General features: G+C 36.7%; 2 long non-coding RNA genes across 2 annotated transcripts; one reads left to right on the top strand and one right to left on the bottom strand.

The window, feature by feature from the left end:
- Positions 1 to 41134: 41134 nt before the first annotated feature.
- LOC113716998 (uncharacterized) lies at positions 41135 to 44321 on the bottom strand. Its single transcript, XR_003454270.2, has 2 exons — positions 43174 to 44321; positions 41135 to 41207 (listed from the first exon to the last, which is right to left on the bottom strand). It is a non-coding gene; the product is annotated as an uncharacterized lncRNA (long non-coding RNA).
- An 18084-nt stretch (positions 44322 to 62405) lies between these two features.
- LOC140006320 (uncharacterized) lies at positions 62406 to 65073 on the top strand. Its single transcript, XR_011813954.1, has 3 exons — positions 62406 to 62578; positions 64074 to 64161; positions 64831 to 65073. It is a non-coding gene; the product is annotated as an uncharacterized lncRNA (long non-coding RNA).
- The last annotated feature ends 7016 nt before the right edge of the window (positions 65074 to 72089 follow it).

The following is a 72089-nucleotide window of genomic DNA, read 5'->3' as shown; positions in this document are numbered from 1 at the left end:
AATGAATACACTCCGACATAAGAATTTTTTGATGGCCAACTTCAACATCTTTGAAGTCATCCCATGCTACTGATTTTTTTATCCTCTTTTTTTTTTTCGAAAAGCATCCAAGCCATCATCCGCATCAGCTTCTTCCACAACTGTTTGAGTGGTTGTATGTGTATCACCTTCTAATGCTTCATCTTCACTCCCTAATTCTTCATCACCAAGAGATAATTCCAGCTCTTCATCAATGTTAATAGCAATAGCCTTGTCAAAAATATTCACCGGACTAGCGGAATCACCAACTGATCTATTAATTGGTGAAGACTGCTCATGGTTGGACGTATCCATCTTATATTCTCAATATTTTTTAACTATGCCAAAAGAAAAAAAGGAACATGAGCAGCATTCTCTAGTCCCAAAACAGATTACTATTACTAGTAAACAAGTTAGGAGTAGTAATTATTTTCAAGAAACAAGAGGACAGCAAGGCTCATAATGACAAGAACATACATGACCATGGAATGATAATAAGTAGCTTGTACTGTCAAGTGTCAACACAGTTTTCACCCCCAAAAAAATAAGTAATTAAACAGATGTCTCCTTAAATGCCACTATCCCATAGTTACTACAAGATCTGGAGCAATATCAAGCCTCTTAGCACTGTCTCCATTTCATTTTAAGCATTTTTATTATCAGAATCCAAAAAATTATAAAATTGTAAAATCTTAAAACTTTGGGGGAATTGTAAAATCTTAAAACTTTGGGGGATAAATAAATAAAAATAATAATAATAAAGTAAAATGAAGGACCAAAATCATGATCCTAGGAATGGGGTTGTCTTTTCTCCTCTGCGGACAGAACATCAAAAAGCTCAAGTCTGATCATTTCCAATCAAAATGAAAATCACAAGATCCTTCCCATGCCATTTCAATTCAAATTCATACGATGGGAGGCATAAAGCAACAACAAAAAAATGCAAGGCTGCAATACATCAAAATTTCTCAGGTGCGAGGAAATGAACCTGCGGACTTAGCCGGTTCTTTAACATGAAAGAAAAAATGCAAACGAATCTTCTTTCAATAAGAATTTTCAGCCAGGCATTTCGTCGAACAGGTTAGGGGCATCACAAATTTCACTAATCTTCTACTCAATTAAATCTATATTCAGCCCCCACAATTTACAGCAAAACCAAAAGAATACAGTCTAATCAACACACAGAAAAGGCCACGAACAATCGATGTAAAATTTGAAACAACATGCTAACGGCGGACATGGCACGTTCATCAGCAAACATGCTCTGAAATCTTTCAAAGCTTATGTTCGAATGAAAACTGAAACATAATGGAGAAGATTAACTTACAGTGGTCTCTCGCGGTGAAGGTTCGTGGATGACAGTGGTGGATTCCGACGGGATGGTGGTGGCGGCTATGAGCGGCGGCGGTTCCGGCAGCTCTTCAGATGAACCTTCCTTGCTCTGTTTTTTCGCAGCTTTGCTCCTCTGCCTTTCCTTGGAACTTGCTTTCTTCCCAACCTGCCCTTAGCACTACAAGATCTTGGAGGTTGCTGAAGTGGAGATGGCGGAAGCGGTGGAGATGCAGCTAGCAGTAGCACCGATGACTGTGGCTGAAGTGGGAGGAAGTGAAGAAACTCGAGATGCAGCTAGCGGTAGCAGCAATGGCAGTGACGGAAGTGGAAATTGGGAGTTTGGGACAGTCGGTGGCAGAGGAAGAAGATCAATCGAAGGAGTCAGCAGAGCATACAAGTTAACCTAAGTGAAGGAAAAGGAAAGTTTACCAACAGTGGCTGAACATCGATTATAGCTTAGTGCGAGAGAACATGTAAATTTTAATTGAATCAAGGGTATTTTTATAATTTCACACTTACTCGAGCCCAATGAGCGGCTCGTCGAGCTATCGAGCCTAAGAAACGAAGGCTCGAGCTCGCCTCGTTTATCTTAACGAACTGCTCGAGCTCGACTCGAGCTCGGTCAACACGAGCTCGAGCCGAGCTTTGACTCGACCTGCTCGCGAGCAGCTCGAGTCGTCACCAATCCTACTCGGGAGTCCTGGCCCAAAGAAATGAGAAAAATGATCCAGTGGCCTGATTTGTTAAGGAATAAGAAAACGTTTTGCATATCAGCTCCTGTACTTTTAAGTATTTTCACTATGGCCAAGAACATTTTAAATTTCTTTCACTTAGATCCTTAAGTTAATTGCACTTTGGTCCTTGAATTTTATTTTTCATTTAATTTTGACCTCTGAACTTTGGAAAAATATAATTTTTGTCCCCAAAAGTTTTTTCAATTTTTGCAATTCAGTCCCTGATGAATTTTGGCTCTCTTTATTATGATTGTTTCTTTTCTTTAATAGCTAGTTATGCTACTTTTGAATATACTTAACTTGGAATTTTTTTAGATTTGCTTAAATTTCTTTACGTCTAACATATTAGTGTGAATTTAGTACTTGTATTATTGTTTTCTTTTTCGATTAAATTGGTGGCATGATTCTTTTGTTCATTGTGAGTATAAATAGGATAATTTGACTCCATTTAGTCACCACTTCAAACGGGAGGTACTTCTATTTGTATTATTTCAATGTCAATTACGTGCTCTTATGTGCTCTTATGTGCTCCTATGTGTTTATATATGCTTTATTTATTGGATTTAAATGTTCATTTAAATTTTCTTATATTATATTTGTTTAGTTAATTTTTATAATTATCCGAGAGGCATTTAAATACCTAAAAAATGTAATAGATAGGATAACTAATTTTATTTTATCATATCTTCCCATTTTAGATTGTAGTTAGGCGCTCCTCGATGTAATATATAGGTTGCGTGTTTATGTGGCTTATGTGTTATGTGTTTTATCCGCTTTTCTTAGAATTTTGGCATTTAGATATTATGTTTACGTGTTATGTGCTACGTGCTCTTATGTGTTTATTTGTTTTAATTTATGCTTTATTTGTCTCATTATGAATTGTTAATGCATGACGTCACCACACTAATCCAACGCTAGTTGTGTCTTCTCCCTCCGCTTACTTGCTAGTCCGACGCTAGTAAGGTTTTTTAGAAATGGGTTAGTTCAACGCTAGACCCTTTAGGTCGTCTTGCGCTAGGTTCATCTTTGTATGCTATTCATTACATTTTCATGCATATTTTATTTTTTAGGATCTTTTCCCATTTGCATGATATTCCCTATTATCTATTATCACCCTATCCTCCATGTGTTAATCATGTCATTTAGAATTGCATCTCATTTAAGTTAGTTCATTTGCTTGTGCATATTAGGAGAATTATTTTTCAAACATGGGAAATGGGTGATTATAACTTTTTAGTTTAAATACCCCATTAATCCCTGTATAAGAAAATTATGTCACGAGTTTTTGCCTCCTGTACCTTTTATGTTGCATTCCTTTTTCTTTGATCACTTATATCTATGTATATAGTTTAATTTCTTTTCTTTTCTTTTAATTTCAACATTTGCATACTCATGGCACCTTCAAGGAATTATTTTGGACTTTGCAATTAATGCAATTGGTTCAATTAAACCCTTGAATGAACATTTTGTTCCTTTCGATATTTTTATAAATTTAGATTTGCATTCATGTAGGACACATCCAAATATGATAAAATTAAGGGTTAGATTAGGAAAATTTTGACTAAACCTCGCAACTAGCTTAGACTAGGTTGAAAGGGTACCTTAGGTTTGAGTTAATCGAACTTTTGCCTTCCCTTTCTTCAACCGTGACTCTCGAATCCATTTTCTCTTGTTTTTCAAAGATCTGGAGTTGTCAAAAAGGGTTTTATTTTATTTTACTTTATTTTTTGGGTGACTTGGTACACCAAAACTCCATACCAAGTGGTGACTTCTATTTTTTCTTAAAAACCCTTTTAGACTAAATTTTGGACCCAAATTGTCGCATTCTATTTAAGTCCCATTCTAGGCCCTTTTTCATTTATTATTAATAAATCACATATTTTATAAACTCATTATATTTTCATCGCGAAAAATGGGGCGCGACAACTTGGCGACTCCACTGGGGACGCTAGATAGTCCAAGCACTTGGTTTAGTTGTATTTTCTCTTTGTAGCCCTTTTATTTATTATATTTGGATGTTTTAGGTTGCATTTTTCTTTTTAGGCTGTTTTGCATTTCACACTCGTAATCGTTCCTTGTCTTGCCTGTATGTGATGAATGGCTTATTTATTTACTTATTCGTATCGCGCTTTACATTTGGGGTGGGGAATATTACCCTAGAGGCTCGCATTAGTTCTCGATCCCTCCCCTCCAAACCGAGCACTGGCATATGTGCATACGTTTTATTTTTTATCCCTCATTTATTTTTCTTTAGTGGCTTGTCACGCCACTCTTCCTTGTTAGGATTAGGCGACCAACTTGGACATGTGATCGCGACACGACGTGTGCGTAGCATGATCGAAGAGGTCATTCAATCTTCCATTTTAAGTTTTGGGTTGATAGCCTTTAGCTTTTAGTCGAAAATTGAGAATTTTTGATAGATTCACTTGGACATGTGGCCGTGGCACGACGTGCACGTAGCAATGTCTGGGGAATCGCTTGAGCCACCGACAAAGAACCTTGGGATTGATGGCCTTTGGTTTCCAAGTCTGAAGGTTCGGGGACCTAAAACCTATCGAGTCTAGATGCATTAGTGAGTCGATACCTCATGCATCCATGATAGTTTATCTAAGATAGAGTCTGCCTTACCCTATTAGGGATACTATTCACGAGGGGAGGGATCCAACCCTTTTATTACTTTATCTCTTTGTATTGCTTTGCTACAATGTGTTATGTATAATTATCTGATTGAACTAACTTTTTTTGTTTTTTCTCTCCACTGCATTCATAAACCCTAGAAAATAAGAGTTCTGGCATGGTACTCTCTAGGAGTCTACCCTATGTGATATGACACGTTTAAATTTCATGCTTCGCATTTACAACATAACTACATTTCATTTTAGACTCACCCCGGCATACAAAAGGGGTTCTTTTAGGTTATGTTTCATTTGTATACTGCATATTTAGTCGCTTTGATAAATTGGCATCACGCATAAACCTTAGAGGGAATGCCATTTAGGGGATCCCATGATAGGAATAAACCACCTTGTGTTTCGGATATGTAATCCAATGAGACTTGCACGTTTATATTTTTTGTACCATCCAAAGGGGTAGTGCGCAATGTAAGGTAGGATTCGATCACTTTCGTGTGACGACATTGAGAATGATGGAACAGTTTTTTACGCCTTAGAATATGAGCCTTTAATAATCATTTTTTGGCCATTTTATCAGAATTGGTAAAAATCCCTTGCGTAAAGGATATTAAATTGAAGAAATTCACAAATTCCTCATTCTTGAGATGATAAGTATGTCAATGCCAAATTTTGATTTTAGAAGATTCATAGACTAATGTATCACAATGAATTTTTTGAAACTACCCATGGGTTGACAATCTAGTCAACTTTCAAATAAACCGTCAATTCCATTCACGTCATTTTTACATCTAAGATGATTAAGTCAATTTTTTGGAAAGACCATCCACTCCATATAATTTTGCTCATTTTTAATAAATCATCGATTTCATTCAATTCATTTGACCAGTTTACCCCTTTTTAGGGTGATCAAGTCAATTTTGAATAAACCATCAATTTCATTCGATTCATTTCACTGAAGAAACTAGTCGAGACATTTCAATCCTTAAAAAATAAGTTTTTTACACTAAATTGATTTTGATATCATTTTATGTGTCAATTAAAACAATCAATCCATTCGGACTTTGTCCTCATTTTGTTAGGACAAATTGTCTCTTGTCACTCCAATTAGCCAAATTTTTCAAAATTGTCTTTTATCCGAATCTCAATAAGTCGATCGGATCCATCAGGTATTGTATGGTGGTTACTCCAGAGGATTGCATTTTTCATGCTAGGCCAACCCTTAGCATAAAAGGGCTCCCCCATAGGACATGCATAATGATTTTACAGTTTTGCTTACTAACTCTAGGTATTTTTCTTTTATTTTTCCCCCTCCCCGCATTTATAAAAGTTATTTCAACAAGGTAAAAATATTTTTCTTATATCTGATAATATTTTTTATCTGATAAATTTTGAAAATTACAAGTGTTACTTGATTTTGGACAGATCCTACAATGAAAAAATATTTTTTTTTTAAATGATGAATGAAAAATTCCATCTGAAAATGCTAGTCTAAAGCATCTCAAAAATCTTTTGATTCATTGTTTCTAATACATTTTGTCTCAAAAGATAGAAAGAGAAAGTGTATATATATATATTTGAAAGTGTATTTTTTAGAGATTTTTATTTTCTCACATGTATTATATTTGAGAAAAAAATTTTCAAACATTTGAATAAAAAATTTTTATTTAGACAATTATTGTTTTGTATATATTCATTCTTTATTTGCTCATTGGGAGATTTCATGATAGATTTTAAGAAATAAGACTAAATTGTAAATTTTCGACCTCTTGTTCGAAAATTCATGACTGTATGTCCAATCCCCAAAATTCTTTGCATACACTAGATTTGTGGTCTAAACTATTCAATGGGAGTAGTCGAAATAAAAGGGGTCACACAAATTTGATAGTTTCTCATAAAAGATCAACCCAGATACTTTTCTTTTTCATTTTTTGTCCACTTTTATTGAGCCTCTAAGATCAGTCGCATTGATTGACTAGCTTCAAAGTGAGACAATTTTTACTGTGAAAATGTCCAGTGTGTCTAACCAGATTCAATCCAAATCTGAGTGAAAGCAAAAATGTACATTACTTCTTATTTGTTTTAGAAATTTGGAATGATACTTTAGGCTTTCGTTTCTCTATCTATATAGATTCTATCATTTGTTTTCCCATTTGAGCCTTTAAAAGTAGAATTTCGTTTCAAATAAAAATCTAAATGATCATGGCCATCCATGAAAAAAATTCTCAAATGTCAAAAGGAAATGGATTTTCTCAACGGGCTATCCTTTACTTTGATTGTCATGAGAAATAAGAATGATGCTTTGGCCATTGTTTCTACTATCCAAACACTATCTATCCTTTGTATCCTCGTTTGAGCCTAAATTGGTGGTTCGTTCCAAAATCACTTATGATCGCACCCCCACACTGGGGAAGGAGATTTGAGAATTGGGAAAAATGGCAAAGATGCTCAAAATTTTTGCAAGAGAAAATGTTACAAGTTACAAGAATTTGACTCTATCATTGATATTTGGTTTTCAATATTGGAAAGAAAGAGGGGCCATTTATACTCCAAAATTAGGGTGTTTTTCAATTCTATCACTAACATGTGGGATCTCAGTATTGGTAAAAAAAAAAAGGGAGAGAGAGAAACAAAGAAAAATGTGAAAAAATGAAAAATGATGAAAGAAAGAAAAAGAAAAATGCGAAAACATCCATTGCTGCATTCCCCTTAGTGATTGTTGAAGAAAAAAGAGGATTGATAAGAAAAAGGGAGTCAAAATAGGGTCCCAGGATCTAAGTCCGAAACTGGGGTAATTTTTGGGAAGGAATGCGATCTTAAGTGCGTTGTCCTTGAAAATTCTATTTCTTTTAGTTATCGTGTCAAGCCACATTACAAACTCATAAAGTCCATTGCTGACTTATCTTTCATGACAATTTGAAGTGAAAATCTTGCCTTTACGGAACCTACCAATCACTCATGATCTCATAAGACCATAACCTGTTTTTATATGTTTAGCTATCGTTTCTACCCATATATTACAAGCCTATATAGTTTATATGTTGACTGAGTTTTCTCAAGAAATAAGAGTGATAAATTATTTGCTTTCACCAAGATGTGATATTGAATGTACTAGATACAATTTGGGCAAAAAAAAAAAAAAGACAAATCCTGACATACCATCTCCCTGAACCACCTCAAAATCATGAATAATACTCATTTGGTTGGTTCTAAAAGATGAGCTCATAAGAAAAGTGATCCTTTTGCCTCAACACCAATCCCAAAATGAAGAAGAGGTCTTTTACAATTTGGTTTTATTTTGAGGGATTTATCATGGAATCTTCTACATGAGTTTGGATATGATCTTTAAATTCTTCATTTGAAAAATGTAGTTTCTATTCACATTGTATGTGATTATTTTGCAACTAAAATAAGCCCAAACTGGGGCAATTTTTTGTAATATATTTGCGAGATTTCACCAAATAAGTTCAAATTGAAGCAAAAATTTTATAATACATTTGTGGGGTATGTCCAAAATCAAGTATATATTTTTTAAAATCTTGATAAGTCAACACTTTGCATGAATGTTAATTGTTATATCATTGCTCAAAAAAAAAAAACAAAGCAAACCAAAAGAATTTTGAAAATTTCAAATGCTTTGAAAAATTTCCCTTGTGCAAGTGTTTATGGTTGAGATTGAGGAAGAAAGTGCAATTCAAAACTTGCAAATTTGGAGGTCAATCATGAATAAAAAAGGGGCGATAATACTACCTTGCAAAGTGGAGGATCGGTTATTCGTTCAAAAGGCGTACATACTTCGGCAGCCAACTCTTAAAAAAAATAGAGAGAGACAAAGAGAGAGAGAGAAAAGGAAAAAGGGGGGAATTTTAAAAGAAAAAAAAAAGAAAAAAGAGGAAAAGAAAAAAAAAGGAAAAAAAAAAAGAAAAAGAAAAAGACAAGAGTTTTTCATTTAATTTTGCAATTGAACTCTGGGAGCATTTCATTGGAGATTACATTTCTAAGTTGGGGCAACACCTTGCCCTCTTATGCTTCGAAATGGAAGTGGTAATACATGCCAAAACCGAGATCCCGTCCTTGCACATTTTGACAAAGGCTCAGGCAGAAGAAATCAAATGGATTAAGGAGCACATAGAGTTGCTGTCTCTTATTGATGAAAAAGATGTTGAATGTTTGTCATGGACAATGCTATTATCAAAGGATGGTTCGTTGACTATGACAAGAAAGATAAATATCGCTTATTTGAAATGAGGGATAAGGTTTTGAAGTAAATTCTTCCGATTCAAGATGAGGTTAAAGAAAAGTTTGCTCCAACTTGGCAAGGGCCATTTATTGTTCAAAGAGTGCTATCCGAAGGAACGTTCATGCTTACAGAACTGGATGGACAGGTCTTTCCTCTGCCAATCAATTCAGACATGTGTAATAAATTCTTTATCTGATTATGTGATTTTTTCTTTTTGAAATACCATCTATGGCGGATTAAAGGCGAGCCTTCTTCTTTTCTCTTTGAACATCTTACTCCTAGTTTTCCCCATTGAACCTCCAGAATAATTTAACCCTTCATTTGATAGCCCTCCTAAAGACTGCAAACCCCATCCTGGGGTAAATTTTTATCTCCTATTTGTCATGAAAAAAAAGAAAAAAGAAAAAAGCCAAAAGCCAAACTAGGGCAATTTTTTCAGTTTTAATACCCTTATACTGGGGCAAGTATTGATAGAACGTGGTCTTAGGGTTCTGCAACCTATTTGAAGATTTTGCTTTCAAGCCTTAACATTTCTTCTACACTCCACCAGACCCCATCATAAAAATCATTAAATCCCGACCTCCGCCTTAGTGGTATTTTCAATAAAAATCACTTAATCAAATGACAAATGATGTTAATACACCTTCACTATTTTTGCATGGGAAGGTTTGTCGCACTGATGCCATCCTTTTCTTAAAACACGTTTCTGAGTTGATAAAGGTTGTCGACAAGGTTTGTTCATTAGGTGAAAGCCCGAAAAGGCGTCGGCTAAAAGTAAAAAGGAAAAAAAAGAAAAAAAAAAGGAAAAGGGGGATGACCTTAGTGAAAATTCGAAGGGTTAAGGTCATCAAGATGGACGACATCCGAAGGGATCAAATGTGACATCTTTCTTTTTCAAGAGCCATTCATTCAAATCTGGTCATTAGAAATAGATGTTTTCTGATACACGGTGGAGTATGGTTGACTGATGTTAGAAAATTGAGAAGATTCAAGACAGGTTACAACACAGCTCTTGGGGAGCAGTTTTGGCATCAAAAGATCATTCTTGCATGGTTCTTAGGACCAAAAGGAGCACAAGGAATCACATGGTATTGGTATTATATGATCACTCTTTCGGCCTCTTGAAGGCAAGAAAATGTGGCCTTTGCTAAACATGATTTACATTGATGCAAGTATCAAAAACAGTGAGTTCCAATTTCAGAAATGCATTTCAAATCCGTTTTTTTTAAAAAAAAAGGCCCTCTACACTGGGACAAATTTTGAAAAATTGCAATTTCAAAAATTATTTCAAGACCGTTTTAATTTTCGTTGGACATGGGTTTTATCCCTCCAATCTCGGCAGGCTCGGGTTTTATCCCACTGACCATTTTTATTTTCGTTGGGTATGGGTTTTATCCCTCCAACCTCGGCAGGCTCGGGTTTTATCTTACTGACCGTTTTTATTTTCGTTGAGTATGGGTTTTATCTCACTAACCGTTTTTATTTTCGTTGGACATGGGTTTTACCCCTTCAACCTCAGCAGGCTCGGGTTTTATCCCACTGACCGTTTTTATTTTCGTTGGGCCTGGATTTATCCCTACAATCTCGTCAGGCTCGGGTTTTATCCCACTGGCCGTTTTTATTTTTATTAGCATCGGGTCCAACCTACTAACGTGTCTTCTATCACCGTTAGCATCGAGTATGACTCACTAACGTATGTTATATTTTTTCACATCCATTACCATCGGGTTCAACCCATTAACGTGTCTTTTGTATATCATATTGGGATCGGCAGGCTCGGGTTTTATCTCACTGATCGTTTTTATTTTCGTTGGGTATGGATTTTATCCCTCCAACCTCGGTTGGCTCGGGTTTTATCCCACTGACCGTTTTTATTTTCGTTGGGCATGGGTTTTATCCCTCCAACCTCGGCAGGCTCGGGTTTTATCCCACTGACCGTTTTTATTTCGTTGGGCATGGGTTTTATCCCTCCAACCTCGGCAGGCTCGGGTTTTATCCCACTGACCGTTTTTATTTCGTTGGGCATGGGTTTTATCCCTCCAACCTCGGCAGGCTCGGGTTTTATCCCACTGACCGTTTTTATTTCGTTGGGCATGGATTTTATCCCTCCAACCTCGGCAGGCTCGGGTTTTATCCCACTGACCGTTTTTATTTCGTTGGGCATGGGTTTTATCCCTCCAACCTCGGCAGGCTCGGATTTTATATCCCACTGACCGTTTTTATTTCATTGGGTATGGGTTTTATCCCTCCAACCTTGACAGGCTCGGGTTTTATCCCACTGGCCGTTTTTATTTTGGTTTGGCATGGGTTTTATCTCTCCAATCTTGGCAGACTCAGATTTTATCCCACTGACCGTTTTTATTTCATTGGGCATGAGTTTTATCCCTCCAATCTCGGCAAACTCGAGTTTTATCCGACTGACCATTTTTATTTCGTTGGGCATGGGTTTTATCCCTCCAACCTCGGCAGGCTCGGGTTTTATCCCACTCACCGTTTTTATTTTCGTTGGGCATGGGTTTTATCCCCCCAACCTCGGCAGGTTCGGGTTTTATTCCACTGACCGTTTTTTTTTTCGTTGGGCATGGGTTTTATCCCTTCAACCTCGGCAGGCTAGGGTTTTATCCCACTGACCGTTTTTATTTCGTTGGACATGGATTTTATCCCTCCAACCCCTCCAACCTCGGCAGGCTCGGATTTTATCCCACTAACCGTTTTATTTTGTTGGATTTGAGTTTTATCCCACCAACTTCGGCAGGTTTGGGTGTTATCCCACTGACCGTTTTGTTTTATTGGATTCGGATTTTATCCCATCAATCTGTTATTTCCTGACGATCAATTTAATTTCCTGTTGGTGAATCTCAGCGTCCACCGCGCACCCTTCTATCTCCTCTTCTTGACAGATCAGAAGATCAAATTTAAATTCCTGTTGTTCTAAGAGCTCAGACTTCTTCGACTTTGCAAAGATCACAGACGGTCAATGCACTCGTTTCATTGTGGTTCACTTGCATTTGAACTACGTTTGACCTGATTCCCATGGCGGGATATGTAGACAACTCTACATGAGTTCGGTCACGTTTTGTAATTTCAGTACATCTTTTGTCCAATAATTTTAGCCAAGTGTTGGCTTGTTTATTTTAGCCCAGGTACAGCTAGAAGAGACAGGTAAGCAATTTGGTGTCTACGTCTTTGTCTTGAGTTTCTTTGAAACCCTAGACAAAGAGGGGCAAGGTGTAGACATCAAATTTTTGTCAATTTTTAATATTTTAGTGAATTTTTTCTATTTGATGAGTTATTTACTTTCTTACATTTGATGTGTATTTTTCTCATTTTTTGCAGGTTTGTTTAAAAAAAACAAAAAAAAAGAGGAAAAATCAAGAAAATAAAAAATCTTCTCCTAATTATTGCTCTTTCACCAAATGCACTATTGATCCATTTTTGCACTCAAAATCTCCATGCACATTTCTTTTCATGAGATGGAGAAAATCATTTTGGTGAACCTAACACTCAAACTCCACTTTTGGCTCAAAAAACACATCTCTCGGCTCTCTCCCTCAGAGAGAAGACAAGACCCAAAAAGAAACAAAAAGAAAATCTCCATCCCTCTCGGCTCTGGCCCTCAAAAAAAGAAAACAGAGAAGAAGAAAAATCTCCATCAATCTTCTCTCGGCTCCATCTCTAGTTCTCTCAATCTCACATGCACCTGTCCTCGGAGCAAAGAAAGGTGAAGGAAGGAAATGAAGACAACAAGCAATTGGAGTGTGAGGTGCTGAAATTCCTTCAAAATTTTGACCGAAGAAGCTCTTGCGGGAGTGGAGGTATTTTTCCAGCTTTATTAACCATGTCAACCCCACATTTTATCGTTTAATTTTGTGGCTTTTGCTGTCTTTTATTGTCGTTGTTGTATTGTTCAAAATTTGGGAAATGGCTTGAGCAAAGTTGAAGAAAGAGAAGTAATATTTCTGTATGTATGCTAAATATTTGATAAAATGCCAAAATGAAAAATGAATTAAAGGAGTGAATTTGGTGTGTATGTTTTGCTAAAATAGATGACTGTCGCGCCCCACTTTTTGAAATGTGGTGAAAAGTAGTGTGTGAGATATGTATGTGAATGTGTGTGAAAGTGAAAATAAAAGGCCGTGGGATTGTAAAATGCGACGGTTTGGCCAAATAAAGTTCAAAAAGGGTTTTTTGGATGAAAAATGGAGTCGCCCCTTGGTATAGAGTTAGGGTGTACCAAGTCACCCAAAAATGATTTTTGTTTTTGGAAAGAAAAAGTAAACAAACCCTTTTAAAGAACTTTTAGGTCTACGTAACCAAAGAAAGGGATCGGGGGTCACATTTGAAAAGGGAGAAGGCAAAGGCAAAACCTAAGGCACTCCCTTACCCTAGCCAAAGCTAGTTGCGTGACTTAGCCCCACTTTCCTAATTCTTCTACCCAAAATATGCGTTGCATGTTGGATGTGACTAATGGACATGGAAAAGAAATGCAATCCTAAATCTAAAATGTCTCTTATGAGGCTTTTCGGTTCCAATCACATGAATTGTGATGGCCAGTAAGGAAAGCCCTCATAGAGGTCGCGAATGATGCAAATGAAGACTCAAATATATGTGCAAGTGTGAGAATGTAAGAAAACGTGCAAGTGTGCAAATGTAAGGAAAGTGCATGTGTGCAAATGTAAGGAAAGTGCATGTGTGCCAATGGAGAAAATAAAGGTGTTTGTGTGCAAGTGGATGAAAATAAGGTATAATGGTAGTAAATATAAATATACAATTGGGTGCAATTTGTGAGGTAGAAAATAAATAAAAGAAAAAGAATGTGCAAACAAGGCATGTGGATTGCGAAAAATATAAGTAGTGAGAAAATGTGAATAAAAAAGTGAGGAGGTGATATAATAGAAATGAAAGTGCATGAACCTAGAGGAATGCATCAAGTCGGGTACGGGAATGACTCCTAACTTCACGACTTTAATTTTCCCTTTGATTAGAAGGAAGGACTAGCGTGCTAAGGCTATTTTGTAGCCACACTCGCTCGTTTCCCTTACCGAAAGGGGACTCTCAAGCAAATGTACCCTATAACTAGCATGAGAATGCAAAAACCTAAAATGAAAGGGAAAGGATTGGAGGAGCATGCCAAATGCTAAAAAACTAAGAAAAATGTATGAAATGTAGTGAGACATGCGATTATGAACTAGCGAGGGAAATCCCTAAGGGTCTAGCGTTGGACTAGCCCATATCTATGAATTCCTACTAGCGTTGGACTAGTGGAAACGGACAATGAGCCACAACTAGCGTTGGACTAGTGTGGTGACGTGTATTCATCCATTACATCCATCCATGACTATAGAAAGCAAGTAGACATGAATCACCTATAAACACGTAGCACATAACTCATAAACATGCATATCTAGATGCCAAAACCTAAGAAAAGCGATTAAACACTGTCGCGTCCCATTTTTCGCGATGGAAAAAGAAAGTGTTAGTTTAAAAGATGTGATTTATTAATAATAAATGAAAAAGGACCTATAATGGGACTTAAAAAGAATGCGACAATTTGGGTCCAAAATTTAGTCTAAAAGAGTTTTTAAGAAAAAATAGGAGTCGCCACTTGGTATGGAGTTTTGGTGTACCAAGTCACCCAAAAAATATTTTTGACAAAAATCAAATAAATCAAAACCCTTTTTGACAACTCCATGTCTTTGAAAAACAAGAGAAAATGGGTTCGGGAGTCACAGTTGAAGAAAGGGAAGGCAAAGGTTCAATTAACTCAAACCTAAGGCACCCTTTCAACCTAGTCTAAGCTAGTTGCGAGGTTTAGTCAAAATTTTCCTAATCTAACCCTTAATTTTATCATATTTGGATGTTTCCTACATGGATGCAAATCTAAATTTATAAAATATCGAAAGGGTCAAAATATCCATTCAAGGGTTTAATCGAACCAATCGCATTAATTGCGAAGGCCAAAATAATTCCTTGAAGGTGTCACGAGTATACAAATGATGAAATTAAATTATATACATAGATATAAGTGATCAAAGAAAAAGGGAATGCAACATAAATGGTACGGGAGGCAAAAACTTGTGACATAATTTTCTTATACAAGGATTAATGGGGTATTTAAACTAAAAAGTTATAATCACCCATTTCCCATGTTTGAAAAATAATTATCCTAACATGAACAAGCAAATGAACTAGCTTAAATGAGATGCAATTCTAAATGACATGATTAGCACCTATAGCGGGTAGGGAATAATATAATAGGGAATATCATAAAAATGAGAAAAGATCCTAAAAATGAAAATATGCATGAAAATGTAGTGAATAGCACACAAAAATGAATCTAGCGCAAGACGACCTAAAGGATCTAGCGTTGGACTAGCCCATTTCTAAAATTCCTTACTAGCGTTGGGCTAGCAAGTAAGCGGAGGGAGAAGCCACAACTAGCGTTGGACTAGTGTGGTGACGCCATGCATTAATAGTACATAGTAAAACAAATAAAACATAAATTAAAACAAATAAACACATAAGAGCACGTAGCACGTAACACGTAAGCATAATATCTAGATGCAAAAATCCTAACGAAAGCAGGTAAAACATATAACACATAAGCCACATAAACACGCAAACCTATCTATTACATCGGGGAACGCCTAACTACAATCTAGAAGGGAAAAATATAATAAAACAAATCTAATTATCCTATCTATTACATTTTTGAGGTATTTAAATGCCTCTCGAATAATTATAAAAATTAACTAAACAAATATAATATAAGAAAATTTAAATGAACATTTAAATTCAATAAATAAAACATATAAAAATATATAAACACATAGGAACACATAGGAGCACATAAGAGCACGTAATTGACATTGAAATAATAAAATAGGAGTACCTCCCGTTTGAAGTGGTGACTAAGTGGAGTCAAATTGTCCTATTTATACTCACAATGAACAAAAGAATCATAGCACCAATTTAATTGAAAATAATAATAATGTTAAAATACCAAATTCACATTAACGTATCAAACGCAAAGAAATTTAAGAACATCTAAAAATTGCAAGTTAAATATATTCAAAAGTAACATAATTAGCTATTAAAGAAAAGAAACAATCACAAAAAAAGAGAGTTAAAATTCACTAGGGACTGAATTGCAAAAATTGAAAAACTTTTGGGGATAAAAAATATAATTTTCCAAAGTTTAGGGGCCAAAATTAGATAAAAGATAAAGTTCAGGGACCAAAGTACAATTAATTTAAGGACCTAAGTGAAACAAATTTAAAATGTTCTGGGCCGTAGCAACAATACTTGAAAGCACAGGGACTGATATGCAAAAATGTTTTCTTATTCCTTAACAAATCAGGCCACTGGGCCATCATTTTTATTTCTTTGGGCCAAACACTATCTAAGCCCAGCCGAAATCCAAGAGAAAACGAGCAGGCCAACCCATCTTTTTATCCCTCAAGCCCAACCAAAACCCCAAGAGAAATAAACCAAAACCCATTTTTCAAAACCCAACCCAAAACTAGCTCTTGGCCCAATCGAAATAAAACATTAGCCCAATTCCCTTTTTTTTTTCCTTCTTTTCTTTCCTTTCTTTTCTTCTTCTTTTCTTCTCCTTCCACCGAGAAGCTGAAGCTTCTCCCTGCTGGCGGCCATGGTTGCCTCCGCCACCGGACCGCCGCCGCCGCCGGTCGCCGGCGACATCTCCGGTCGCCGAATTTCACCAATATACACTCCGTCACTCGATTTTTTGCGTAGATTCCAATTCTGGAGTTAGTTTTTACAAAAGGTGACCCGAAGGTGGCCAAAAAGTCAAGAAATCAGCCCAGTTTTTATTTTTTTAAAACCCTCAAATCTTCACCAAAAATCATAAAAATTATGCCAAAATCCTCCTCATAGCTTCTACATTACAACTATAATCTTAGTTTGACAAGAAAACAACAACAAAAGTCTAAAATAAAGCAAAACAGCCCCTAAAAATCTTTTTTTTTTATTTTGGCATTTTTTCAAACAATTAACATGCATTCACAAGAAACATTCCCTTTTCCTAAATCTGGTTCATGCCATTTCCCAATTTTAACAATACAACAACAACAATGCAAGGCAGCCAGCAGAAACGAAAGAAAACTAAACAATGAAGCATTGATTTAATATGACAAAAAAAACTAAAAGTATACCTCAATAAATATGAAAACCTTTCGGTTGAAGTTTTGATGAAATTTCCAAGCCTTGACCGATAGCTGCCTTTTCCCTTCTTTGTGTTTGGATTTTGTGGAAGAAAATGTGTAGAGGGAGCCCTTTTTTTTTGGTTCCTCTTGTCTTCTTTCTTCTGCCCAAGTCCGAGAGAAGGAGAGAGTGAGGTGAGGAGCTTTTCTCTTTTTTTCTTTTTTCGGTTGAGACCAGAGAGAGAACCGAGAGAATTTTTTTTCTTGTGTCTGTTTTTGTTTCTTGTCTGTTAAGAGCTAGCCGAGAGAGGAAGGGAAAATTTTTTTCCTTTTCTTCCTTCTCCTGTGAGGGAGAGACCCGAGAGATGTATATTGGGAGAGAAAGTGGAGCTTCTGTGTGTTATTCACCAAAATGATGATTTCTTAGCTAATGAAAAGAAAGGTCCTGAAAGTGGAGTGTAAGAATGGGTTAAGTGATTTTGGTGAAACAAAATGATTATGTTGATTTTTTGATTTTTTAGTTTTCTCTTTTTTTTGTTTTGTTTTGTTTATTTTTTTTCTAAACAAACTTGCAAAAAATAAGAAAATGCACATTAAAATGCTAGAAAATAAATGATTCATTAAATAGAAAAATCTTGAGAAAATATTAAAAATTGACAAAAATTTGGTGTCTACAGCTTGCCCCTCTTTGTCTAGAGTTTCAAAGAAACTCAAGGCAAAGACGTAGACACCAAATTGCTTACCTGTCTCTTGTAGCTGCACCTGAACTAAAATAAACAAGCCAACACTTGGCTGAAATTATTGGACAAAATGATGCAATAACATTGCAGCAAATGTGACCGAACCCATGTAGAGTTGCCTACGTATCCCACCATGGGAATCAGATCAAACGTAGTTCGAATACAAATGAATCACAATGAAACAAGTGCATTGACCAACTGTGGTCTTTGCAAAGTCGAAAAAGTCTGAGCTCTCAGAACTTCTAAACATGAAACACCAAATGAATGAGAAAGCACAACAATTATTAGTCAAAACAGTCAAGAAAAAGTAACTTTCATAACTAGAAAAAGATGCGCGGAGGGACGCGGTTACGCTCCAAGAAAGGGGATAGAAGGGTGCGCGGCGGATGCTGAGACTCACCAACAGGAAATTAAATTGATGCGCGGAGGGACGCGATTACGCTCCAACAAAAATTTAAATTTTTCAAGAATGAGAGGTAGAAGGGTACGCGGTGGACGCTGAAACTCACCAACAGGAAATTAAATTGATGCGCGGAGGGACACGATTACGCTCCAACAGAAATTAATTTGTCAAGAATGGGAGGTAGAAGAGTGCGCGGTGGACGCTGAGACTCACCAACAGAAAATTAAATTGATCAAGAATGGGTGGTAGAAGGGTGCGCGGTGGACGCTGAGACTCACCAACAGGAAATTAAATTGATGCGCTGAGGGACGCGATTACGCTCCAACAGGAATTTAAATTTGTCAAGAATGGGAGATAGAAGGGTGCGCGGTGGACGCTAAGACTCATCAACAAGAAATTTAAATTGTCGAGAAAGGGGATAGAAGGGTGCGCGGTGGACGCTGAGACTCACCAACAGAAAATTAAATTGATGCGCGGAGGGACGCGATTACGCTCCAACAGGAATTTAAATTGATGCGCGGAGGGACGCGATTACACTCCAACAGGAATTTAAATTGTCAAGAATGGGAGATAGAAGGGTGCGCGGTGGACGCTGAGACTCACCAACAAGAAATTTAAATTGTCGAGAAGGGGGATAGAAGGGTGCGCGGTGGACGCTGAGACTCACCAACAGAAAATTAAATTGATGCGCGGAGGGACGCGATTACGCTCCAACAGGAATTTAAATTGTCAAGAATGGGAGATAGAAGGGTGCGCGGTGGACGCTGAGACTCACCAACAAGAAATTAAATTTGTCAAGAAGGGGAGGTAGAAGGGTGCGCGATGGACGCTGAGACTCACCAACAGAAAATTAAATTTGTCTTTTAGAAAAAGATGCACGGAGGGACGCGATTACGCTCCAACAGGAAAAATTAAATTGTCAAGAATGGGAGATAGAAGGGTGCGCGGTGGACACTGAGACTCACCAACAAGAAATTTAAATTGTTGAGAAGGGGGATAGAAGGGTGCGCGGTGGACGCTGAGACTCACCAACAGAAAATTAAATTGATGCGCGGAGGGACGCGATTACGCTCCAACAGGAATTTAAATTGAATCTTCTTGATTGATTTTGATTTGATTTGATTTGATTTTTTTTTTGTTGTTTTTTTTTTGAAATAACATATTGGTGGCATTGACTCGAGCCCAATTAAACACTGAAAGAAATGAAAATGCAAGTTCAATACTATCAAACTAAAAGATTAAAATGCACGTTGCTCAAGTTGGTGGATTTGCAATCTCTTTTTTTTTTAATTTTAGAAGAAATGAAAGAAACACACTTTTTTTTTGTTTTGTTTTGTTTTTGAAAAAATCAAAAGTGACGAATACTAAAACTTGAAGAATACTAAAGACAACTCTCCCTTCAAGAGATTTGAGAGGTACATACATATGTCACTGTCCTCTCAATTTTAAAAGACTTTTTTTTTTTATTTTACAAAGCCGATTTAAAATGCATTACCAAAATTGGAGCTCATTCCTTTTGATATTTACCCCAGTGTAAATCATGTTTAACGAAGGCCGCATTTTTCATGCTTTCGAAAAAGCAAAAAGAGTGATCATATGATACCAATACCATGTGATTCCTTGTGCTCCTTTTGGCCCTGAGAACCATGCAAGCATGATCTTTCGATGTCAAAACTGCTCCCCAAGAGTTGTGCTGCAACTTGTGTTGAATCTTCTCAATTTTCTAGCATTAGTCAGTCATACTTCCCTTTGTATCACAAATCAACTCTTTCTAATAACCAGATTTGAAGGACTGCCCGTTTCAAGTTTCAACACTCTGCTCTTCGTTCATGATTCTCTTGTGCTCCAAAACCTTACATTGATGACCTTAGCATTTCGGATTTTCCCTAAGGTCACCCTCATTTTCTTTTCCTTTTTCTATTTCTTTTTTTTTCTTTTTCTTCTTTTTTCTCTTTTTTTTTCATTTTTTCTTTTCTCTCTCTCTCTCTCTCTCTCTCTCTCTCTCTCTCTTTTTGTTTTTGAAAAGACACCCATTCGGGTTTTCACTCAATGAACAAATCTTGTCAACAACCTTTATCAACTCAAGAATATGTTTTAAGAAATAATGGCATCAGTGCGACAATCCTTCCCATGCAAACTTGGTGAAGGTGTATTGACATCATTTGCCATTTGATTAAATGATTTTTATTAGAAATACCACTAAAGCGGAGGTCGAGACTTTATGATTTTTATGATGGGGTCATGTGGGGTGTAGAAAAAATGTTAGGGCTTGAGAGCAAAATCCTCAAAGAGGTTTCAAAAACCCTAAGATCATGTTCTATCAATATTTGCCCCAGTATGAGGGTATTAAAACTGAAAAAATTGCCCCAGTTTGGCTTTTGAATCTATTTTCCTTCTTTTTTTTATGACAAATAGGAGATAAAATTTGCCCTGATGTGGGATTTGCAACCTTTAGGGGGCTATCAAAAAGAATTATTAAGTTATTTTGAAGGTTCAAAGGGAAAAATCAAGGGTAAGATATTCAAAGAGAAAAGAAGAAGGTTCGCCTTTAATCCACCCTAGATGGTATTTCAAAAAGAAAAATCACCTAATCAGATAAAAAATTTCTTACACATGTCTGAATTGATTGGCAGAGGAAAAACCTGTCCATCCAGTTCTGTGAGAATGGGTGTTCCTCCGGATAGCACTCTTTGAACAATAAATGGCCCTTGCCAAGTTGGAGCAAACTTTTCTTTAACCTCCTCTTGAATCGGAAGAATTTACTTCAAAACCTTATCCCTCACTTCAAATAAGCGAGATTTGTCTTTCTTATCATAACTAACGAACCATCCTTTGATGATAGCATTGTCCATGACAAACATTCAACATCTTTTTCATCAATTAGAGACAGCAACTCATTGTGCTCCTTAATCCATTCGATTTCTTCTGCCTGAGCCTTTGTCAAAATGTGCAAGGACGGGATCTCGGTTTTGGCATGTATTACCACTTCCATTTCAGCATAAGAGGGCAAGGTGTTACCCCAACTTAGAAATGTAATCTCCAATGAAAAGCTCCCAGAGTTCAATTGCAAAATTTGCAAAATCGAAGGGAAAACTCTCTTTTTCTTTTTTTCAATCCCTTTTTTTTTTCTTTTTCTCTCTTTTTTCGTTTTTTTCTTTTTTTTTTTCATTTTTTCCCTCCTTTTTTTTACTATTCTCTCTTTTTTTTTTCTCATTCCCCCTTTCTTTTATTTTCTCTTTTCTCTTTTCTTTTTTTTCTTTATTCCCCCTTTTTTCTTTTCTTTTCTTTATGCCCCCTTTTTTCTCTTTTTTTTTTTTCTTTTCATTTTTTCTTTCAAATTGACTGCCGAAATATGTACTCCTTTTGCAAAAATAGCCGATCCTCCACTTTGCAAGGTAGTATCACCGCCCCCTTTTATTCATGATTGCTCTCCAAATTTGCAAGACTTTCACTTGCGTCCTTTCCTCGATCTTAACCATAAACACCTGCACAAAGGGGGGATTTTTCGAAACAATTGAATTTTCAGAATTCTTTTTGCTCTTCTTGTTTTTTTTTTTCTCTTTTTTTTTGAGTAATGATATAACAATTAAGATTCATGCAAAGTGTTGACTTATCAAGATTTGAAAAATATATACTTGACTTTGGACATATCCTACAAATGTATTATAAAATTTTGCCTCAGTTGGAACTTATTTAGTGAAGTCTCACAAATATATTACAAAAAAAATTTGCCCCAATTTGGGCTTATTTTAGTTGCAAAATAATCACATACAATGTGAAAAAAAACTATATTTTTCAAATGAAGAATTTAAATGTCATATCCAAACTCATATAGAAGATTTCATGATAAATCCCTCAAAATAAAACCAGATTGCAAAAGATCTCTTCCTCATTTTGGGATCGATATCGAGGGAAAAGGGTCCTCTTCTCGTTGGCTCATCTTTTAGAACCAATCAAATGGGTATTACTCATGATTTTGTGCCCAAATTGTATCCAACACATTCAGTATCACATCTTGGTGAAAGCAAATAGTTTATCACTCTTATTTCTTGAGAAAACTTAGTCAACATATAGGCTGTATATGCTTGTAATATATGGGTAGAAACGATAGCTAAACATATGAAAACAGGTTATGGCCTTCTGATCATGAGTGATTGGTAGATCCCTTAGAGGCAAGATTTTCACTTCAAATTGTCATGAAAGACAAGTCAGCAATGGATTTTATGGGCTTGTAATATGGCTTAAGAACGATAGCTAAAAGAAATAAACTTTTCAAGGACAACGCACTTAAGATCGCATTCCTTCAAAAATTGCCCCAATTTTGATTTGACTCTCTCTCTCTCTTTTTTTTTTTTCAATCACTAGAGGGAATTCAGCATTGGATGTCTTTGCTTTTTTCTTTTCTTTTCATTTCATCATCATTTTTCACATTTTTTTTTACCAATACTGATATCCCAATGTCAATGATAATATTGAAAACTCCCTAATTTGGAGTGTAGATGGCCCTTCTTTCTTTTCGATATTGAATACCAAAATATCAATGGTAGAGTCAAAATCCCCCAACTTGTAATTCTTTCTTCTTTTTTTTTTACTTGTTTTCTTTATTTGATGTCCCTTTCAAAAATTTTGAGCATCTTTGCCATTTTTTTTTTCAATTCTCAAATCTCCTTCCCCAACGTGGGGGTGCGATCATAAGTGCTTTTGAAACGAACCATCAATTTAGGCTCAAATGAGGATGCAAAGGATGGATAGTGTGCAGATAGTAGAAACGATAGCCAAAGTATCATTCTTATTTCTCATGACAACCAAAGTAAAGAATAGCCCATTGGAAAAATCCATTTCCTTTTGACATTTGAAAATTTCATCAATATAGGGTTGTGATCACCAAGGCTCTTATTTGAAACAAAATTGTGCTTGCGATGGTTCAAAAAGGAGACTGAATGATAAAAACTGTATGGATAGAGAAATGAAAGCCTAAAGCATCATCCCAAATTCCCAAAATAAATAAGAAATAATGTACATTTTTGCTTTCACTCAGATGTGGATTGAATCTAATTAGACACCCTGGACATTTTCACGGTAAAAAAAATTGTCTCACTTTGAAGCTAGTCAACCAATGCGACTGATCTTGGAGGTTCAATAGAAGTGGACAAAAAAAATGAAAATGAAAAGTGTTGGGGTTGATCTTTTATGACAAGCTATCAAATTTGAATGACCTCTTTTATTTCCGACTATCCTCATTGAATAGTTTATGCCACAAATCTAGTGTATGCAAAGAATTTTGAGAATTGGACATGCACTCATGAATTTCGAACAAGAGGTCGAAAAAATTACAATTTAGCCTTATCTCTTAAAATCTATCATGAAATCTCCTAATGAGCAAATAAAGAATGAATATATACAAAACAATAATTGTCTAAATAAAAACTTTATTATTCAAATGTTTGAATTTTTTTTTTGTCAAACATTATACATGTGAGCAAATAAAAATCTCTAAAGAATACACTTTCAAATATATACACACTTTCTCTTTCTATCTTTTGAGACAAAATATATTAGAAACAATGAATCAAAAGATTTTTGAGATACTTTACACTAGCGTTTTCAAATGGATTTTTCATTCATTTTTTTTTTTTACATTGTAGGATCTGCCCAAAAATCAAGTAACACTTGCAATTTTCAAAATTTATCAGACCAAAAATATTATCAGATATAGGAAAAATATTTTTACCTTGTTGAAACAACTTTTATAAATGTAGGGAAGAGGAAAAAATAAAAGAAAAATACCCAAAGTTAGTAAGCAAAACTGTAAAATTGGTATGCATGTCCTAGGAGGACCCCTTTTATGCCAAGAGTTGGCCTAGTATGAAAAATGCAATCCTCTGGGGTAGGCACCATACAATACCTGATGGATCCGATCGACTTATTGAGATCCAATTGAAGTGCATTTGAAAGAAATTGGACTAATTGGATTTTTTTTCGTCAATGATAGATAACTAACAAAATGAGGACAAAGTCCGAATGGATTGATTGCTTTGATTGGCACAAGAAGCGATGTTAAAAATCAATTTAGTGTGAAAAACTTATTTTTGAAAGGATTGAAATGTCCCGACTAGTTTCTTCAGTGAACCATAGATCAAAACTTTAAAAAAAAAGAATAAACGGGCCAAATGGATCGAATGAAATTGATAATTAGTTCAAAAATTGACTAGATTATCCCGAAAGTGAATAAAACTGATCCAATGGATTGGATGAAATTGAGAATTTATTCAAAAAAAAATAAAATTGACTAAATGAATAATGAATTGGATGGAATTGATGATTTATTCAAAATTGATTGTATTGTCCTAAAAATGAATAAACAGATTAAATGAATTGAATAAAATTGATGATTTATCAAAAAATGAAATTAAAAATGAGCAAAATTGTATAGAATGGATGGTCTATCCAAAAAATTGACTTAATCATCTTAGATGTAAAAATGGGGTGAATGGAATTGATGGTTTATTTGAAAGTTGATTAAATTGTCAACCCATTGGTAGTTTCAAAAAATTCTTTGTGATGCATTAGTCTATGAACTTTCTAAAATCAAGATTTAGCCTTGACATACTTATCATCTCAACAATGAGGAATTTGTGAATTTCTTCAACTTAATGTCCTTTACGCAAGGGATTTTTACCAATTCTGATAAAATGGCCAAAAAGTGATTATTAAAGGCTCATATTCTAATGCGTAAAAACTGTTTCATCATTCTCAATGCCGTCACACAAAAGGGATCGAATCCTACCTTACCTTGTGCACTACCCCTTTGGATGGTATAAAAAATATAAACGTGCAAATCTCATTAGATTACATATCCGAGACACAAGGCGGCTTATTCCTAACGCGGGATCCTCTATGCGGCATTCCCTCTAAAGTTGATGTATGATGCCAGTTTATTAAAGCGGTTATATATGCAATGAAATAATTGACATATGATCTAAAAGTGCCCCATTTAAATGCCGGGGTAAGGCTAAAATGAAATGTATTCATGCTGCAAATGCGAAGCATTGAATTTAAACGTGTCACATCAAATAGGGTAGGCTCCCAGAGAGTACCATGCCAGGACTCTTATTTTCTAGGGCTTATGAATGCAATGGAGACAAAAACCAAAAAAATTAGTTCAATTAGATAAATACACATAACACATTATAGCAAAACAATACAAAGAGAAAGTAATAAAAGGAAACGAGGGGTTGGATCCCTCCCCTCGTGAATAGTGTCCCTAATAGGGTAAGGCAGACTCTACCTTAGGTAAATTATCATGGATGCATAAGGTATCGGCTCACTAATGCATCTAGATTCGATAGGTTTTAGTTCCCCGAGCCTTCAGACTTGAAAACCAAAGGTCACCAATCCCAAGATTCTTTGTCGGTGGCTCGAGCGATTCCCCAGACATTGCTACGTGCACGTCGTGCCACGGCCACATGTCCAAGTGAATCTATCAAAATCCTCAATCTTCGATTAAAAGCTAAAGGCTATCAACCCAAAGCTTAAAATGGAAGATTGAGTGACCCCTTGGATCATGCTACGCACACGTCGTGTCGCGATCACACGTCCAAGTGGGTCGCCTAATCCTAACAGGGAAGAGTGGCGTGACAAGCCACTAAAAGAAAAAAATGAGGGATAAAAAATAAAACGTATGCACGTATGCTAGTGCTCGGTTTGGAGGGGAGGGATCGAGAACCAATGTGGGGCTCTAGGGTAATATCCCCATCCCAAATGCAAAGCGCGATACGAATAAGTAAATAAATAAACCATTCATCACATACATGAAATACGAGGAACGAATACGAGGGTGAAATGCAAAACATTCTAAAAAAGAAAAATGCAACCTAAAACATCCAAATATGATAAATAAAAGGGCTACAAAGAGAAAATACAACTAAACCAAGTGCTTGGACTCTCTAGCGTCCCCAGTAGAGTCGCCAAGTTGTCGCGTCCCATTTTTCGCGATGGAAAAGGAAAGTGTTAGTTTAAAAGATGTGATTTATTAATAATAAATGAAAAAGGACCTATAATGGGACTTAAAAAGAATGCGACAATTTGGGTCCAAAATTTAGTCTAAAAGGGTTTTTAAGAAAAAATAGGAGTCGCCACTTGGTATGGAGTTTTGGTATACCAAGTCACCCAAAAAATATTTTTGACAAAAATCAAATAAATCAAAACCCTTTTTGACAACTCCAGGTCTTTGAAAAACAAGAGAAAATGGGTTCGGGAGTCACAGTTGAAGAAAGGGAAGGCAAAGGTTCAATTAACTCAAACCTAAGGCACCCTTTCAACCTAGTCTAAGCTAGTTGCGAGGTTTAGTCAAAATTTTCCTAATATAACCCTTAATTTTATCATATTTGGATGTTTCCTACATGGATGCAAATCTAAATTTATAAAATATCGAAAGGGTCAAAATATCCATTCAAGGGTTTAATCGAACCAATCGCATTAATTGCGAAGGCCAAAATAATTCCTTGAAGGTGTCACGAGTATACAAATGATGAAATTAAATTATATACATAGATATAAGTGATCAAAGAAAAAGGGAATGCAACATAAATGGTACGGGAGGCAAAAACTTGTGACATAATTTTCTTATACAAGGATTAATGGGGTATTTAAACTAAAAAGTTATAATCACCCATTTCCCATGTTTGAAAAATAATTATCCTAACATGAACAAGCAAATGAACTAGCTTAAATGAGATGCAATTCTAAATGACATGATTAGCACCTATAGCGGGTAGGGAATAATATAATAGGGAATATCATAAAAATGAGAAAAGATCCTAAAAATGAAAATATGCATGAAAATGTAGTGAATAGCACACAAAAATGAATCTAGCGCAAGACGACCTAAAGGATCTAGCGTTGGACTAGCCCATTTCTAAAATTCCTTACTAGCGTTGGGCTAGCAAGTAAGCGGAGGGAGAAGCCACAACTAGCGTTGGACTAGTGTGGTGACGCCATGCATTAATAGTACATAGTAAAACAAATAAAACATAAATTAAAACAAATAAACACATAAGAGCACGTAGCACGTAACACGTAAGCATAATATCTAGATGCAAAAATCCTAACGAAAGCAGGTAAAACATATAACACATAAGCCACATAAACACGCAAACCTATCTATTACATCGGGGAACGCCTAACTACAATCTAGAAGGGAAAAATATAATAAAACAAATCTAATTATCCTATCTATTACATTTTTGAGGTATTTAAATGCCTCTCGAATAATTATAAAAATTAACTAAACAAATATAATATAAGAAAATTTAAATGAACATTTAAATTCAATAAATAAAACATATAAAAATATATAAACACATAGGAACACATAGGAGCACATAAGAGCACGTAATTGACATTGAAATAATAAAATAGGAGTACCTCCCGTTTGAAGTGGTGACTAAGTGGAGTCAAATTGTCCTATTTATACTCACAATGAACAAAAGAATCATAGCACCAATTTAATTGAAAATAATAATAATGTTAAAATACCAAATTCACATTAACGTATCAAACGCAAAGAAATTTAAGAACATCTAAAAATTGCAAGTTAAATATATTCAAAAGTAACATAATTAGCTATTAAAGAAAAGAAACAATCACAAAAAAAGAGAGTTAAAATTCACTAGGGACTGAATTGCAAAAATTGAAAAACTTTTGGGGATAAAAAATATAATTTTCCAAAGTTTAGGGGCCAAAATTAGATAAAAGATAAAGTTCAGGGACCAAAGTACAATTAATTTAAGGACCTAAGTGAAACAAATTTAAAATGTTCTGGGCCGTAGCAACAATACTTGAAAGCACAGGGACTGATATGCAAAAATGTTTTCTTATTCCTTAACAAATCAGGCCACTGGGCCATCATTTTTAGCAGGCCAACCCATCTTTTTATCCCTCAAGCCCAACCAAAACCCCAAGAGAAATAAACCAAAACCCATTTTTCAAAACCCAACCCAAAACTAGCTCTTGGCCCAATCGAAATAAAACATTAGCCCAATTCCCTTTTTTTTTTCCTTCTTTTCTTTCCTTTCTTTTCTTCTTCTTTTCTTCTCCTTCCACCGAGAAGCTGAAGCTTCTCCCTGCTGGCGGCCATGGTTGCCTCCGCCACCGGACCGCCGCCGCCGCCGGTCGCCGGCGACATCTCCGGTCGCCGAATTTCACCAATATACACTCCGTCACTCGATTTTTTGCGTAGATTCCAATTCTGGAGTTAGTTTTTACAAAAGGTGACCCGAAGGTGGCCAAAAAGTCAAGAAATCAGCCCAGTTTTTATTTTTTTAAAACCCTCAAATCTTCACCAAAAATCATAAAAATTATGCCAAAATCCTCCTCATAGCTTCTACATTACAACTATAATCTTAGTTTGACAAGAAAACAACAACAAAAGTCTAAAATAAAGCAAAACAGCCCCTAAAAATCTTTTTTTTTTATTTTGGCATTTTTTCAAACAATTAACATGCATTCACAAGAAACATTCCCTTTTCCTAAATCTGGTTCATGCCATTTCCCAATTTTAACAATACAACAACAACAATGCAAGGCAGCCAGCAGAAACGAAAGAAAACTAAACAATGAAGCATTGATTTAATATGACAAAAAAAACTAAAAGTATACCTCAATAAATATGAAAACCTTTCGGTTGAAGTTTTGATGAAATTTCCAAGCCTTGACCGATAGCTGCCTTTTCCCTTCTTTGTGTTTGGATTTTGTGGAAGAAAATGTGTAGAGGGAGCCCTTTTTTTTTGGTTCCTCTTGTCTTCTTTCTTCTGCCCAAGTCCGAGAGAAGGAGAGAGTGAGGTGAGGAGCTTTTCTCTTTTTTTCTTTTTTCGGTTGAGACCAGAGAGAGAACCGAGAGAATTTTTTTTCTTGTGTCTGTTTTTGTTTCTTGTCTGTTAAGAGCTAGCCGAGAGAGGGAGGGAAAATTTTTTTCCTTTTCTTCCTTCTCCTGTGAGGGAGAGACCCGAGAGATGTATATTGGGAGAGAAAGTGGAGCTTCTGTGTGTTATTCACCAAAATGATGATTTCTTAGCTAATGAAAAGAAAGGTCCTGAAAGTGGAGTGTAAGAATGGGTTAAGTGATTTTGGTGAAACAAAATGATTATGTTGATTTTTTGATTTTTTAGTTTTCTCTTTTTTTTGTTTTGTTTTGTTTATTTTTTTTCTAAACAAACTTGCAAAAAATAAGAAAATGCACATTAAAATGCTAGAAAATAAATGATTCATTAAATAGAAAAATCTTGAGAAAATATTAAAAATTGACAAAAATTTGGTGTCTACAGTTTGCCCCTCTTTGTCTAGAGTTTCAAAGAAACTCAAGGCAAAGACGTAGACACCAAATTGCTTACCTGTCTCTTGTAGCTGCACCTGAACTAAAATAAACAAGCCAACACTTGGCTGAAATTATTGGACAAAATGATGCAATAACATTGCAGCAAATGTGACCGAACCCATGTAGAGTTGCCTACGTATCCCACCATGGGAATCAGATCAAACGTAGTTCGAATACAAATGAATCACAATGAAACAAGTGCATTGACCAACTGTGGTCTTTGCAAAGTCGAAAAAGTCTGAGCTCTCAGAACTTCTAAACATGAAACACCAAATGAATGAGAAAGCACAACAATTATTAGTCAAAACAGTCAAGAAAAAGTAACTTTCATAACTAGAAAAAGATGCGCGGAGGGACGCGGTTACGCTCCAAGAAAGGGGATAGAAGGGTGCGCGGCGGATGCTGAGACTCACCAACAGGAAATTAAATTGATGCGCGGAGGGACGCGATTACGCTCCAACAAAAATTTAAATTTTTCAAGAATGAGAGGTAGAAGGGTACGCGGTGGACGCTGAAACTCACCAACAGGAAATTAAATTGATGCGCGGAGGGACACGATTACGCTCCAACAGAAATTAATTTGTCAAGAATGGGAGGTAGAAGAGTGCGCGGTGGACGCTGAGACTCACCAACAGAAAATTAAATTGATCAAGAATGGGTGGTAGAAGGGTGCGCGGTGGACGCTGAGACTCACCAACAGGAAATTAAATTGATGCGCTGAGGGACGCGATTACGCTCCAACAGGAATTTAAATTTGTCAAGAATGGGAGATAGAAGGGTGCGCGGTGGACGCTAAGACTCATCAACAAGAAATTTAAATTGTCGAGAAAGGGGATAGAAGGGTGCGCGGTGGACGCTGAGACTCACCAACAGAAAATTAAATTGATGCGCGGAGGGACGCGATTACGCTCCAACAGGAATTTAAATTGATGCGCGGAGGGACGCGATTACACTCCAACAGGAATTTAAATTGTCAAGAATGGGAGATAGAAGGGTGCGCGGTGGACGCTGAGACTCACCAACAAGAAATTTAAATTGTCGAGAAGGGGGATAGAAGGGTGCGCGGTGGACGCTGAGACTCACCAACAGAAAATTAAATTGATGCGCGGAGGGACGCGATTACGCTCCAACAGGAATTTAAATTGTCAAGAATGGGAGATAGAAGGGTGCGCGGTGGACGCTGAGACTCACCAACAAGAAATTAAATTTGTCAAGAAGGGGAGGTAGAAGGGTGCGCGATGGACGCTGAGACTCACCAACAGAAAATTAAATTTGTCTTTTAGAAAAAGATGCGCGGAGGGACGCGATTACGCTCCAACAGGAAAAATTAAATTGTCAAGAATGGGAGATAGAAGGGTGCGCGGTGGACACTGAGACTCACCAACAAGAAATTTAAATTGTTGAGAAGGGGGATAGAAGGGTGCGCGGTGGACGCTGAGACTCACCAACAGAAAATTAAATTGATGCGCGGAGGGACGCGATTACGCTCCAACAGGAATTTAAATTGAATCTTCTTGATTGATTTTGATTTGATTTGATTTGATTTTTTTTTTGTTGTTTTTTTTTTGAAATAACATATTGGTGGCATTGACTCGAGCCCAATTAAACACTGAAAGAAATGAAAATGCAAGTTCAATACTATCAAACTAAAAGATTAAAATGCACGTTGCTCAAGTTGGTGGATTTGCAATCTCTTTTTTTTTTTAATTTTAGAAGAAATGAAAGAAACACACTTTTTTTTTGTTTTGTTTTGTTTTTGAAAAAATCAAAAGTGACGAATACTAAAACTTGAAGAATACTAAAGACAACTCTCCCTTCAAGAGATTTGAGAGGTACATACATATGTCACTGTCCTCTCAATTTTAAAAGACTTTTTTTTTTTATTTTACAAAGCCGATTTAAAATGCATTACCAAAATTGGAGCTCATTCCTTTTGATATTTACCCCAGTGTAAATCATGTTTAACGAAGGCCGCATTTTTCATGCTTTCGAAAAAGCAAAAAGAGTGATCATATGATACCAATACCATGTGATTCCTTGTGCTCCTTTTGGCCCTGAGAACCATGCAAGCATGATCTTTCGATGTCAAAACTGCTCCCCAAGAGTTGTGCTGCAACTTGTGTTGAATCTTCTCAATTTTCTAGCATTAGTCAGTCATACTTCCCTTTGTATCACAAATCAACTCTTTCTAATAACCAGATTTGAAGGACTGCCCGTTTCAAGTTTCAACACTCTGCTCTTCGTTCATGATTCTCTTGTGCTCCAAAACCTTACATTGATGACCTTAGCATTTCGGATTTTCCCTAAGGTCACCCTCATTTTCTTTTCCTTTTTCTATTTCTTTTTTTTTCTTTTTCTTCTTTTTTCTCTTTTTTTTTCATTTTTTCTTTTCTCTCTCTCTCTCTCTCTCTCTCTCTCTCTCTTTTTGTTTTTGAAAAGACACCCATTCGGGTTTTCACTCAATGAACAAATCTTGTCAACAACCTTTATCAACTCAAGAATATGTTTTAAGAAATAATGGCATCAGTGCGACAATCCTTCCCATGCAAACTTGGTGAAGGTGTATTGACATCATTTGCCATTTGATTAAATGATTTTTATTAGAAATACCACTAAAGCGGAGGTCGAGACTTTATGATTTTTATGATGGGGTCATGTGGGGTGTAGAAAAAATGTTAGGGCTTGAGAGCAAAATCCTCAAAGAGGTTTCAAAAACCCTAAGATCATGTTCTATCAATATTTGCCCCAGTATGAGGGTATTAAAACTGAAAAAATTGCCCCAGTTTGGCTTTTGAATCTATTTTCCTTCTTTTTTTTATGACAAATAGGAGATAAAATTTGCCCTGATGTGGGATTTGCAACCTTTAGGGGGCTATCAAAAAGAATTATTAAGTTATTTTGAAGGTTCAAAGGGAAAAATCAAGGGTAAGATATTCAAAGAGAAAAGAAGAAGGTTCGCCTTTAATCCACCCTAGATGGTATTTCAAAAAGAAAAATCACCTAATCAGATAAAAAATTTCTTACACATGTCTGAATTGATTGGCAGAGGAAAAACCTGTCCATCCAGTTCTGTGAGAATGGGTGTTCCTCCGGATAGCACTCTTTGAACAATAAATGGCCCTTGCCAAGTTGGAGCAAACTTTTCTTTAACCTCCTCTTGAATCGGAAGAATTTACTTCAAAACCTTATCCCTCACTTCAAATAAGCGAGATTTGTCTTTCTTATCATAACTAACGAACCATCCTTTGATGATAGCATTGTCCATGACAAACATTCAACATCTTTTTCATCAATTAGAGACAGCAACTCATTGTGCTCCTTAATCCATTCGATTTCTTCTGCCTGAGCCTTTGTCAAAATGTGCAAGGACGGGATCTCGGTTTTGGCATGTATTACCACTTCCATTTCAGCATAAGAGGGCAAGGTGTTACCCCAACTTAGAAATGTAATCTCCAATGAAAAGCTCCCAGAGTTCAATTGCAAAATTTGCAAAATCGAAGGGAAAACTCTCTTTTTCTTTTTTTCAATCCCTTTTTTTTTTCTTTTTCTCTCTTTTTTCGTTTTTTTCTTTTTTTTTTTCATTTTTTCCCTCCTTTTTTTTACTATTCTCTCTTTTTTTTTTTCTCATTCCCCCTTTCTTTTATTTTCTCTTTTCTCTTTTCTTTTTTTTCTTTATTCCCCCTTTTTTCTTTTCTTTTCTTTATGCCCCCTTTTTTCTCTTTTTTTTTTTTCTTTTCATTTTTTCTTTCAAATTGACTGCCGAAATATGTACTCCTTTTGCAAAAATAGCCGATCCTCCACTTTGCAAGGTAGTATCACCGCCCCCTTTTATTCATGATTGCTCTCCAAATTTGCAAGACTTTCACTTGCGTCCTTTCCTCGATCTTAACCATAAACACCTGCACAAAGGGGGGATTTTTCGAAACAATTGAATTTTCAGAATTCTTTTTGCTCTTCTTGTTTTTTTTTTTCTCTTTTTTTTTGAGTAATGATATAACAATTAAGATTCATGCAAAGTGTTGACTTATCAAGATTTGAAAAATATATACTTGACTTTGGACATATCCTACAAATGTATTATAAAATTTTGCCTCAGTTGGAACTTATTTAGTGAAGTCTCACAAATATATTACAAAAAAAATTTGCCCCAATTTGGGCTTATTTTAGTTGCAAAATAATCACATACAATGTGAAAAAAAACTATATTTTTCAAATGAAGAATTTAAATGTCATATCCAAACTCATATAGAAGATTTCATGATAAATCCCTCAAAATAAAACCAGATTGCAAAAGATCTCTTCCTCATTTTGGGATCGATATCGAGGGAAAAGGGTCCTCTTCTCGTTGGCTCATCTTTTAGAACCAATCAAATGGGTATTACTCATGATTTTGTGCCCAAATTGTATCCAACACATTCAGTATCACATCTTGGTGAAAGCAAATAGTTTATCACTCTTATTTCTTGAGAAAACTTAGTCAACATATAGGCTGTATATGCTTGTAATATATGGGTAGAAACGATAGCTAAACATATGAAAACAGGTTATGGCCTTCTGATCATGAGTGATTGGTAGATCCCTTAGAGGCAAGATTTTCACTTCAAATTGTCATGAAAGACAAGTCAGCAATGGATTTTATGGGCTTGTAATATGGCTTAAGAACGATAGCTAAAAGAAATAAACTTTTCAAGGACAACGCACTTAAGATCGCATTCCTTCAAAAATTGCCCCAATTTTGATTTGACTCTCTCTCTCTCTTTTTTTTTTTTCAATCACTAGAGGGAATTCAGCATTGGATGTCTTTGCTTTTTTCTTTTCTTTTCATTTCATCATCATTTTTCACATTTTTTTTTACCAATACTGATATCCCAATGTCAATGATAATATTGAAAACTCCCTAATTTGGAGTGTAGATGGCCCTTCTTTCTTTTCGATATTGAATACCAAAATATCAATGGTAGAGTCAAAATCCCCCAACTTGTAATTCTTTCTTCTTTTTTTTTTACTTGTTTTCTTTATTTGATGTCCCTTTCAAAAATTTTGAGCATCTTTGCCATTTTTTTTTTCAATTCTCAAATCTCCTTCCCCAACGTGGGGGTGCGATCATAAGTGCTTTTGAAACGAACCATCAATTTAGGCTCAAATGAGGATGCAAAGGATGGATAGTGTGCAGATAGTAGAAACGATAGCCAAAGTATCATTCTTATTTCTCATGACAACCAAAGTAAAGAATAGCCCATTGGAAAAATCCATTTCCTTTTGACATTTGAAAATTTCATCAATATAGGGTTGTGATCACCAAGGCTCTTATTTGAAACAAAATTGTGCTTGCGATGGTTCAAAAAGGAGACTGAATGATAAAAACTGTATGGATAGAGAAATGAAAGCCTAAAGCATCATCCCAAATTCCCAAAATAAATAAGAAATAATGTACATTTTTGCTTTCACTCAGATGTGGATTGAATCTAATTAGACACCCTGGACATTTTCACGGTAAAAAAAATTGTCTCACTTTGAAGCTAGTCAACCAATGCGACTGATCTTGGAGGTTCAATAGAAGTGGACAAAAAAAATGAAAATGAAAAGTGTTGGGGTTGATCTTTTATGACAAGCTATCAAATTTGAATGACCTCTTTTATTTCCGACTATCCTCATTGAATAGTTTATGCCACAAATCTAGTGTATGCAAAGAATTTTGAGAATTGGACATGCACTCATGAATTTCGAACAAGAGGTCGAAAAAATTACAATTTAGCCTTATCTCTTAAAATCTATCATGAAATCTCCTAATGAGCAAATAAAGAATGAATATATACAAAACAATAATTGTCTAAATAAAAACTTTATTATTCAAATGTTTGAATTTTTTTTTTGTCAAACATTATACATGTGAGCAAATAAAAATCTCTAAAGAATACACTTTCAAATATATACACACTTTCTCTTTCTATCTTTTGAGACAAAATATATTAGAAACAATGAATCAAAAGATTTTTGAGATACTTTACACTAGCGTTTTCAAATGGATTTTTCATTCATTTTTTTTTTTTTACATTGTAGGATCTGCCCAAAAATCAAGTAACACTTGCAATTTTCAAAATTTATCAGACCAAAAATATTATCAGATATAGGAAAAATATTTTTACCTTGTTGAAACAACTTTTATAAATGTAGGGAAGAGGAAAAAATAAAAGAAAAATACCCAAAGTTAGTAAGCAAAACTGTAAAATTGGTATGCATGTCCTAGGAGGACCCCTTTTATGCCAAGAGTTGGCCTAGTATGAAAAATGCAATCCTCTGGGGTAGGCACCATACAATACCTGATGGATCCGATCGACTTATTGAGATCCAATTGAAGTGCATTTGAAAGAAATTGGACTAATTGGATTTTTTTTCGTCAATGATAGATAACTAACAAAATGAGGACAAAGTCCGAATGGATTGATTGCTTTGATTGGCACAAGAAGCGATGTTAAAAATCAATTTAGTGTGAAAAACTTATTTTTGAAAGGATTGAAATGTCCCGACTAGTTTCTTCAGTGAACCATAGATCAAAACTTTAAAAAAAAAGAATAAACGGGCCAAATGGATCGAATGAAATTGATAATTAGTTCAAAAATTGACTAGATTATCCCGAAAGTGAATAAAACTGATCCAATGGATTGGATGAAATTGAGAATTTATTCAAAAAAAAATAAAATTGACTAAATGAATAATGAATTGGATGGAATTGATGATTTATTCAAAATTGATTGTATTGTCCTAAAAATGAATAAACAGATTAAATGAATTGAATAAAATTGATGATTTATCAAAAAATGAAATTAAAAATGAGCAAAATTGTATAGAATGGATGGTCTATCCAAAAAATTGACTTAATCATCTTAGATGTAAAAATGGGGTGAATGGAATTGATGGTTTATTTGAAAGTTGATTAAATTGTCAACCCATTGGTAGTTTCAAAAAATTCTTTGTGATGCATTAGTCTATGAACTTTCTAAAATCAAGATTTAGCCTTGACATACTTATCATCTCAACAATGAGGAATTTGTGAATTTCTTCAACTTAATGTCCTTTACGCAAGGGATTTTTACCAATTCTGATAAAATGGCCAAAAAGTGATTATTAAAGGCTCATATTCTAATGCGTAAAAACTGTTTCATCATTCTCAATGCCGTCACACAAAAGGGATCGAATCCTACCTTACCTTGTGCACTACCCCTTTGGATGGTATAAAAAATATAAACGTGCAAATCTCATTAGATTACATATCCGAGACACAAGGCGGCTTATTCCTAACGCGGGATCCTCTATGCGGCATTCCCTCTAAAGTTGATGTATGATGCCAGTTTATTAAAGCGGTTATATATGCAATGAAATAATTGACATATGATCTAAAAGTGCCCCATTTAAATGCCGGGGTAAGGCTAAAATGAAATGTATTCATGCTGCAAATGCGAAGCATTGAATTTAAACGTGTCACATCAAATAGGGTAGGCTCCCAGAGAGTACCATGCCAGGACTCTTATTTTCTAGGGCTTATGAATGCAATGGAGACAAAAACCAAAAAAATTAGTTCAATTAGATAAATACACATAACACATTATAGCAAAACAATACAAAGAGAAAGTAATAAAAGGAAACGAGGGGTTGGATCCCTCCCCTCGTGAATAGTGTCCCTAATAGGGTAAGGCAGACTCTACCTTAGGTAAATTATCATGGATGCATAAGGTATCGGCTCACTAATGCATCTAGATTCGATAGGTTTTAGTTCCCCGAGCCTTCAGACTTGAAAACCAAAGGTCACCAATCCCAAGATTCTTTGTCGGTGGCTCGAGCGATTCCCCAGACATTGCTACGTGCACGTCGTGCCACGGCCACATGTCCAAGTGAATCTATCAAAATCCTCAATCTTCGATTAAAAGCTAAAGGCTATCAACCCAAAGCTTAAAATGGAAGATTGAGTGACCCCTTGGATCATGCTACGCACACGTCGTGTCGCGATCACACGTCCAAGTGGGTCGCCTAATCCTAACAGGGAAGAGTGGCGTGACAAGCCACTAAAAGAAAAAAATGAGGGATAAAAAATAAAACGTATGCACGTATGCTAGTGCTCGGTTTGGAGGGGAGGGATCGAGAACCAATGTGGGGCTCTAGGGTAATATCCCCATCCCAAATGCAAAGCGCGATACGAATAAGTAAATAAATAAACCATTCATCACATACATGAAATACGAGGAACGAATACGAGGGTGAAATGCAAAACATTCTAAAAAAGAAAAATGCAACCTAAAACATCCAAATATGATAAATAAAAGGGCTACAAAGAGAAAATACAACTAAACCAAGTGCTTGGACTCTCTAGCGTCCCCAGTAGAGTCGCCAAGTTGTCGCGTCCCATTTTTCGCGATGGAAAAGGAAAGTGTTAGTTTAAAAGATGTGATTTATTAATAATAAATGAAAAAGGACCTATAATGGGACTTAAAAAGAATGCGACAATTTGGGTCCAAAATTTAGTCTAAAAGGGTTTTTAAGAAAAAATAGGAGTCGCCACTTGGTATGGAGTTTTGGTGTACCAAGTCACCCAAAAAATATTTTTGACAAAAATCAAATAAATCAAAACCCTTTTTGACAACTCCAGGTCTTTGAAAAACAAGAGAAAATGGGTTCGGAAGTCACAGTTGAAGAAAGGGAAGGCAAAGGTTCAATTAACTCAAACCTAAGGCACCCTTTCAACCTAGTCTAAGCTAGTTGCGAGGTTTAGTCAAAATTTTCCTAATCTAACCCTTAATTTTATCATATTTGGATGTTTCCTACATGGATGCAAATCTAAATTTATAAAATATCGAAAGGGTCAAAATATCCATTCAAGGGTTTAATCGAATCAATCGCATTAATTGCGAAGGCCAAAATAATTCCTTGAAGGTGTCACGAGTATACAAATGATGAAATTAAAAAAAGAAATTAAATTATATACATAGATATAAGTGATCAAAGAAAAAGGGAATGCAACATAAATGGTACGGGAGGCAAAAACTTGTGACATAATTTTCTTATACAAGGATTAATGGGGTATTTAAACTAAAAAGTTATAATCACCCATTTTCCATGTTTGAAAAATAATTATCCTAACATGAACAAGCAAATGAACTAGCTTAAATGAGATGCAATTCTAAATGACATGATTAGCACCTATAGCGGGTAGGGGATAATATAATAGGGAATATCATAAAAATGAGAAAAGATCCTAAAAATGAAAATATGCATGAAAATGTAGTGAATAGCACACAAAAATGAATCTAGCGCAAGACGACCTAAAGGATCTAGCGTTGGACTAGCCCATTTCTAAAATTCCTTACTAGCGTTGGGCTAGCAAGTAAGCGGAGGGAGAAGCCACAACTAGCGTTGGACTAGTGTGGTGACGCCATGCATTAATAGTACATAGTAAAACAAATAAAACATAAATTAAAACAAATAAACACATAAGAGCACGTAGCACGTAACACGTAAGCATAATATCTAGATGCAAAAATCCTAACGAAAGCAGGTAAAACATATAACACATAAGCCACATAAACACGCAAACCTATCTATTACATCGGGGAACGCCTAACTACAATCTAGAAGGGAAAAATATAATAAAACAAATCTAATTATCCTATCTATTACATTTTTGAGGTATTTAAATGCCTCTCGAATAATTATAAAAATTAACTAAACAAATATAATATAAGAAAATTTAAATGAACATTTAAATGCAATAAATAAAACATATAAAAATATATAAACACATAGTAACACATAGGAGCACATAAGAGCACGTAATTGACATTGAAATAATAAAATAGGAGTACCTCCCGTTTGAAGTGGTGACTAAGTGGAGTCAAATTGTCCTATTTATACTCACAATGAACAAAAGAATCATAGCACCAATTTAATTGAAAATAATAATAATGTTAAAATACCAAATTCACATTAACGTATCAAACGCAAAGAAATTTAAGAACATCTAAAAATTGCAAGTTAAATATATTCAAAAGTAACATAATTAGCTATTAAAGAAAAGAAACAATCACAAAAAAAGAGAGTTAAAATTCACTAGGGACTGAATTGCAAAAATTGAAAAACTTTTGGGGATAAAAAATATAATTTTCCAAAGTTTAGGGGCCAAAATTAGATAAAAGATAAAGTTCAGGGACCAAAGTACAATTAATTTAAGGACCTAAGTGAAACAAATTTAAAATGTTCTGGGCCGTAGCAACAATACTTGAAAGCACAGGGACTGATATGCAAAAATGTTTTCTTATTCCTTAACAAATCAGGCCACTGGGCCATCATTTTTATTTCTTTGGGCCAAACACTATCTAAGCCCAGCCGAAATCCAAGAGAAAACGAGCAGGCCAACCCATCTTTTTATCCCTCAAGCCCAACCAAAACCCCAAGAGAAATAAACCAAAACCCATTTTTCAAAACCCAACCCAAAACTAGCTCTTGGCCCAATCGAAATAAAACATTAGCCCAATTCCCTTTTTTTTTTCCTTCTTTTCTTTCCTTTCTTTTCTTCTTCTTTTCTTCTCCTTCCACCGAGAAGCTGAAGCTTCTCCCTGCTGGCGGCCATGGTTGCCTCCGCCACCGGACCGCCGCCGCCGCCGGTCGCCGGCGACATCTCCGGTCGCCGAATTTCACCAATATACACTCCGTCACTCGATTTTTTGCGTAGATTCCAATTCTGGAGTTAGTTTTTACAAAAGGTGACCCGAAGGTGGCCAAAAAGTCAAGAAATCAGCCCAGTTTTTATTTTTTTAAAACCCTCAAATCTTCACCAAAAATCATAAAAATTATGCCAAAATCCTCCTCATAGCTTCTACATTACAACTATAATCTTAGTTTGACAAGAAAACAACAACAAAAGTCTAAAATAAAGCAAAACAGCCCCTAAAAATCTTTTTTTTTATTTTGGCATTTTTTCAAACAATTAACATGCATTCACAAGAAACATTCCCTTTTCCTAAATCTGGTTCATGCCATTTCCCAATTTTAACAATACAACAACAACAATGCAAGGCAGCCAGCAGAAACGAAAGAAAACTAAACAATGAAGCATTGATTTAATATGACAAAAAAAACTAAAAGTATACCTCAATAAATATGAAAACCTTTCGGTTGAAGTTTTGATGAAATTTCCAAGCCTTGACTGATAGCTGCCTTTTCCCTTCTTTGTGTTTGGATTTTGTGGAAGAAAATGTGTAGAGGGAGCCCTTTTTTTTTGGTTCCTCTTGTCTTCTTTCTTCTGCCCAAGTCCGAGAGAAGGAGAGAGTGAGGTGAGGAGCTTTTCTCTTTTTTTCTTTTTTCGGTTGAGACCAGAGAGAGAACCGAGAGAATTTTTTTTCTTGTGTCTGTTTTTGTTTCTTGTCTGTTAAGAGCTAGCCGAGAGAGGGAGGGAAAATTTTTTTCCTTTTCTTCCTTCTCCTGTGAGGGAGAGACCCGAGAGATGTATATTGGGAGAGAAAGTGGAGCTTCTGTGTGTTATTCACCAAAATGATGATTTCTTAGCTAATGAAAAGAAAGGTCCTGAAAGTGGAGTGTAAGAATGGGTTAAGTGATTTTGGTGAAACAAAATGATTATGTTGATTTTTTGATTTTTTAGTTTTCTCTTTTTTTTGTTTTGTTTTGTTTATTTTTTTTCTAAACAAACTTGCAAAAAATAAGAAAATGCACATTAAAATGCTAGAAAATAAATAATTCATTAAATAGAAAAATCTTGAGAAAATATTAAAAATTGACAAAAATTTGGTGTCTACAAACACATATCACATAGACATGCAAAACACACAAGACAATTAAGGCCCTGACTATTACATTTTAGGGGGGAAGGCCTATTACAATCTAAGAGGGGAAACGGAATAAAATAAATAAAATAATAACCTAGCTATACAACTTTGGCATTCAAGTGCCTTTCAAATGATCAAAATTGAACCAAAATTAAAGTGAAATTTAATAATTAAAGAAATGAATAAAGTGAAAATGAAATAAACACTTAAAGTCATGCAATTGCACACATAAGGCACATATACACACATAGGGTCAAATAAAGTGAGAAATAAGGGATAGGATGTATCTCCCTTGATTTGGAGCCCTAATGAAGTGAAATCGCTTATTTATCCTCCAAAATAAAAGAAAAGGTCAAGGTACCAATTTATTTGGCAAATAATCACAAAGGATAAAAATAAACATGAATTTGAATCAATTAAATCATGTCAACAACCCACATTTAAGAAGTCAAGAGAAGAAAGGACTTGATTGCAAAGATTGACAAAATTTTGGAGCCAAAATTAAAGAAAAATAAAGTTCAAGGACTCATTTGCAATTAAAGTAAGGACCCAATTGAATGAAATTGAAAGTTTGTAGGGCCATAGTGAAAATATCCAAAAGTTAGGGGTTGGAATGAAATTTCGTCATCAGGCTTCTTGACTTAACAGGCCATTGGGCCCTTTTCTTTATTTGTTTGGGCTGAAAACCTTCCCCAGCCCAACTGAAAACCCAAAGTAAATGAAGTAAGCCAGTCTATTACTTTGACCCAAAATTAGCCAACAAAACTTATGGGCCTTGACCCTCTAGCCCAACAAAACCCAGAAAAAGAAGAATAAACTGACCCATTTTTACAAACCCAATCAAATACAATTACCCAAAACCTAAACCATAATACTAAAGTCCAACAAGATAAACAAAACCATTAAAATTATCAAGTCACAATTATGATCTAAATCAAGAATTAATCTATCCAAAAGACTACTTAAAATATTAAAAGATGATTAAAATCAAAAAGGGTGAAATGAGTTCAACTTTTCAATCCTTTGGGCTATATCAGAAAAAGGGAAACTTGAGAGGTTCAATCACAACAAAATAGGGATCTAATTGGAGGAATCATGAAGGTTTTGGGATCAAATTTTGAAGTTCTAAAACTCTGTGGTTAAATGACAAAGCAGAGGAAAATGGGAGGAACTGAAATTGTAAATTTAGCCAAGTAGTCATCTTCTCCAACGGACTAGCCATCCGCTGCTATTTCCATCTTTCTTTGTGGATAAATGAATCACCAGAAATTTGATTACCATTTTCACACGAAAAAGAAACGAACAAACTTCCTCTCACTCAATCTCATGTCATCAAATTGAGTCCATACAAAAAGGAATACCAAGCAACAGAGAAACAGAGTAGACGCCAAACAAACGGATGCTAAACAAACATAAATCAATTCGTTCCTTCAAGCCGAAATCTCAGTCAGGCATTTCGTCAAACAGGTTAGGGGCATCAGAAATTTCATCAGATTTTTGCTCAATTGAAGTTATGATTGGCCCCAAAAGTTGTCAGAAACATAAGGAAATTCATTCCAAACAATCACAGATAGCATGTATGTTTCACAATCATGTATAATCGGCGAACATTGCAATGAGCAAATTCAGAAAAAAACATGCTTTTGAGAGCTTCCAACGTTTGTGTTTGGAAAGAAGCTGAAATTTAAAGGCAAAGGACAACTTACGATATTTTCTCCCGGTAAAGTTCCGAAGCCGACATCAAACTGCCATGCTTCCGCCCAGCTTTCCTTCTTTTCCTTTCCTTCTTCATTTTCAATCTGCCCGAAGTTTCCTTTTGTTTCCAGCCCTCAAGACCTTCTCCTGTTTTTGTTTGTTTCCTTTCTTTGCTCTCAACTCTCTCGGTCTCTTTTGTTTAGTCTCCGAAGTTCGCCCCTCAAATTCCAGATTTCCCCTTTTCTTCCTTACCTTTCTACCCGAAGCTTCCTCCCTCTGGTTTCTGATTTTCTTCCGCTGTCCCCCTTTGACGAAACTCCCTTTTGCTCTTGGCGTCGCTCTTTTTGTTTTTCTTCTTAGCTTTTTCCTTACTGCCCTTCGCCCTGTTCTCCTTCTCTTGCCCAGATTTTTTCTTGTTCAATCCCCGCTGCCCTCCTCTCTGTTTTTCTGGTTTTTTTTTCCCCTCAACCGAGAGCCTCCTTCTCTGTTTTTCTTCTTTTTTTTCTGGACGAAGCCCTCCGTTCATTTTTCTTTTCGTTCCCTTTTTTGAGCCGAAACCTCTCCCGGCCTTTTCTGTTTTTTTCAGCCGCTATCAGCCGTCCCCTTTTTTCCATCCGACCCCCTCCCTCTGTTTTTCTTGAGCTTGGTGTCGCCGCCCTTTTTCTTTCTCTGTTTTTAGCTCCCCTCCCTCTGCCCAGATCTCTTCCCTCTTAGCCCCAAATCTCCAGCTGCTTTTTCGCTTCCTGTTCTCTATTTTTTTTATTTAGCCTGAAGCCCTGAAACTCCCCCAGCTTTCCCCTGCGTTTTTCTCTTCTCGCTGCTCCTCTCCTTTTTTCACTCCAACCCCAAACCTTAGACTCTCCGCTCTCGGTTCTCCCTATCTCAGCCGGCCATCTGATTTCTCCCTCGGCTCTCAACTCTCTCGGCCCTCAACCGAAGACCCTTCCTCCTCTTCTCAAGCTCTCGGACCTCCCTTTTCTTATCCGAAGCCCCTTTGTCCGCCACCAGACTTCACTCTTGTTCCGTTGTTGCCCTCAACTTCTTTTTTTTTTCTTCCATTTTTCGCCGCCCTTCTTACCCTCTCAGTTGTCTCTCTCTGTTTTTTTCTACTTAGTCCCCGCCGCCAAACTATCCCCCCGTAGCCTTCCTTACCTCCGTTTTTTTCTCCAACCCAGATGAAGCCTCCTCTAATTGCCTTGTTTTTATTTTTTAGCCCTCACAAAATTCTACCTTGACCCCCAAAAATTCCTTAACTTCCCAAGTGTCCCTAACACCTCAACCCTTGGGTGCTGAGTTGTCTAAAACATAGAAAAGACACTTGTCCAAGTGCATGCAGTCCCACTTGTCATTTTCACTCTTTTTTTTTTCCTTTTTCCTTTTCTCTTTTTCTTTTGTTTTTCCTGAAATTTAATGTGAAGCCAAAAATAAACTAGAACAAAAATAAAATAAATAACAATAATAAAAATAAATAATAAAATAATAATAAATAATAATAATAATAAATGAAAATCCTAAAATTGAAACAAATAAAGCTAAGATTAAATTAATTAAACAAATAAAGTTAAAAATCAAAAATTTGGTGTCTACAATGACCATCTGATAGTGTAGATCCGAAAATGCTTGGTTATCCAAAATTTTGGAGTTTTTGAGCCTTAAAAGCATTAGAATAATTTTCTTCATTTTTGGGGCTGTTTTGATTTAATGCATCCTTTTATAATTATCCGAGAGGCATTTAAATACCTAAAAAATGTAATAGATAGGATAACTAATTTTATTTTATCATATCTTCCCATTTTAGATTGTAGTTAGGCGCTCCCCGATGTAATAGATAGGTTGCGTGTTTATGTGGCTTATGTATTATGTGTTTTATCCGCTTTTCTTAGGATTTTGGCATTTAGATATTATGTTTATGTGTTATGTGCTACGTGCTCTTATGTGTTTATTTGTTTTAATTTATGCTTTATTTGTCTCATTATGAATTGTTAATGCATGACGTCACCACACTAATCCAACGCTAGTTGTGGCTTCTCCCTCCGCTTACTTGCTAGTCCAATGCTAGTAAGGTTTTTTAGAAATAGGCTAGTTCAACGCTAGACCCTTTAGGTCGTCTTGCGCTAGGTTCATCTTTGTATGCTATTCATTACATTTTCATGCATATTTTATTTTTTAGGATCTTTTCCCATTTGCATGATATTCCCTATTATCTATTATCCCCCTATCCTCCATGTGTTAATCATGTCATTTAGAATTGCATCTCATTTAAGTTAGTTCATTTGCTTGTGCATATTAGGAGAATTATTTTTTAAACATGGGAAATGGGTGATTATAACTTTTTAGTTTAAATACCCCATTAATCCCTGTATAAGAAAATTATGTCACGAGTTTTTGCCTCCTGTACCTTTTATGTTGCATTTCTTTTTCTTTGATCACTTATATCTATGTATATAGTTTAATTTCTTTTCTTTTCTTTTAATTTCATTATTTGCATACTCATGGCACCTTCAAGGAATTATTTTGGCCTTTGCAATTAATGCAATTGATTCAATTAAACCCTTGAATGAACATTTTGTTCCTTTCGATATTTTTATAAATTTAGATTTGCATTCATATAGGAAACATCCAAATATGATAAAATTAAGGGTTAGATTAGGAAAATTTTGACTAAATCTCGCAACTAGCTTAGACTAGGTTGAAAGGGTGCCTTAGATTTGAGTTAATCGAACCTTTGCCTTCCCTTTCTTCAACCATGACTCTCGAATCCATTTTCTCTTGTTTTTCAAAGACCTGGAGTTGTCAAAAAGGGTTTTATTTTATTTTACTTTATTTTTTGGGTGACTTGGTACACCAAAACTCCATACCAAGTGGCGACTCCTATTTTTTCTTAAAAACCCTTTTAGACTAAATTTTGGACCCAAATTGTCGCATTCTTTTTAAGTCCCATTCTAGGTCCTTTTTCATTTATTATTAATAAATCATATCTTTTATAAACTCATTATATTTTCATCGCAAAAAATGGGGCGCGACAACGGCCAAAACGGCAAAAAGGCAAAGAAATGTATGTGCACATGTGCGGAAATGAAAATGGTATAAAAATGGGTTATATGGTTTTGACCATAACCAGAGATGTGGTTATCCGATCAAGGTGTACTAGGTAGCGTCTCGAAGTTAAGACAAAGGGTTACAACTTTGATGACAACTCAACCCAGTTTTCAGTTGATCTAGGTCGAATTTGCAGATTACAGAACCAGAACTCCAAATGCTAGTTTATATCTCTAGTGAAAATTTGGGCGGCATGCCTCTTGTGTTTACCTATTTTCCAGCCATTTATGGCTTCATTATTTTTCTCAAATCAGCTCCAATGTCACAGATAGGCAATGTTACCACAATAGCCGTTCAACTAGGCTCAAAATAATCCAATTACAACACAAGTCTTAACAAGGCATCTGGAAATCAAGTTTAAAGGCAAATAGCTAAATGGTAGATTTGATGTCTCTTGGTGTTTCGGTCACAACTGAAGCTACGTTTTTCAGATTGGTGTACACTTTATACTGTTTCAAAGTTAAGACAGAGAATTACAAATTATATGAAGACATCAACAGCCAATTAGTCCATTTTCAAGGTCAAAATGTGACATCTCAGAGGAAAATAGAAACTGTCCACAACACTGTACATTTGGCAGTCAAGGATATTTTGGTCATTTCACATGGTACAGTGCTTTGATTGAGCTGAAATTTTACAGAAAACTATATAACATCATTTCCTACAACTTTCATGTTTTGACTTAAGCGTGATTTGGCCTTTAACATGGACGAATTAAATAGGTCAGAAGCTAAATAGGTTAGTTTCAATTTCTGGAATTTGAACTTTTCCTCTAGAATTTCATATTTAATAAGTATTCAATCATCAAAACCAACAATTACTAACTCTATAACATCCATTACTAGATAAATAACCATAATTAAGACTGAAAATGTAAACCCTAGCTAAACATCTACCATATCAATCAAAACTACTTAAATAACCATCATTAGCCAAGAATAGGAGTTTCTATCCAAATTTAAACATGATTAAGGAAGAAAAATAAGAAAGACAGCCATGGTACCTTCTAGAAACTCCTTGTAGGTGAGAAACACACCACTATCTTCCCAAAATTTCAGCACACCAAGCCTTCCAAGTACCAAAAGGTAAATTTAATCGATTTGGTTCGGTTAATTTCAGCTCAACAAGGAAGAATCAAGGTTGGAGTTGAAGTTATTTTTCTCTCTTTTCCCTCTCTTATTTTCGGCCAGGATGGAAGAAAATGGAAGAGAATGGAGCCAAGAAAAAAGATAAGAAGGAAGGAAACTCATTTGGTCAAAGTTCTATGGATTGCCAACAAGTATCAACTCAAGATGGCTAATTATTTTTTTCTTTTCTCCTTTTTCTTTAGTCCAAAATTTCGGCTGCTTTAGGAGATATTTTAGGGCTGATTTTGCTCAATTAATAATAAGAAAATTAAGGTAATAAAGTGGTGATCAAGTGGTGTACTCAATCGGTAACGAACGGTACATATTGGTTCAACCCGATTTTCCTTATTTCACACGTACTAGGGTTTTAACTTATAATTCACTAAATTATTATTATTACTTCTAATCACAAACATTTCTTATCTAAAACTCACTCTTAATCATTAAATTTAGTACACACACCTCACCAAGTGATCACACTACCAAAATGCACCAAAGACACACCAAAAACCCTAATATGTACAAAAACCCTAATTAATTCCCTTCATTTAGAAAAATCATAATTTGAGTTATAAATATAAAAAATTCATACAACTTGGCCTATTAAAACCTATATTTCAAATACTAATTATCTTTAGAAAATACCTCAAAGAGATTCAACTCATAAGTTAGTCCAAATTAAGCCATAAGCTATTACAACTTTCCTATGTTTACTTGTGTAGGGCAGAATTTTCAGTCAAATTTGCTAATTTTCTAGAATTTATAGAGATTGAATCAAACTTTAAATTTTACACCGTACGAAACTATATGAGTCTAGTTTCAAATGCAACAAATGGAACTCAATTCCGACTTTCCTATACGAAGTTATAGCCAATTTCCCAAAACTGCGCAGAGTCTTCTGCGAAAATTTCTAGATTTTCTAACAACTTGAGATTATGAATCTTTTCTTAACAAAATTCACTTCCTTGGTTCAAATTCAACCATTAAAGCAACTAAGAATCAAAGGTAAGTGAGTTCATGTGACAGCCCTACCTCCCCCTAAGGCGAACCAAAGAGGTCAGCGGACTGCCTGCCCAACTCTCACCGGGACTTAGTCGTTCACTTCAATCCTCAATCGAAACTAGAATAGACCAAGAATAAACATAACAACGATCCAAAACTTAAAGCACAACTTATATACATTGCTATCTCAAAAGAGAGTACAACTATCGAATATACAAAGGTTCTCAATTCACCATACATCCATCCCGTGCCGAGCACTAGGGCGAGAACCATTACAAAATCAAAGAAACTAGTCTAGACTAGTCTCTACCGAGCTCTTGTCCTTACTCGTCTTCCCCTGCTAAGGAAAACAAAACTAAAGGGATGAATTAAAAGCTCAGAGAGGTTCCGAACACATAATCAAATAATCAATCCAGTTCAAGAAACATTTACAAGGGAAAGCAATAACAACACATCCATTAAAAGGATACGGGCTCACAGGGAGCTATTCGTTCGTTCGTTCATTCTCCTGTCATTCCCCTTATTCCTCCAATCATTTTAAAAATACATTTTTGTAAGTAAAACCCTCGTTCGTTCATTCATTTCATTCATCCCCCTCCTGGATATTGGCCAGGCTCCACCAGAATATAAGGTAATACTCGAGTATACCAATCGTTCACCCAGGGTCACCAAATCGCCCGACCGAGTCCGTTTCTAGCTCGAGTCGACCGGCAACGAAGGGCAAGGGTACAGTACAGCCAAACGGCTTACATTCATGTGCAACTAGTATTTAATTATTTAATCATTGAAAGATTTTACGTTCATTCAGGTCGAGTGCGATAAAGTACACACTCACCTAGATAACTCATTTTAAGCAATCATTGAAAACATATCATTCGTTCATAACAAGTCATATAATCAAGAACAAGCCACATAGTCAATGAAAGTATAACAAACAAGAAACACTCACCTATTTATGCAAAATAACGTCCAAAATATCCTTCCGGATAACACCCTTAATCACCAAGGTATCCTAATATAATCAAACGAACACATTATGCTTTAACCATCAAAGATGTAAGTGAGTCAAAGAAAAGTCGAATACGTACTAGTACAAAGTATAAATATGGTTTTGGTAGTAAAAAGAGTACATTGAAACCAAAGAACATAAGTAAAATATTTGTAAAATTTAGACTCACTTGTAAAACTTTAAAATCGCTATTTGAATCGAAGTGGCAAAAAAAAACGTAAATACCCTAGATGGTTCACGTGGTATTCGCTCTCAAGCCTTACTCAAGTCGCAAGTATATCGACCTAGTTTTCGAACATAAATTTGGGCAGTACGCCCTTCGTATTTACCTATTTTCCAGCCATTTATGACTTCATTCTTTTCCTCAATCAAACCCAAAGTCATATACAAAATTATCTCATCTCAATAGCCATTCCATAGGCTCCAAGTCATACAAGTATAAAATCAAGCCAGGAGCATGTGCGGAAATGAAGCTTGAGTCAAGAAACAAAAGACAGATTTGATGTTGTTTTGCGTAACGGACACAACCGAAGCTATACTTATCGGATTGGGGTAAAATTTATACTGTTACGAAGCTAAGACAAAGGCCTACAACTTTGATGCAGACAACTCAGTCCAGTTTCTAGTGTATCTAAGTCAAAATCTCAAATAATAGAACCAGAATCTCACATTCGGGCTTGTTAACCGCCTTATGCGTAAACCACAATAACTCAGGCTACCGAAGTCCAAACGAGGTGATTCTAGGAGCGTTGGAAAGCTAAGACATAGCACTACAATTTTTGTGTTTTGTCCAAAGGCTAATTCAGTACACATCAGGGTGAATAGACACGGTTAGTGTTATGAAATATCAAAATTGTCCACTGGACTAAACCTATGAGAGTCAGGGGTATTTTTGTCTTTTCACAGGCTACGTTGCTCCGATTGAGGTGAAATTTTGCAGGAAACTATAAAATCATTCTCTACAATTTTCATGTTTTATGCTAAGCCTCATTTGGCCTCTGATATCACGAACTGGAACCAGGCAGAACTGAAGCTTGAATTTCCAGAAATCTGGACTTTTGTTATAGTCAAGCTATAATTCACATTTTTACCTTAAAATTACTATTACTTTCTCCTTTACAAGATTATATACCATATATGACACCTAACCCACAATAAATATGAGTGAATAAATCAAAACCCTAACTCAATATTCCTCCCTTCAATCATCAAAACCATTTGAAACAAGCATCACAAGCAAAACTCTAACATTAATACTCAACTTAATCATGGTTAATGGAGAAAGAAAAAGTGATCAGCCATTATACCCTCAAGACAATACCTTGGAAGAGTGATCCTCCACTACTCCTTGAAATTTTTGGTTTCTTAAGCTTCCCAAGCTTCCAAACTAATGATTAATCGGTTTAGTTTTTCTTGTTCTCACTTACAAAGGTTGGATTCAAGGTTGGAAATAGAAAACTCTCTTCACTCTCCTCCCTCTCCTTGCTCTTGGCCAAACCAGAAAAAAAATGATGAAGAATGAGCTCAAATGAAAGACAAGAAGGCAAGACAAAAGGGTTTGGTCAAAGGGCCATAGATGGCCAACAAGTGGCACCACCAAAATCCATCCAAAATTTTTTCCTTTTCCTTGCATTTTGAGTCAACATTTTCGGCTATAAGGGCTGAGGATGAGGGAGATATTTTGCAACAATATCAAGGGTATGTGGTGGTAGGGAAGTGGTAGTCAAGTGGTGTGTTCAATCGATAGTGAACGTTACCCGTCGATTCTAGCCGTTTTTCCTTAAATCGCGTATATTAGGGTTTTATCTTCTAATTCACTAATTTATTATTATCACTTCTAATCACACACTTAATATCATCTAAAACTCACTCTTAATCACCACATTTATCACACTAGCGGGTCCCACATCGATAATGCGTTTCAAATTTAACGTCCACTAACTCATACTAGAAAAATGAATTTAAAACTGTACTTGCTTGTAAAAATGCATAGAAATTTTAATATTTCCAAGAAAAGTATAAAATGTAGGCAAAGAAATAAAATAATCCTTGTTCAATTGCCGCGCTCAACCGTACTTCCAACACATACACGTATATACATATCGTTCACCCAAATACACGTAATATCAAAACCTTCCTTTGTTGAAAACAAATGGTTAACACATTTTCACTTAACAAGGGGAAGTGAGAATAAACAAAAGGCTAAGAAAATGTGAAAATTTTAGGGTTCTCACAGTTCACATCAGGATTATAATGACAAGTAAATTTTCGGGGTCTCACAATGTACTACACGAATTCGAGTGGGAAGTATCTCTCATGTCGACTCAGAACCATAAATGGAGGTATTGAATTGAACTTGGGCAAAATAATTGGAAATTAACTCCTGAGAGCTCCTGCATCCTACTCAAGTGTATTTTATTATAAATTGTGAATTACTTGAATGTTATAGCTTTCATTATTGTGTAAGTGCTATTGTTATTTGAACTACGTGTTTTGCATATTTTCTTGGCCTTATGAGCATTCACTCATCCCGTTAGATTTGTTTTCCTGAACAGGAGCTGAAATGGAAGGAATTTTGGAGAGATCGACTTGATGGCCCTTTTGATTAAAATTTTAAATGTATTTGTTTAGACAACTTTTGAAAGCTGTATATTTTGGGAATGTAAGATATTTTTGGTAGCTCATGATGTGAGACTTGAACGATTATTAAGGAATTGGCCTTCCTTTTTTATCTTCGACTTTTAGTATCGATTGGTTATTCTTAAGTTTGAATTGAATTTGTACCGAGTCCTGGCGAGAACTGGGCAGGCGTTCTGCGGATACCCTTGGGTTCGTCCTTGGGAGAAGTGGGGGCGTCACAGTAGTTCCAATTTTGTTGTGATAACTACTATTGTAGGAAAATCCATTGGTTTCATTAGTTTGCCCCATCTATTCATAAAGTCCAAGGGACATGCTTGTACCACATTCTCAAGTTGAATCGTCTATTCTAATTATTCATCATTTTTTTGGGAGGGAGGGGGGGAGACTAAACACGTTATTGAATTGAACCTCAAGTCTATACCAATAACATGTGGATAAATCATCCAAAATCTAAAAGTAAATCTTGGGCTTCTATTGGACTAAATATTGACTAACACCCATGAAAATAAACAATCTCCTACAAAATATATATTTCAATTAAACTTTGCATTGATAGTCAATTAGTCATAAGTAGAAAATCTCTAGATTTCTATTACAATGGGGATCTCAAAAATTATAACAAGCTAGCAAGTCTTTGATGCTTTTGCCTTCACTTGTTTATCCTTTAGGCAGTTAGCTACATTCCATTTCTTTCCTCTCTACTAATAGTTCTTTTGTAAATTGTTGTGCATCATGGTTCCTCTAGGGTGCATTGAAAATATTGAGTGATAATCTTTTTTGAATGCCACCTTCTTACACATCGATTTTTGGTACACATTAATAAGTCTCTATCTTTGAACCTTCTTTCTTAACTCATATATTTATGGTTTCTTGACGGTTTTAGATTTCTTACTAAGGCATCTAGCTTTTTTATTCATTTTACCTAGCTACTGTAGTAAGTTCCAAATTGTTCATCAATTCTAACCATATTCTCTACTTCATGTCTAATTCTTTCTAGATGAATAGATATTTTAGGCTTTTGTGGTTCATGAAATTTTCATAATGTATCCTACAAAATTAGTGTCTTCATATTTTGAGAGAAAAGACCAAGGCCACCAAAATTTATTCGTGCATAGGATAATTTTACTCTTAAGATTTCAATTTTCAGGAGGTGTACGCTATCACTTTGTTATTTAGCATTAACATACAACCCAATTCATTCTTAGATGTGCAACTATATGTCATAAGACCTTCTATCCGAAATGATAGAGACAATACTTGTACCCATATTGTGCATTTCTTGTTCGAAAATGTGCCTGGTACTAAGGTATCATTTCAATCTTTGCCCTCTTGTGCTTTAACACCGTGAGTGGAACAATAATAATGGAGAATACTTCCATGAACTTAACATTATAAAATATCACTTCTACTTCATATGTTGGTCAAGGTAAATATGCCATAGCTTCAATCTTTTTCTAATTTAGTAAGAACTCAACTTCTGATACAACATATCCTAAGGATCTAACACTTCTAAGTAAGTTTGGCACATATTCAATTTGGCAAATACTTTTTCCTTAGAATTTTCCAAACCTCTCTAAGGTCTTAAGCATAAATCTCTTCATTTAGTGAGAGGACCAATATGTTATTGATCAAAGCTCCTAGAAAAAGATGCAATGGCAGTCAAAATACCGTATTCATCAAGTCCCTGAAAGGCACAAATGCATTGATAAATTAGAAGGGCATTTTCAAGAATTCATAGTGTTCATATCTTGTGCGAAAGGAATTTTTCAAGATATCTTCTGCCTAGTTCTTAAGTTGTTGATATTCACTTCATCTTTGACAAAACTTTTAACCCCTTCAATTGATCAAAAAGACCATTGATCTATTGGAATGTGTACTTATTCTTGATTGTAAGCTTATTTAATTTCCTATAATTTATATGTAATCTCAAATTTCCATTCTTTTTCTTCACATACATGATTAGATCAATTCTGTCTAAACCATGTGATAGGGTACCTTAGATATAGGGGTAGCTTTAGGATAAGGGCATTTTAAATTTGAATTCCCCAACTAGGGGTAAATTAGGGTGGTTATCAAAAAAGATATTGGGGTATTCTCAAATCACAAATATTTTGTTGAATGGGACACCATCCTTTCTGCTATCCATTGTATATGCCAAATACTTGTCAAATCCTTTCATAAGAGTCCTTAAGGTTTGCGTGACCGACAAGATTGGTTATCTTTCTTTGTCTATAGTTTCCTTGATGGATGTAAGTATAGGCTATTCATTTTCTCTATGGTCAACCTATGAATAATATTTTGCTTAGCAATCTGTGCCTAAGATTACGTAGAAATTGCTTATGCTAATCTGTAGTAGGTTGAACCACAATTTTCTTACTTTTATAACTATAACAGAAATTTTTACGTATAAGGTAAGATACTAACACTCGATCTCCTAGTATCAGACCTGTTGCAAAATTAGTCCATCCATTCAGTATGCATTTATAAAGTTTTTACAAATTTTGTTTAAAAAATGGAGTGATTAGTCCCACAATGAAACAAAACATAAGCAAATGAACTAAAAGTATAGGTGTGATAACATTAGCAGATGCCCGAACCTAAAAGTCAATTATAACACATATTCTAGCATTTACCTAAGAGGATTATTCTTTATTTGCTTAACATTCTTTTCACCCTCGGCTTTTGCATTTACGTAGTCTATTTTATGCCCTTTTTGTGCACAACTAAAGCAGTCTTTAGTCTTAAGTTGACACTTCCTTTGCTATCGCCTACCAAAGTCTTGCAATTTGGAAAAGTTCCATTTTTGGTCAGTTTAGGATATAGTCAGCTCTTTGTTTTTTCTAATAAAAATAATAATTTCATTAAAATCTGTACTAATGGTAGAAATTATATCATCAAACATACACAGATATCAAAGAATAGACCCGAAGAAAGGCTACTCCAGATTTGAAGAACAATAAAAATTACATTATAAAGCTCCAAATTTAAAAAATGAGAGAAAATAATTGTAGCTCCACGGGCATCTGTGCATGCTTTCGATCACCAGATCTGTTGATTAATTGGTTCAAGTCCAAATATGATGGTGAGATCTACCAAATAGATCCAAAAAATTCCAGATCTGATAATCAAAATCTGAAAAAACTCAGATCTAATAAAGAAAAATGAAAAAATTATCAAAAACTCTCACTAGGAATTCCTAGGAGAGAATAGAACTCTCACTAAAAAATTTAGAAGAGAGGAAATTCTCACTAGAAAAATCTTAGGAGAGATTTTATTTACACAAATGAAAAGAAACCATTGAGAAGGCTCCTCTCATGGGGAATCATTAGAAAAATCTGATCTCTCTCCCATGGAAGAGTTGAAGAGAGCTTTTGTTAGAGAGTTTTTACTAGAAAGAAGGAAGAGAAGAGGAGGAGAGATAGTCTTCTCTTTGTTAACCAACCTAAGCAATCCTCTAGGCTTTGGTACACTTGCTACATTATGATTTCTATCTAAGTCTCTTTATTGCTAGTCTCATCATATAACCTTTTAGAGTCAGTGTAGTTTGTATACTTCTCAATTTATCGAGTTTAGTAAACTTGTTCTTTGTGATTAACTTCTTAATCCTTGTTTTTTTAAATCTCCTTTGTCTATTTTTCACTTCTATTTTAATTTTTTTTGCTTATTTCACCTTATAAAAAAAGGCCTGGTTGAGTTGTTTAAGGGAAAAATTAAATTTTTTTGTGTTTTTTTATTCTTCATATTTGTATCCTTGTGAGTGTTCAAGGATTTGCATGATACTTTTTTATTTATCCACAAAAATGGCAAATAAAAGGATGGAAAGAAGTGAGATTACTCTCAATATAGAACACCTATGAGTTGGGCGTCGCATTTGGTGCCATAAAAGTTTGACTTTGAGTATAAGTGACGGATACAACTTTATCTAGTCTCTTAAGGTTCACTGGCTAATTCATAATTACATCTCGTAGATTTAAATGGCTAATTAATAATTGAATTTCAAATATTAACACCACTCAATGTGAGGCCCCAGTCCGTTCTACGTTGAGATATTCATTAGTTGGGCGGTAACGTTTGATTTTAGGAGTATTTCGAAAACCCTATGTAGGGATTAAGATTTAAAGCCCTACTATCCAATTATTCCATAATAAGTGCAAGTGAGCCTAGAAAGTAGGGTTTCACTCTTTGGTTTCAGGATTGGAGCAAAATTAGGGTTTTTTGCAATTTTCGCCGGATGAAATTTTGGTACGGAAAAAGGATCAAATTTGGTGATTAAAAGTGACTTTTAAGTGAGAAATAATATGTGATTAGGAGCAATAAGATAAGGTTAGTGAATAGGAAGTAAAAACCCTAGTACGTGTGTTTTAAGAAAAAACGGCGCGAACCGGCGGGTCCCGCGCATTACCGATTGAACGCACCAATTGACCACCACTTACTTGCTATACAAGTTTACCATTAATGGAACAAAATATCTTCCCCCTCTTAGCTTCTTATTGGCCGAAAATTAGAGGTTAGAAATGCAACAAGAGAGAGAAAAATTTGTGGTCAAGATTAGTCCAAGTGTTGAAAGAATTTGTGGTCACAATTAAGCCTTGATCATCTTACCTTCCTATAAGACAACTTGAGCCTTTTCTCCCTCATTCTTTCTTGCTAAGTGCCGAGCTCAAGGGGAGAGAAAAGAAGAGCAAGAACAACAAATTTTCCTTCTTGATTTGCTTCAATTAAGTTAGAAATCCAAATCTAAACCGATTAAACTCACCTGTGAGTGTCTAAGTAGTGAAGTGTTGGAGAGTTTTTGGAAAGGAAAGCTAGGAGGACACTTGGTGGACACCAATCAAGGTGAGGATGCTGATTTCCCTAAATTTTACCTTCAATCTTGTGTAAATTAGCTTGGTAACTTCAAATTGGTGGTGAATAATGGATGCAATCATGATTTGGGGGTTTTTCCCTTTTGGTTTTATGAACTAGGGCTTGCTGAATTGCTGCCCAACTTAGAGTGTGTATGATATATGTTGCAATTGAGGTTTCATAAGGTGTTTTGGTAGTGATTGGACCAAGAAATTAAGGAAGATTCACTAAAAAAAACTAGAAATTCCAGAATCTGGAAAATTTGTTCCAACTTTCTGTCCGAAATTTTAGCTGTATGTTAGAGGCTGTTTTGGCCTTGGGTCAAAGAATGAAAATTGTAGGGAATGGTATTTTATGTGTGCCTATAAAATTTCAGCTCAATCGGAGCAACGTAGCTCATGAAAAGTCCAAAATACCCTTACTATTTTAAGTATTTCCCAGCAGTCCGTTTCTTCAGTTCAGTCCAGTTTATCACGATTTTTGACCAGGATCCATTCTGATTTAGCTCTGGGCCAAAACATAAAAGTTGTAGTGTTCTGAAGTAGCTTTAAAATTCCTCAAAGAAAACCTGATTCGGACTTGTGTACACTGAGTTATGTCCATTACAGAGTTCTGCGTTTAAACAACCGATGAATTGGTTTCTGGTTTAGTAATTCGAGAATTTGACTAAGTTACATTAGAAACTGGATTACGTGATCTTCATGAATGTTGTATATCTGTGTCTTAGCTTCGAAACGGCGTAGGTTTCGTTTTAATCCGATAAGCGTAGCCTCGGATATGGTATTACCGCATTTGTACGTCAAATCTGTCTTGTGCTAAGTTGAATTTCTGCACTTGTAATTGTTGTGAATCTTGTTTTTATGATGTTGTGAGCCTATGGAACGGCTCTTGGCTTGAATTGTTTTATGTGTGATGTTGGATTGTGGTTGAAGAAAAATAATGAAGCCTAAATGGCTGGAAATTAGGTAAACACAAAGGGCATGCTGCCCGACTTTACGCTCGAGGACCTTTGCTACTTTGGTTATCGAGGGTTATACGTTAGTTCTTGGCCAAAACATCAAAGTTTTAGCCTTATGTCTCAGCTTTCTAACGCCTCTGGAATTTCTTGATTTCGATTTTTGAGCCGTGAGTTACGGCCTTGCAAACAGGGCCTGTTTGGTAACCCGCCATGAAACGGCTGGCACTATTTCGTGCCTTTTGACCTATATCTATTGAGATCTAGGTTAAGGTGTCTTCACGAAAATTGTAGCCCTTTCTCATAGCTTCGAAACGGTGTCTCGTTCACCTTGATCCGATATTCCTAGCCTAACTTTTGACCAAAACGGTTTGAGATGGCCGATTTGGCCGTCCCGTTTGCCGTTCCGCGCGCGCGCGTGTGCCCCTTTTTGCCGTTTTCGCACTTGCGCGTGCCAATTTTGCCGTTTTGCTTGTTTTATGTATGTTAGTAGCCGTTTGTGATATATTGTGACACAATCTTCGATTTCAGACGGTGGTGAACTAGGCAGAGCCGGTGGGGCCCACTACTAGCCAATAAACGAAGTGCTTTCCGCTTTTGTACTACTTTTGTGTTTTGGGTAAGTACTCAGGCCGCTTTTGTATGTTAGTTGCTTATGTGTTTCGATATGTATGAAGAGGGTACTTAGACGAGGGTGTACTTTATCGCACTCGCTCTAAACCCTAATTTGCGCACATATTTGTACATGGCTTATGTATATGAGCAATTTTGGAACTAAAACCTTGAGCTGGTGGCTCGGGGTGACTTTTGAATAATTTTGTGAATTTTGTGAGTTTGAGGTTGAACTCAATACCTAGATGGACTATTCGAGCCGGTTAGGGCTTGGTCGAAGTCAGTCCAACTTGGTTTGAGGTCACCAAGTTTGTGAACCCGGTTCGCTGAGTATGTGAACCAATTTTGTGACCCGAGCTTGTGACTCAAGCTCAAGTTTGTGATTTCGTTCGCCTGGGCAAGTTTGTGAGGTGACTGGCCAGTGAGGGTGATAAGGTGTTCGGTGGGTGTACAAGTGGAGTTCTACGGACCTTGTTTGTGGTCGACGGAGTGTCGACAGGAGGTCACGCATGGCACCCGACTTGGCTTTGGAGCCACCTGTATCCTTATTATGTGATGTTACTTTTCTGCTTTTGCTTTACTCTTGCTGTGGAACTACTGTTACGTGTAATTTACGCTTTCGCCCCTGTTTACTTACTAAGCATATAGCTTACCCCGTTCCTTTTGTTTTCCTTAGCAGGGGCCGACGCGGGGACTTTTGGCACATACACTAGTATAGTATAGTTAGATTTGCTTGTAATAGCGGACAATTAGGATGTTTGTTTTTATTGTGGTGATTTGTATAAGGACCCTCCTTAGGGTCTACCTTTTGGTTTTGGTGGTAATTATAAGGATGTAATAGTTTGAGTAGGTACTTTTGGAGAATGTAATTATAACTCTTTTGGGATTGTATATAGTGTGTAAGGTACACTTTTGGATTTTCTGGCTCTTATCGTTTTAAGTTTTGAGTCCTGGCGCGAGCTAGGCAGGCGGCCCGCCGATACCCTTGGGTTCGCCCTTGGGAGAAGTGGGGTCGTCACAGTTGGTATCAGAGCGCCTAGGTTAGAGGACTTGAGCAATTGTGGGACATACGTGATAGGCATTAGGCATATTTGACCCTTTTAAGTTGAATGGTATCTTTTAAGCTGAAATGCCGGTTGACTGACGACTTAATGTTTTGTAGGTATGTATAGGGGCAGTTCGAGTGGTGCGGAATCCAGTGGTGTGGGACCGAGACCTCCGAGTAGGAGGGGACCAGAGGATCGAGCGCTGCGTAAGCGGGCGATCCGTTATAGGCAGAGGCTGGGAGAGCCTTACACTTTGTACTCTCCCTTTGGCCAGGTGTCGCGCCGACCCTGCGCGTGTTGGTATACACATGGCTATCCCGACGAGGTAGTCATAGCATTGGATGACGAGCGGTATTACCTCGACAGGACAGTCGAGACTCTGAGGGCACAGCTAGACGAGGCTAGAGCAGATGGCCGTAAGCAGGCGAGGCGTATTGGATACTTGGAGCGGAGTCTCCGAGAGGAGAGAGAGAGGACGGACGCTCTGCACCGTCAGCTTCAGGATACACACCAGCACCTCTTCGCTATGAAGAGGCAGCTGAGGGATAGGGCTCGGAGTATGTCTGTCGACTGCGAGCTCCTTCTAGATCTAGCCGCAGAGGCACCACCACGAGCCACCGGTCCAGAGAGGATGGACGAGGTGGACACGTTAGGTTCCGTTGGGAACCTGGGCCCTAGGGGAGGCGATTAGGGTCGCTTTTGTACTTTTGTACTTTTGTTTAGCTAGTGTATGACTTTTGTTAGAACTAGCATGACTACTTTCTTTTGTTATTTGGTTGTCTGACTAGATTTTGGAGCCAGTGCTCATGTGTACATTGGGTTTTGTACCGACTGGAGGTCGGTGATGTGTAAATCTTTTGATGTGACCTTGTAAATATATGCATATATTTGCGTAGCATTTTGAACTTATCTTTTATGTGTCTTTTGTTCATACGCTTTACGTTCGTACTTTTGCTCATAGTCTGGATAATAAGCATATGTCATGTTCCGATCTATAGACTTTTGCACTTAAATGGCCTCCGGTACTAGAGATGAAAGGCAAGGGCGAGGCTCTGAAGGAAATAATGAGAGTGGGCCGGACCAAGTCGCTACAGCTATCCAGCGGATGGCCGATCTTCTGGAGCGAATGTCAAATCAACAAGGCCAGGGGAGCAGTATGGGGAATCCTGGACATAATCCGGGACATAATCCGGGTAATCACGAGGGTGAAGACCGTGCCTTGGAGCGATTCCAAAAATTCGCACCCCCAAAGTTTATAGGTGGACCCGACCCTGACTTAGCGGAGGGTTGGATGGACCGTATGCTAGATATTTTTGCCACGCTTAGGTACTCGGAAGAACGGCAGATATCCTTTGCTGCTTTTCAGTTCGAAGGGGCCGCTCGAGCCTGGTGGAACGTGATTAAAGTCAAGTGGGAGCGCGAACAGACCCCTTGGACCTGGATCAACTTTACACGGGAGTTTAATGAAAAATACCTGCCGCCCATTGTGCAAGAAAAACGGGAAGATGATTTCATCCGCCTACGTCAAGGGGCATCGAGTGTGGCGGAGTACGAAACTCAGTTTACAAAGCTCTCTCGCTTTGCCCCAGAGCTGGTGCTGACGGAGCAAAAGAGAATTCGCCGCTTTACTCAAGGCTTAAATGTAGAAATTCAGGAAGCATTGGCGGCCGCACAGCTGGACACCTTTAGCCAAGCGCTAGAAAAAGCACAACGGATTGAGACTGCCAGGGGACAGGTTAAAGCCTTCCATGACCGGAAAAGGAGGCAACCCAGTTCGAACGATTCCCTGGTTGGACAGAGTTCGCGAAACGAGCCACCTGCTAAGACGAGTAAAGGCACAGATGGTCCACGACCTACAAGAACCCTGAATAGCTTTGGGCGAGGTCAGATACTGCAAGAGGCCCAGAGGAGTGCTCAGCGTGGAGGGTCAAGCACGGCCACTAAGCCAACCTGTGGTTTCTGTGGGGGCAATCACACCGATGAAAACTGTTGGAAAAATAGTTCGGTACGGAAATGCTTCAAATGTGGTAGTACCGAACATCTGATTGCCCGGTGCCCTAAGATACAGAAGGATGGACTCAAACCACCGACTGAAGGGACCACAACTAAGCCGTCAAGTGTAGGGGAAAATCGATCCAAAGGGCCAGCAAGAGTCTATGCGATGGGTCAACCTGAGATGACGAGTCCTTCGGTGGACCTTGAAGGTACGCTTTGAACAAACGAATCCATTTCGAGGACGAAATTGTCCTAAGTGGGGGAGATTGTGAGGCCCCAGTCCGTTCTACGTTGAGATATTCATTAGCTGGGCGGTAACGTTTGATTTTAGGAGTATTTCGAAAACCCTATGTAGGGATTAAGATTTAAAGCCCTACTATCCAATTATTCCATAATAAGTGCAAGTGAGCCTAGAAAGTAGGGTTTCACTCTTTGGTTTCAGGATTGGAGCAAAATTAGGGTTTTTTGCAATTTTCGCCGGATGAAATTTTGGTACGGAAACAGGATCAAATTTGGTGATTAAAAGTGACTTTTAAGTGAGAAATAATATGTGATTAGGAGCAATAAGATAAGGTTAGTGAATAGGAAGTAAAAACCCTAGTACGTGTGTTTTAAGAAAAAACGGCGCGAACCGGCGGGTCCCGCGCATTACCGATTGAACGCACCAATTGACCACCACTTACTTGCTATACAAGTTTACCATTAATGGAACAAAATATCTTCCCCCTCTTAGCTTCTTATTGGCCGAAAATTAGAGGTTAGAAATGCAACAAGAGAGAGAAAAATTTGTGGTCAAGATTAGTCCAAGTGTTGAAAGAATTTGTGGTCACAATTAAGCCTTGATCATCTTACCTTCCTATAAGACAACTTGAGCCTTTTCTCCCTCATTCTTTCTTGCTAAGTGCCGAGCTCAAGGGGAGAGAAAAGAAGAGCAAGAACAACAAATTTTCCTTCTTGATTTGCTTCAATTAAGTTAGAAATCCAAATCTAAACCGATTAAACTCACCTTTGAGTGTCTAAGTAGTGAAGTGTTGGAGAGTTTTTGGAAAGGAAAGCTAGGAGGACACTTGGTGGACACCAATCAAGGTGAGGATGCTGATTTCCCTAAATTTTACCTTCAATCTTGTGTAAATTAGCTTGGTAACTTCAAATTGGTGGTGAATAATGGATGCAATCATGATTTGGGGGTTTTTCCCTTTTGGTTTTATGAACTAGGGCTTGCTGAATTGCTGCCCAACTTAGAGTGTGTATGATATATGTTGCAATTGAGGTTTCATAAGGTGTTTTGGTAGTGATTGGACCAAGAAATTAAGGAAGATTCACTAAAAAAAACTAGAAATTCCAGAATCTGGAAAATTTGTTCCAACTTTCTGTCCGAAATTTTAGCTGTATGTTAGAGGCTGTTTTGGCCTTGGGTCAAAGAATGAAAATTGTAGGGAATGGTATTTTATGTGTGCCTATAAAATTTCAGCTCAATCGGAGCAACGTAGCTCGTGAAAAGTCCAAAATACCCTTACTGTTTTAAGTATTTCCCAGCAGTCCGTTTCTTCAGTTCAGTCCAGTTTATCACGATTTTTGACCAGGATCCATTCTGATTTAGCTCTGGGCCAAAACATAAAAGTTGTAGTGTTCTGAAGTAGCTTTAAAATTCCTCAAAGAAAACCTGATTCGGACTTGTGTACACTGAGTTATGTCCATTACAGTGTTCTGCGTTTAAACAACCGACGAATTGGTTTCTGGTTTAGTAATTCGAGAATTTGACTAAGTTACATTAGAAACTGGATTACGTGATCTTCATGAATGTTGTAGATCTGTGTCTTAGCTTCGAAACGGCGTAGGTTTCGTTTTAATCCGATAAGCGTAGCCTCGGATATGGTATTACCGCATTTGTACGTCAAATCTGTCTTGTGCTAAGTTGAATTTCTGCACTTGTAATTGTTGTGAATCTTGTTTTTATGATGTTGTGAGCCTATGGAACGGCTCTTGGCTTGAATTGTTTTATGTGTGATGTTGGATTGTGGTTGAAGAAAAATAATGAAGCCTAAATGGCTGGAAATTAGGTAAACACAAAGGGCATGCTGCCCGACTTTACGCTCGAGGACCTTTGCTACTTTGGTTATCGAGGGTTATACGTTAGTTCTTGGCCAAAACATCAAAGTTTTAGCCTTATGTCTCAGCTTTCTAACGCCTCTGGAATTTCTTGATTTCGATTTTTGAGCCGTGAGTTACGGCCTTGCAAACAGGGCCTGTTTGGTAACCCGCCATGAAACGGCTGGCACTATTTCGTGCCTTTTGACCTATATCTATTGAGATCTAGGTTAAGGTGTCTTCACGAAAATTGTAGCCCTTTCTCATAGCTTCGAAACGGTGTCTCGTTCACCTTGATCCGATATTCCTAGCCTAACTTTTGACCAAAACGGTTTGAGATGGCCGATTTGGCCGTCCCGTTTGCCATTCCGCGCGCGCGCGTGTGCCCCTTTTTGCCGTTTTCGCACTTGCGCGTGCGAATTTTGCCGTTTTGCTTGTTTTATGTATGTTAGTAGCCGTTTGTGATATATTGTGACACAATCTTCGATTTCAGACGGTGGTGAACTAGGCAGAGCCGGTGGGGCCCACTACTAGCCAATAAACGAAGTGCTTTCCGCTTTTGTACTACTTTTGTGTTTTGGGTAAGTACTCAGGCCGCTTTTGTATGTTAGTTGCTTATGTGTTTCGATATGTATGAAGAGGGTACTTAGACGAGGGTGTACTTTATCGCACTCGCTCTAAACCCTAATTTGCGCACATATTTGTACATGGCTTATGTATATGAGCAATTTTGGAACTAAAACCTTGAGCTGGTGGCTCGGGGTGACTTTTGAATAATTTTGTGAATTTTGTGAGTTTGAGGTTGAACTCAATACCTAGATGGACTATTCGAGCCGGTTAGGGCTTGGTCGAAGTCAGTCCAACTTGGTTTGAGGTCACCAAGTTTGTGAACCCGGTTCGCTGAGTATGTGAACCAATTTTGTGACCCGAGCTTGTGACTCAAGCTCAAGTTTGTGATTTCGTTCGCCTGGGCAAGTTTGTGAGGTGACTGGCCAGTGAGGGTGATAAGGTGTTCGGTGGGTGTACAAGTGGAGTTCTACGGACCTTGTTTGTGGTCGACGGAGTGTCGACAGGAGGTCACGCATGGCACCCGACTTGGCTTTGGAGCCACCTGTATCCTTATTATGTGATGTTACTTTTCTGCTTTTGCTTTACTCTTGCTGTGGAACTACTGTTACGTGTAATTTACGCTTTCGCCCCTGTTTACTTACTAAGCATATAGCTTACCCCGTTCCTTTTGTTTTCCTTAGCAGGGGCCGACGCGGGGACTTTTGGCACATACACTAGTATAGTATAGTTAGATTTGCTTGTAATAGCGGACAATTACAATGTTTGTTTTTATTGTGGTGATTTGTATAAGGACCCTCCTTAGGGTCTACCTTTTGGTTTTGGTGGTAATTATAAGGATGTAATAGTTTGAGTAGGTACTTTTGGAGAATGTAATTATAACTCTTTTGGGATTGTATATAGTGTGTAAGGTACACTTTTGGATTTTCTGGCTCTTATCGTTTTAAGTTTTGAGTCCTGGCGCGAGCTAGGCAGGCGGCCCGCCGATACCCTTGGGTTCGCCCTTGGGAGAAGTGGGGTCGTCACAGATACCTCAATTATAGAGGTGGAATAGATTTCAACAATCTTCAGAAGTAGCTAGTTGATCTTGGAATTGGAGGATAGGTGCCAAAAGTTGCTACCATCTCGTGTGAAGCCTTTCTTGCTCGTAATTTGTTTAGAGACGTGCAAGACGTATAAAATTTTGTGGTTTTGGTTTTTACTTTTGTTCCTTTCATATGCCATGTTTTTAGCTATTTGTTTACGTTTTAAATTTATAGACTTTATATCAAACATGTGAAAGGAGCAACAGCTTATTAAACTTTGGATACTGACAAATCCTTAATTGCTAGAAATTTGTCAAAAGTTCTGATTGTGAAACTCCAAGTATTGATAAAGATATACTAAAAAGAATGTGAACTGGTACCTAATGATGTTGAACTTGAGGCAACTTTTTGAATGGCTAGGTTGTTAATGGGCCAAAAACATATGCCAAGTATGTCGGAGATAGGGAAAAAAGCTTGAAGAATATATTTGCTCCATCAGCATTCGATCAATAGGAGAATGACAAGTACACATTTTGGCATATATGTGATGCCCCAACTTTTAGGATCATCTTTTGTTTAGTCTCAAAGAGGATATTACGGTTTCTTTAGTTTATTTTTATTTTAAACCATTATTGTGTTTTAAAGAAGAAACTAAAGTTATTTCTTTGGGTTTGATTTAAAACCTCATTTTATTTTACAATACTAGAAACCCTAAAAGTCTAATCAAAACCCTAGTTTCACTTGTGACTGACCGTTTTCTCAAATTTCTTATATTTCAACCGAAACCCTAAATTTAATTTATGGAATTGTAAAACCCTCACGTTTTTCTTAAAAATACCCTTTTATTTGGAAATTATTAATTTATAATAGCCTTACTACTCAATCACCCCACAATAAGTGCAAATGAACCTAGAAAGTAGGGTTTTACTTTTCGTTTTCAAGTTATAGCGAATTAGGGTTTTCACGTTTTCCCGTAGTATGATTATTCGGTACTGAGTGAGGATCAAATTTGGTAGGTAAGAGTGACTTTTAGATGAGAAAATATTATATGATTAGAAGTGATAATAATAAGTTAGTGATTAAGAGGTAAAAACCATAGTATACGCGATTTAAGAAAAATCGGTTCACACCGACGGGTATCGATCACTACCGATTGAACCCACCACTTGACCACCACTTCCTTACCACCACATACCCTTGATATTTGTACAAAATATTCCCCCCTCATCCTCAGCCATGTGACCAAAATATGTGGCCAAAATGCAAGGAAAAGAAAGAGAAATTTGCATGGCTTTGGTGGTGACAAGTGTCACTCACCTATGGCTCTTTGATTAATTTTTTTTCTTGCCTTTTATCCCTCATTTCAGCTCATTTTCTTTCATTTCCTTCTGTTTTGGTCGAGCAAGGGAGAGAGAGAGAGAGCAAGAGAGAAAAAACCTTCAATCCATCTTGAATCCAACCATTTGAGTGCAACCAAGGAAAAACTAAACCGATTGATTGTTAGTTTGGAAGCTTGGGAAGCTAAGGGAACAAAAACTTTCAAGGAATAGAGGAGGATCACTCTTGCAAGGCTTTGTCTTGAGGTAAATTGGCTGATCACCCTTTCTTTCTCCATTAATCATAATCAAGTTGGTTGTTAAGCTTAGAATTGATCTAGTGATACCTATTTTCAAGTGGTTGTGATGATTAGAGGATTGTAATTTGAGCTAGGGTTTTGATTTAGTTGCTTATAATTCCTGTTGGTTAGGTGCTTTATGGTGTGTATATGTGGTATATAATCTTGTAAAGGGAAAAGTAGCGGTGGTTTCAAGGTAGAAATGTGACTTATAGCTTGAAGGTATCCAAATTCCAGATTTCTGGAAAATTGTACCTCAGTTTTGCCCGATTCTATTTCATCATGTTACAGACCGAATTAGACTTAGCACAAAACATGAAAGTTGTAGATAATGGTGTTTTAAAGTTGTCTACAAAATTTCAGCCCAATTGGAGCAATGTAGCCTGTGAAAAGACCAAAATACCCTCACTGCCCTGGGATGCATGTAGTGATCCGTTTTAGACAGCTCATCCCATTGGACCGTGTCTGTTCACTATGATCCGTGCTGTTTTAGCCATTTACCAAAACATGAAAGTTTTAGTACTTTGTCTTAGCTTTTCAACGCCTCCAAGAACGCCTTAAACGGACTTTGGTAGCCTGAGATATGGCCATTTAAAGGTAGTACGGTTAATTAGCCGATTAGTTGGATTTTGGTTCTGTAAATTGGGAATTTGACTGGGTTACACTGGAATTTGGACTAAGTGATTTTCATCAAAATTGTAGCCCTATGTCTTAGCTTCGAAACAGCACAAATTTCACCCCAATCTAATAAGCATAGCCTCAGATGTGTTCATTCCGCAAGAACCCGTCAAATCTGTCTTTTGTTAAACTTCATTTCCGCACTTGTTATTAGTTTGATTTTTGTCCTTGTATTGTCTTGAGCCTATGGAACGGCTATTGAAATGAATTTGTGTTGTGTGTAAACTTGGGTTTGATTGAGGAAAAGAATGAAGCTATAAATGGCTGAAAATAGGAAAATACAAAGGGCATGCTGTCCAAATTTACGCTCGAGGACTAGAGAAATATACTTGCGACTTGAGTAAAGTTGGTAAATGAATATCGCTTGAACCATCTAGGATATTTGCATCTTCTTTTACCGAGATATATCAGTAAGGACATGGCCGAACTTGTACCCTTGAGAATTACAATCATAACTACTAGGAATACGTTTTCCTTATACTTTCGACTCAAATGGCATTTCCAAATATAAATGTTACAAAGTTATATAGTTTGAAAAACGAGCGAGTGTTTCACGAATATTCTCCAAGTGAATTTCCATTTCTTGATTTTTATTGAACGAAACGTCTAAGTTTCGAATCTTAGTCATGTTTCAAAATTCTCAAACTGAGTTTTATCGCAGATTTGGACTCCGAACCTGGAGTACAACCTGAAAGTTACCAGTAAAGGCATTATATCTTTTGGTGAGTGTTTTCAAATACCGAATTGAACTTGATACTTGAATTTGATATGTGACCAATACGATTACATGTTATATACGTGAATTATTAGGGCGAGAGTGTACTTTATCGCACTTGCCCTTACGTGATATATACTTGTTTATTGTTGCAATTGATTTGATATACTTGTTTATGAGTTGCGCGCTTCCTGGAATTTCAGAACTGAGGCAAGTTACTCGAGTCGAGTCGGCAAGGGCTTGGTCGATTGGGTAACAAACCCTAGGTCTCTTGATTGTCGAGTGGAGTGATATCTCTTCGACTAATCGATATACTCGAGTATTACCACCCGTGTTTATTGAGCAAGGGAGAGAGAGAGAGAGCAAGAGAGAAAAAACCTTCAATCCATCTTGAATCCAACCATTTGAGTGCAACCAAGGAAAAACTAAACCGATTGATTGTTAGTTTGGAAGCTTGGGAAGCTAAGGGAATAAAATATTTCAAGGAATAGTGGAGGATCACTCTTGCAAGGCTTTGTCTTGAGGTATATTGGCTGATCACCCTTTCTTTCTCCATTAATCATAATCAAGTTGGTTGTTAAGCTTAGAATTGATCTAGTGATACCTATTTTCAAGTGGTTGTGATGATTAGAGGATTGTAATTTGAGCTAGGGTTTTGATTTAGTTGCTTATAATTCCTGTTGGTTAGGTGCTATATGGTGTATGTATGTGGTATATAATCTTGTAAAGGGAAAAGTAGCGGTGGTTTCAAGGTAGAAATGTGACTTATAGCTTGAAGGTATCCAAATTCCAGATTTCTGGAAAATTGTACCTCAGTTCTGCCTGATTCTATTTCATCATATTAGAGGCCGAATTAGCCTTAGCACAAAACATAAAAGTTGTAGAGAATGGTGTTCTACAATTGCCTACAAACTTTCAGACCAATTGGACCAATGTATCCTGTAAAAAGACCAAAATACCCTCACTACCCTGAGATGCATCTAGTGATCCGTTTTAGACAGTTCATCCCATTTGACTGTGTCTGTTCACTATGATCCGTGCTGTTTTAGCCATTTACCAAAACATGAAAGTTTTAGTACTTTGTCTTAGCTTTTCAACGCCTCCAAGAATGCCTTAAACGGACTTTGGTATCCTGAGATATGGCCATTTAAAGGTAATACGGTTAATTAGCCGATTAGTTGGATTTTGGTTCTGTAAATTGGGAATTTGACTGGGTTACACTGGAATTTGGACTAAGTGATTTTCATCAAAATTGTAGCGCTATGTCTTAGCTTTGAAACAGCACAAATTTCACCCCAATCTAATAAGCATAGCCTCAGATGTGTTCATTCCGCAAGAACCCGTCAAATCTGTCTTTTGTTAAACTTCATTTCCGCACTTGTTGTTTGTTTGATTTTTGTCCTTGTATTGTCTTGAGCCTATGGAACGGCTATTGAAATGAATTTGTGTTGTGTGTAAACTTGGGTTTGATTGAGAAAAAGAATGAAGCCATAAATGGCTGAAAATAGGAAAATACAAAGGGCATGCTGTCCAAATTTACGCTCGAGAACTAGAGAAATATACTTGCGACTTGAGTAAAGTTGGTAAATGAATATCGCTTGAACCATCTAGGATATTTGCATCTTGTTTTACCGAGGTATATCAGTAAGGACATGGCCGAACTTGTACCCTTGAGAATTACAATCATGACTACTAGGAATACGTTTTCCTTGTACTTTCGACTCAAATGGCATTTCCAAATATAAATGTTACAAAGTTATATAGTTTGAAAAACAAGCGAGTGTTTCACGAATATCCTCCAAGTGAATTTCCATTTCTTGATTTTTATTGAACGAAACGTCTAAGTTTCGAATCTTAGTCATGTTTCAAAATTCTCAAACTGAGTTTTATCGCAGATTTGGACTCCGAACCCGGAGTACAACCTGAAAGTGACGAGTAAAGGCATTATATCTTTTGGTGAGTGTTTTCAAATACCGAATTGAACTTGATACTTGAATTTGATATGTGACCAATACGATTACATGTTATATACGTGAATTGTTAGGGCGAGAGTGTACTTTATCGCACTTGCCCTTACGTGATATATATTTGTTTATTGTTACAATTGATTTGATATACTTGTTTATGAGGTGCGCACTTCCTGGAATTCCAGAAACCCTGAGGCAAGTTACTCGAGTCGAGCCGGCAAGGGCATGGTCGATTGGGTAACAAACCCTAGGTCTCTTGATTGTCGAGTGGAGTGATATCTCCTCGACTAATCGGTATACTCGAATATTACCACCCGTGTTTATTGAGGATTTTGGGTCCAGTAGGGGGTGTGAATGGTGGATGAAAAGTCGTTTAAGTGGTGCTCTACTGGATTGGTTACTTACTTGAAGGTTTACGGAGTATCAACTATTACTTGATCAAGCTCTGGTGATGCGATGGGCATTTGGCTCTTGAGAGTCATCCGTATCCTTATACTTTGGAATGATTATCGTTTATTGGATTATTGATTCTTCTGGAAAACTTTTACACTTGCTCACTTTAAAATTTGCTACTTGAAGTGTTATTGTCCACTCTTATGAACTTTTGATGCCATTAACTTGCTACGCTGATATTCGTACTTTCAAACGGTCAATTTGTTATTTGGAACCTCACTGGGTTTTTAACTCATTCCACGCCATTTGTTTTCCTTACCGGGGGTACGAGCGAGGCATGAGACATGTACAGACTAGCATAGTCTAGTTGTTTTGAGTTTTGCTTTTGTACTCACGCTAGTACCCGACTAGGGTTGATTGTACTCAAAATGTAAACATTTTGAAGTTCTTTTTTTTTGTATGTAGAAACTTTGTATCTGGATTTGAGCATCAATTTATATATTAAGTTGAAGTGGATATGTTACTCATTTTCTATGGATGCACGTTATTTTGCTTGAGGTATGAATGAGTGCGTGAGTGAGTCCTGGCGAGAGCTGGGCAGGCGGTCCGCCGAACCCTTTGGTTCGCCTTAGGGGAAGGTGGGGCCGTCACAGGTGGTATCAGAGTTCCTATTGAGCTCGTGTCGGGAGAAGGTTCTTGGACTAAGGGGATTGACTTGTTAAGTGTGGAAGAATTGTCTATTGTTGGGGACCTTAGATATGTATGTTGGGTAGGAATCTCTAATATGGGTGATTTACTCTTGGGATCGGCCAACTCGAGTTGTGAATTACCTTATTGTGGATTCTTGTACCTGAACACCTAGGAGTGTTATCATGGACGAATCGAGTAATAGTCTGGCTAGGGTTCCTATAGAGGATGATTAGGTTGTAGTATATGCCGAGAAAGTCTCACCGAAGACCAATTTCTTTCTTCTCCCCTTGGTTATGCTCCCTTGATGTCATTTTAAGATATTGCCCTAATTATGTTCTACCCTCCCGTCCGTTTCATTCGATTTTTCAACCAACCGGTATATGGTTAGATTATTACTTGTGCTTAGTTACTTACCCTGATCCGTTGATCTACTTGACATGCTATCACTTGAGTCCAATTGAATCTGTGAGATGGCACAATTGGATGATATATATAAGGAAATCGAGGTTCTTCAAAATGAAATAGAGGTCCAAAAGAGACTAGCCGAGTATTGGGAAGGGCGATGGAAACATGAATATTCGGAGAAAATTGAGTTATTGCACGAGACCATAGAACTAAAAAGGCAATACGAAGGGATTCCTGAAGAGGTTTTAGCAATGGCACAAGGTAAAACTTTTACGAAGAACCCAGAAAAAACCCAAATGATAGAAATTGCAAGGGCACAAGTGAAGGGCTTCCATTCAATGAAAAGGGGTGTACCTAGTGAAAATCAAAGTCAAGAACAAGGTGAATGAGGTAGGCCACCCTTTAAAGTAGGTTGAGGAGCTAGTGGTGTGAAAATTTTGGGGACATCAAAAGA

This window comes from Coffea arabica, chromosome 1c, assembly GCF_036785885.1.
Source record: "Coffea arabica cultivar ET-39 chromosome 1c, Coffea Arabica ET-39 HiFi, whole genome shotgun sequence".
In the NCBI taxonomy this organism is placed as follows: Eukaryota; Viridiplantae; Streptophyta; class Magnoliopsida; order Gentianales; family Rubiaceae; genus Coffea; species Coffea arabica.
The sequence above is the reverse complement of the archived record's forward strand: the minus strand, read 5'-3'. Positions and strand labels throughout refer to the sequence as shown.